The sequence below is a fragment of the Bufo gargarizans genome, chromosome 2 (genome assembly GCF_014858855.1).
Source record: "Bufo gargarizans isolate SCDJY-AF-19 chromosome 2, ASM1485885v1, whole genome shotgun sequence".
In the NCBI taxonomy this organism is placed as follows: Eukaryota; Metazoa; Chordata; class Amphibia; order Anura; family Bufonidae; genus Bufo; species Bufo gargarizans.
Genome location: NC_058081.1, coordinates 723,590,913 through 723,663,001, shown reverse-complemented (window position 1 = coordinate 723,663,001; position 72,089 = coordinate 723,590,913). Strand labels below are relative to the sequence as shown.

Sequence of the window (72,089 nt, the reverse complement as noted above, 5' to 3'; positions counted from 1 at the left end):
CAAATGGTAGAGTCCAAATTTGGCGTAAACAGAATGAGAACATGTATCCATCATGCCTTGTTACCACTGTGCAGGCTGGTGGTGGTGGTGTAATTGTGTGGGGGATGTTTTCTGGGCACACTTTAGGCCCCTTAGTGCCAATTGGCCATCGTTTAAATGCCACAGGCTACCTGAGCATTGTTTCTGACCATGTCCATCCCTTCATGACCACAATGTACCCATCCTCTGATGGCTACTTCCAGCAGGATAATGCACCATGTCACAAACCTCGAATCATTATAAATTGGTTTCTTGAACATGACAATGAGTTCACTGTACTAAAATGGCCCCCACAGTCACCAGATCTCAACCTAATAGAGCATCTTTGGGATGTGGTGGAACGGGAGCTCCGTGCCCTGGATGTGCATCCCTCCAATCTCCATCAACTGCAAGATTCTATCCTATCAATATGGGCCAACATTTCTAAAGAATGCTATCAGCACCTTGTGGAATCAATGCCAGGTAGAATTAAGGCAGTTCTGAAGGCAAAAGGGGGTCCAACACTGTATTAGTATGGTGTTCCTAATAATTCTTTAGGTGAGTGTATATATACAGTACAGACCAAAAGTTGGGACACACCTTCTCATTCAAAGAGTTTTCTTTATTTTTTTATGACTATGAAAATTGTAGATTCACACTGAAGGCATCAAAACTATGAATTAACACATGTGGAATTATATACATAACAAAATAGTGTGAAACAACTGAAAATATGTAATATTCTAGGTTCTTCAAATTAGCCACCTTTTGCTTTGATTACTGCTTTGCACACTCTTGCCATTCTCTTGATGAGCTTCAAGAGGTATTCACCTAAAATGGTCTTCCAACAGTCTTGAAAGAGTTCCCAGAGATGCTTAGCACTTGTTGGCCCGTTTGCTTTACTCTGCGGTCCAGCTCACCCAAACCATCTCGATTGGGTTCAGGTCCAGTGACTGTGGAGGCCAGGTCATCTGGCGCAGCACCCCATCACTTTACTTCATGGTAAAATAGCCCTTACACAGCCTGGAGGTGTGTTTGGGGTCATTGTCCTGTTGAAAAATAAATGATGGCCCAACTAAACGCAAACCGGATGGAATAGCATGCCGCTGCAAGATGCTGTGGTAGCCATGCTGGTTCAGTATGCCTTCAATTTTGAATAAATCCCCAACAGTGTCACCAGAAAAGCAGCCCCACACCATCACACCTCCTCCTCCATGCTTCACAGTGGGAACCAGTCATGTAGAGTCCATCCGTTCACCTCTTCTGCATCACACAAAGACACGGTGGTTGGAACCAAAGATCTCAAATTTGGACTCATCAGACCAAAGCACAGATTTCCACTGGTCTAATGTCCATTCCTTGTGTTCTTTAGCCCAAAAAAGTCTCTTCTGCTTGTTGCCTGTCCTTAGCAGTGGTTTCCTAGCAGATATTCTACCATGAAGGCCTGATTCACACAGTCTCCTCTTAACAGTTGTTCTAGAGATGTGTCTGCTGCTAGAACTCTGTGTGGCATTGACCTGGTCTCTAATCTGAGCTGCTGTTTACCCTATGATTTCTGAGGCTGGTGACTCGGATGAACTTATCCTCCGCAGCAGAGGTGACTCTTGGACTTCCTTTCCTGGGGCGGTCCGCATGTGAGCCAGTTTCTTTGTAGCGCTTGATAGTTTTTGTGACTGCACTTGGGGACAATTTCAAGGTTTTCCCAATTTTTCGGACTGACTGACCTTCATTTCTTAAAGTAATGATGGCCACTCGTTTTTCTTTACTTAGCTGCTTTTTTTCCTACCATAATACAAATTCTAGCAGTCTATTCAGTAGGACTATCAGCTGTGTATCCACCTGACTTCTCTACAGCGCAACTGATGGTCCCAACCCCATATATAAGGCAAGAAATCCCACTTATTAAACCTGACAGGGCACACCTGTGAAGTGAAAACCATTTCAGGTGACTACCTCTTGAAGCTCATCAAGAGAATGCCAAGAGTGTGCAAAGCAGTAATTAAAGCAAAAGGTGGCTACTTTGAAGAACCTAGAATATGACATATTTTCAGTTGTTTCACACTTTTTTGTTATGTATATAATTCCACATGTGTTAATTCATAGTTTTGATGCCTTCAGTGTGAATCTACAATTTTCATAGTCATGAAAATAAAGAAAACTCTATGAATGAGAAGGTGTGTCCAGACTTTTGGTCTGTACTGTATATATTTTTTTTTACTGTAATACGCCCGTTTACGGATTAAACAGAAATAACTATAACAGTGAAGTGCGTATATATTTTTCTTGTTAAACTAAAATAGGTCACTATACGCTTTGACCAGAAAACAATCAAAGAGTGAAGTGCGTATGTATTTTTCTTGTAGTTCAGAAATACGCCACTATACGCTTTCACCAGAAATAACTGCAACAATGCCATGCGTTTATATTTTTCTTGTTGTACTGAAATACGTCCCTATACTCTTTCAACAGAAATAACTGCAAAGGTGAACTAAGAATATATTTTTCTTGTTGCACTAAACCACACCCCTATACACTTTCACCAGAAATAACTGCAACAGTGCTTTGCACATACTGCAGAAGTGAAATAGGAATATATTTTTCTTATTGTACTAAACTACGTCCCTATAAATTTTAACCTGAAATAACTGCAACAGTGCAGTACGTATATATTTTCATTTTTTTTACTATAATACGCCCCTATACGCATAAAACAGAAATAACTGTAACAGTGCAGTGCGTATATATTTTTATTGTTAAACTGAAAATGGCCACTATACGCTTTCACCAGAAATAACTGCAACAGTGCAGTGCATTTAGATTTTTCTTGTTGTACTGAACTACACCCCTATACGCTTTCACCAAAAACAACTGCAGAAGTGAACTCAGAATATATTTTTCTTGTTGTACTGAATTACGCCCCTATATGCTTTCACCAGAAATTACTGCAACAGTGCAGTGCGTATATATTTTTCTTTTTTTACTGTAATATGCCCCTATATGCTTTAAACAGAAATAGCTGCAACAGTGCAGTGAGTATTTATTTTCCTTGTTGGACTGAAATAGGCCACTATACACTTTGACTAGAATACAATCAAAGAGTGAAGTGTGCATATATTTTTCTTGTAGTTCAGAAAAACGCCACTATATGCTTTCACCAGAAATAACTGCAACAGTGCAGTGCGTATATATTTTTCTTGTTGTACTGAAATACGCCCCTATATGTTTTCAACAGAAATAACTGCAGAAGTGAACTAAGAATATATTTTTCTTATTGTACTAAACTACGAGCCTATACGCTTTAACCTGAAATAACTGCAATAGTGCAGTGCGTATATATATTTTTATTTTTTTACTGTAATACGCCCTATATGCATTAAACAGAAATAACTGCAACAGTGCTGTGCGTATATATTTTTATTGTTAAACTGAAATAGGCCACTATACGCTTTGACCAGAAAACAATCAAAGAGTGAAGTCTTTTTTTTCCAAATTCTGTCCCTAGCGCCTTCTCATGTCTGTCCCTGCACTCTGAACGCTGGAATATGGCATAATCTAAAATGGCTGATGTATTTATAGGGCTGTGACATCACAGGGCTGGCTGGCTGCTGATTGGCGGCAGGCATGTCAATCTGGGTTATCCCGCCTTCCAAAAGATCCTTGCCCCATGTCTTTAGTCCTCACACGTGTAGCTGCTATTTTAGGAAAATGTGATTCGTTACCATGAAGCGCGAGGAAATTCACATTCGTTGCAAATTGAATTTTTCCTGAAATTCGGATCGAATTACACTTCGTCAGATTCGATTCGCTCATCTCTAGTTACAACTATATAAACTATATCTTTTTGCAACATAGACTCTTGCACTAATCTTTGCCAATCTTCTATTGGTTCTATCCTACACTTAGATCATGCCCCAGTTTTTTGCTCTATATTGATCCCTTCGGCTCCTCGACAAAACTTTTCTTGGAGACTCAATGAGTCTTTGCTATTAGAAACCCTTTGTCTAGCAGAGCTGAGACAAACCATAATTTATTTATTTATTTTATGCACTTACGGATGTAGATGTAGCAGGGTTAACACACATGTTTTATGAGACATGTTATCTAAACTAAATGCAACTAAATGTGTTAAGCAATTACTTTTCAATGGCTTTTGTTTCAAGATAATGCGAAGAGTTAAGAAATTTGAGTTAAGAGTGTGTGTGTTACCTCTGCTATATCTGTATATAGCGCTGCTATATTCCGTAACTAGAGTTGAGCGGACACCTGGATGTTCGGGTTCGAGAAGTTCGGCCGAACTTCCCGAAAATGTTCGGGTTCGGGATCCGAACCCGATCCGAACTTCGTCCCGAACCCGAACCCCATTGAAGTCAATGGGGACCCGAACTTTTCGGCACTAAAAAGGCTGTAAAACAGCCCAGGAAAGGGCTAGAGGGCTGCAAAAGGCAGCAACATGTAGGCAAATCCCCTGCAAACAAATGTGGATAGGGAAATGAATTAAAATAAAAATTCAATAAATAAAAATTAACCAAAATCAATTGGAGAGAGGTCCCATAGCAGAGAATCTGGCTTCACGTCACCCACCACTGGAACAGTCCATTCTCAGATATTTAGGCCCCGGCACCCAGGCAGAGGAGAGAGGTCCCGTAACAGAGGATCTGGCTTCATGTCAGCAGAGAATCAGTCTGCATGTCATAGCAGAAAATCAGGCTTCACGTCACCCAACATTGGAACAGTCCATTGGCATATATTTAGGCCCCGGCACCCAGACAGAGGAGAGGTTCATTCAACTTTGGGTAGCCTCGCAATATAATGGTAAAATGAAAATAAAAATAGGATTGAATGAGGAAGTGCCCTGGAGTACAATAATATATGGTTAAGGGGAGGTAGTTAATGTCTAATCTGGACAAGGGATGGACAGGTCCTGTGGGATCCATGCCTGGTTCATTTTTATGAACGTCAGCTTGTCCACATTGGCTGTAGACAGGCGGCTGTGTTTGTCTGTAATGACGCCCCCTGCCGTGCTGAATACACGTTCAGACAAAACGCTGGCCGCCGGGCAGGCCAGCACCTCCAAGGCATAACAGGCTAGCTCTGGCCACGTGAACAATTTAGAGACCCAGAAGTTGAATGGGGCCGAACCATCAGTCAGTACGTGGAGGGGTGTGCACACGTACTGTTCCACCATGCTAGTGAAATGTTGCCTCCTGCTAACACGTTGCGTATCAGGTGGTGGTGCAGTTAGCTGTGGCGTGTTGACAAAACTTTTCCACATCTCTGCCATGCTAACCCTGCCCTCAGAGGAGCTGGCCGTGACACAGCTGCCTTGGCGACCTCTTGCTCCTCCTCTGCCTTGGCCTTGGGCTTCCACTTGTTCCCCTGTGACATTTGGGAATGCTCTCAGTAGCGCGTCTACCAACGTGCGCTTGTACTCGCGCATCTTCCTATCACGCTCCAGTGCAGGAAGTAAGGTGGGCACATTGTCTTTGTAGCATGGATCCAGCAGGGTGGCAACCCAGTGGTCCGCACACGTTAAAATGTGGGCAACTCTGCTGTCGTTGCGCAGGCACTGCAGCATGTAGTCGCTCATGTGTGCCAGGCTGCCCAGGGGTAAGGACAAGCTGTCCTCTGTGGGAGGCGTATCGTCATCGTCCTGCCTTTCCCCCCAGCCACGCACCAGTGATGGGCCCGAGCTGCGTTGGGTGCCACCCCGCTGTGACCATGTTTCATCCTCATCCTCCTCCACCTCCTCCTCATCCTCGTCCTCCTCGTCCTCCAGTAGTGGGCCCTGGCTGGCCACATTTGTACCTGGCCTCTGCTGTTGCAAAAAACCTCCCTCTGAGTCACTTCGAAGAGACTGGCCTGAAAGTGCTAAAAATGACCCCTCTTCCTCCTCCTCCTCCTCCTGGGCCACCTCCTCTTCCATCATCGCCCTAAGTGTTTTCTCAAGGAGACATAGAAGTGGTATTGTAACGCTGATAACGGCATCATCGCCACTGGCCATGTTGGTGGAGTACTCGAAACAGCGCAACAGGGCACACAGGTCTCGCATGGAGCCCCAGTCATTGGTGGTGAAGTGGTGCTGTTCTGTAGTGCGACTGACCCGTGCGTGCTGCAGCTGAAACTCCACTATGGCCTGCTGCTGCTCGCACAGTCTGTCCAGCATGTGCAAGGTGGAGTTCCACCTGGTGGGCACGTCGCATATGAGGCGGTGAGCGGGAAGGCCGAAGTTACGCTGTAGCGCAGACAGGCGAGCAGCGGCAGGATGTGAACGCCGGAAGCGCGAACAGACGGCCCGCACTTTATGCAGCAGCTCTGACATGTCGGGGTAGTTGTGAATGAACTTCTGCACCACCAAATTCAGCACATGCGCCAGGCAAGGGATGTGCGTCAAACCGCCTAGTCCCAGAGCTGCAACGAGATTTCGCCCATTATCGCACACCACCAGGCCGGGCTTGAGGCTCACCGGCAGCAACCACTCATCGGTCTGTTGTTCTATACCCCGCCACAACTCCTGTGCGGTGTGGGGCCTGTCCCCCAAACATATGAGTTTCAGAATGGCCTGCTGACGTTTACCCCGGGCTGTGCTGAAATTGGTGGTGAAGGTGTGTGGCTGACTGGATGAGCAGGCGGAAGAAGAAGAGGAGGAAGCCGAGAAGGAGGAGTTGGCAACAGGAGGCAAAGAATGTTGCCCTGCGATCCTTGGCGGCGGAAGGACATGCGCCAAACAGCTCTCCGCCTGGGGCCCAGCCGCCACTACAGACTGTTGGCACCATCAGGAATGGGGAAGGGGTACTCCAACTTCACCTCTGGCCCCCGCATACCAACCCCATCTAAACCCCTTTAATAACGACACTGACACCATTCAACTTTTCAAAACTTTATTTTGTTGGGTGGTAATCGGCCACAGCTTTATTCAAACGGCAAACCGTAACTTTGAACCGTGCTCTCCGCCAGCCGCTGGTCTCCCAGCGGACGGATTCGCCCATTTTTCTCCAACACCTTTAAGCTGTAATAACTTGCCGCCAGCTGTGACTTAAGAAAATTCCAACGAGGCGCAATGCCCATAAAAACCACTTCCATTAACCACGTAGAAAAACCCCTCCAAAAGAGGCCCCACACTACCAACTCACAAGGGAGGGAGGGAGGGCAAATCGCTTCCGCACAAAGAGGAAGAGGAGAGGCGGGACAGTGGCATATAAGCCCTCCTAGCCGCCCGCCTCCTCTCCCAACCGGATCAGCATATTAACCCCTAACTGCCCACACAAAACGGGTGCCAGTGGGGAAACCAAACTAAGGGGGATAAGAAAAGGGGGGGGGGACCACCAGTCCCTGCCCACCCTCCCTAAGCTGTCGGGTGGCCACCAGACTGTTGGCACCATCAGGAATGGGGAAGGGGTACTCCAACTTCACCTCTGGCCCCCGCATACCAACCCCATCTAAACCCCTTTAATAACGACACTGACACCGTTCAACTTTTTAACCCTTTATTTTGTTGGGTGGTAATCGGCCACAGCTTTATTCAAACGGCAAACCGTAACTTTGAACCGTGCTCTCCGCCAGCCGCTGGTCTCCCAGCGGACGGATTCGCCCATTTTTCTCCAACACCTTTAAGCTGTAATAACTTGCCGCCACGGAGGAGAACCGCCCTCAAACGGGGCTCCGACCACCACCCAACAAAAACATGGCCTACTCCACCCCATCCTGAAGACCTGAAAGGAAAATATCCAAGCCGATATCCGTCAGATGCACCCCGTCAGGCCTCATCAATGAGCGATTATCGCCCTCCAGCTGCCGGTGCCTGACCACCACACCACCCCGGGACCGAACAAAACTGGAAATACGGGCATTAATCGTCCTCCTACACCTCTCCACCGCCTCCCCACCCTGCCATACCACCCGAGGGACAACCTCGGACCACACCAGGACCACCTCACGGAAAAAAGAAGGGAAACGCTCCAAATCCGACCTAATGAGGGCCAACAATTCCACCAGGGGCACAGAACCTATATCGTTACCCCCTGCATGCAAAACCAGAATCACCGGGCCTCTGGCCTGCAAACCAATGTCGACCACTTGGGACAGGAGCTGAGTCCATCGCAACCCACGGATTCCTCTCCAGGACACATCCACCTCACGGAAGCCGAGGGATCTCCCACCGGGCCGGGAATCGGCTCTCTGGGCCGCCCAGAACACATACGAATGGCCGAGAATCCAAACGGCCGGACGCCCAGGACCTGCAAGAGAATAGAATTAGCACCGAGCAAACATCACTCAAAACCAAGAGATTCCTGAAAACCAAATATACACGTCAACAAAAAACGCACAAGTAGAGCACACAGAAACTAAGAAGTAGCTGAATGTCTGGCAAAATTATCTTTTACATTCTTCCCTTTCCTCTCTTTTTTTTTTTTTTTTATACGTTACCTGTCAACATAACAGAAGGTCCGGTCGAATATACCTAGCAAAGCAATCGGACTTCCACCTGCCAATTCTCATAACCTCCGATTCGGGTAAACCTGCCCTGGCCGCCTCCGTGGCCGCCCCAATCCGGAACGAATGAGTACCGAATTCCCCGGGATTCACCCCAACCAACTCCAAACAAGACCGCAAAACCCCGGTGAACTGGAATTTGGTCAAGGGGGAACCATCCGCATGCGCAAAGAAATTACCGCTCTCCGGGCGAACTGCACTATAGCTACCCACCAACCTGACAGGGCAAGAAATACCCGCCACTGGATACAGAGGAATCCAGGCGCCCCTGCCAAACTGGTCAGTTTTAGACCGCCGGACCCTAATCCTCAACGAATCACTGCCTAGCACCACGTCCTGGCAAGAAAGGCCTCCCAGTTTCCTACAAGAGGGCGCAACTAACTCGCCCAACCGCAGCGCCGCAAAGAAGGCCACGCTAAAACAACACGAGAACAACGTCGTCTCAAAAGGCGAAGCGCAAACATCCGGAAGCCCGGCAATAAGCCTACCCAGCAAAGCAAACGAGATCGGCCTCCGGCACTCGCGAGAGACATACTCTCTCCTCCAACCCCTCAGAGCCTGACGGATAATAAACTGCTTGGTGACATCCACCCAGCCGCGCAATTTAAAATGAAAGGCAACACCCGCCAAACGCCGCTGTGCTACCGCCGCAGAAACGCGCTCAGCTCGCAAGCGCAATAGCCATTCCGTCGTGACCTCCAAGCGCAACCTGGGACACCACGTCCCTGCCATTCACCATTCCCAACCACTCATCCCACGCCTTACCATGGGCCTGCCAAGTAGCCGGGGAAATCGATGATCGGACCAACGACATCAGCTCCTGTCCACCAGGTCCCACAGGTACGACGGGCACGTCCTGCCCTCCAAATCCGCTCCCGGAAGAAAGGACCTGAAATCCTGCCAACGAAAACGGGAGAGAGCATCAGCAATCTTGTTATCAACTCCTGGAACGTGACGAGCCCTAAAATAGATATTACATTCGAGGCACCGAAGGACGAGATGACGAAGCAAAGATAGAACCGGGAGGGAAGAGGAAGACAAGCTGTTGACAGCATAAACCACACTCAAATTGTCAGTCCAAAACGAAACATGCTTATTGGCCAATCGGTCACCCCATAACTCCACCGACACAATAATCGGAAACAATTCCAACAACGTGAGGTTCTTGCACAAACCAGCGGACCGCCAAGTGGCAGGCCACTCACCGGCACACCACTCAAACCCCAAAATCGTACCAAAACCACACGACCCGGAAGCATCCGAAAACAGAGACAGCTCGGAATTAGGGGTCACTTCAGACATGTAGCATGTATGACCATTGAAAGAGCGCAGAAAAGCCTTCCACACCCGCAAATCCTCCTTCAGAGACGCAGTGATCCGAATGCGATGACGGGGAGACTGCACACCCCTGGTAGCTAGAGACAAACGCCGGGCGAAAACCCGACCCATGGGCATCACCCTACACGCAAAGCACAAGAGACCCAGGAGAGACTGCATCTGCAGGAGGGAAACCTTCCTGACCGCCAGGAACCCATCAATTAAACTCACAAGCTTCTGAAGCTTATCATGTGGCAACCGGAAAACCATATTGACAGTGTCAATTTCAATACCCAGAAAAGACAAACACGTAACCGGGCCCTCCGTTTTCTCCATAGAAATCGGGACCCCAAACTGAGCCATCCGCTCCAAAAACAGATTCAGCAAGAACAAGCAACCATCCCCGGGCCCTGGAGAAACAAAAAGGAAGTCGTCCAAATAATGCAAAACTGACGTAGAGCCCGACTCATAACGAACGACCCATTCCAGAAAGGAACCAAACAACTCAAAATAGTGACACGAAATGGAGCAACCCATAGGAAGACAGGTATCATAGTAAAACCTGCCGTCCACACAGCAACCCAGCAAATGAAAACAATCCGGGTGAACAGGAAGCAGGCGGAAAGCTGACTCTATATCCGATTTGGCCAAGAGGGCCCCCTGGCCCGCCTCCCTAACCAGCGCGACCGCAAGGTCAAAGGAGACGTAAGACACCGAAGCATCCTCTGGACTAATGGCGTCATTAACTGACGAACCCTTAGGGTGGGACAAATGATGAATCAACCTGAACTTCCCCGGTTCCTTCTTAGGAACCACGCCAAGCGGGTAAACCCGCAAATTAGGGAAAGGCAGCACCTCAAACGGACCCCTAATCCTACCCAACGAAACCTCCTTAGCGACCTTCTCCCGAAGAACCTCCGGTAACTCCCGGGCAGACTTCAAGTTATCAGAAAAAAACGGTAAGCGGTTAAGCACAAAAGGAATAAAAAACCCAAAGGAAAAGCCAAAACGGAGCTGAGCAGCAGCCCGTTTATTGGGATACCTGTCTAACCAGGGGCCCATCTCTGCCACGCTCACCGGGGTCCTTAACTCCCCCTTGGACAAACTGCCTGGAAGGCCCAATCGCGGGGCGGGAGCATTTACCAGCCGGGTGAGGGCCGCCACAGGCGGAGCACTCATGCTTGAACCTGCACAATCCGGCAAACCTGCAGTTCCCCTCGTTGAACAACCAACAAGACCCGGGGCGGCGGACGGCCACCGGTCCATGGGAAGGTGATCCCCCTGAACCAGCGGCCGCCGCTGGAAAGGGAGAGGGCCTCTGCGCGACCATCAACCGCAACCACACATCCGTCGCCTTCACCCCCAACCCCATCTCCGGATGTAACGCCAACCTACAGCGGAACTCCTCATCGTACCGCCACCATGCACTGCCCCCGTGCGATTTATAGGCACTATAAATAATATCCTGATAGACGAACAGCTCAGCACAGCGCTCAGGATGACGCTGTCCCATAACACAATCCAAAACAGAAAAGGCCTGCAACCAATTGTTCATGGTCTTGGCCACCCGGGGTCTACGCTCAGAAGGTCTATCCGAGAAACGCCGTTCCTTATCAACCGTGTGTTGGTCAACCGATATGAGGGACCAAACATCCACATACTGGTTAGCCCACACCTTCTCCTTAACCGCCTCATCCAGGTGGGCCCCCAGGAGGCTAACCCCACAATAGCACGAATACTTGTGCACCCCCGCCAGAACAGGCGCCTGCTTAACACTGGGAGGAGGGGGATCCAGAACCGGGGCCGGCGGCTGCAAACGATCCAACAACATCTGCAACAACTCGGCCGCGTTCGCATCCCCCACCCTCTTCGAGAAATCGCCCGTGCTCACATCCCCTGCTCCCGCCCCCAACACACCCACAGAATGGTACTCACCGGACGCAGAAACAGGAACCACCGGAGGAACAGGCATCGGAACCTCAGACTGAACAGTCGCCGCAGGAGCCAGGCAACGGACCCTGGACGAGTGACGCCGCGACCGTCCACCTTGACGCGAACGTGCTACATGACCAGACTCCTCCGACGCAGCCAGCGACCCCTCAGAGGAGGACGGCGAGCGCCACCTGGAGGATCTGGAGCGTCTGCTCCACGCCGAGCCACCAGACCTGCGGCGGGAGTGACGTCTGCGGGAACCGCGGCGACCACGTCTCCTGCTCTCCGGAGAGGAGGACGACGAGCTGGACCGAACCCTGCGCCGGCGTGTCCCCTGGGGAAGGGAGGGAGGGGGTGGCAAGGTGAAAGAATTTACAGCAGGGGCAGAAGGAGGGTCCACCCGCACCCCATCACCATTGTGAGCAGGGGGAGGGACCACTTCCACAACTGCCGCAGATGGCAGAACCCCATCCCCCTGCAGCTGCTCATGGAGGACAGGAGGGGGCAAAGGCTGAGAAGCAGGAGGAGTGGGAGGGAGACTATGGGAGGAAGAGCTGCTGGCCTGAGCTCCCATCACTAAACCGCCGCTCCACGCCGCAGTCACACCAGCGGCAGCAGGACGGGACACGAGGTGAGAGGGAACAGGAAGGGGCGGAGCCACCGCCGACTCGGCAGCACAGGGGACCTGCCGGCGAGCCTGGGAAGCGCCAGCGACGGCTGCAGCAGGCAAGGTAAGGGGAACTGGAGGGGGGGGAAGCGCCCGAACCGAGCGGGGGGGCTGATGTGCCGTGCAGACCGCCGGCCCCCCACCACAGTATCGGGATCTGCGGACATTACCTCCCTAGGGGGACACGCCGAGCCAGGAGAGTAGGAAGGCTGAGGGGAACCGAGGCTGCTCAAGAATGAGCGCAGCCATCCCTCACCCCCCTCCTCCATTCTCGCCCTCAAAGCCTCCATCAGAGGGACATCAGTGGCGGACATCTTCTTGCAGACAGAGCGCAAATCGCTTCCGCACAAAGAGGAAGAGGAGAGGCGGGACAGCGGCATATAAGCCCTCCTAGCCGCCCGCCTCCTCTCCCAACCGGATCAGCATATTAACCCCTTGCTACAGGTGGACCTTGCTACAGATGGCGTTGCGCAGTGCACACTTGATTTTATCGGATACTTGGTTGTGCAGGGAAGGCACGGCTCTCTTGGAGAAGTAGTGGCGGCTGGGAACAACATACTGTGGGACAGCAAGCGACATGAGCTGTTTGAAGCTGTCTGTGTCCACCAGCCTAAATGCCAGCATTTCATAGGCCAGTAGTTTAGAAATGCTGGCATTCAGGGCCAGGGATCGAGGGTGGCTAGGTGGGAATTTACGCTTTCTCTCAAATGTTTGTGAGATGGAGAGCTGAACGCTGCCGTGTGACATGGTTGAGACGCTTGGTGACGGAGGTGGTGTTGGTGGTACATCCCCTGTTTGCTGGGCGGCAGGTGCCAAGGTTCCTCCAGAGGCGGAGGAAGAGGCCGAGGCGGCAGCAGCAGAAGAGGCCGAGGCGGCAGCAGCAGAAGAGGCCGAGGCGGCAGCAGCAGAAGAGGTAGCAGGGGGAGCCTGAGCGACTTCCTTGTTTTTAAGGTGTTTACTCCACTGCAGTTCATGCTTTGCATGCAGGTGCCTGGTCATGCAGGTTGTGCTAAGGTTCAGAACGTTAATGCCTCGCTTCAGGCTCTGATGGCACAGCGTGCAAACCACTCGGGTCTTGTCGTCAGCACATTGTTTGAAGAAGTGCCATGCCAGGGAACTCCTTGAAGCTGCCTTTGGGGTGCTCGGTCCAAGATGGCGGCGGTCAGTAGCAGGCGGAGTCTCTTGGCAGCGGGTGTTCTGCTTTTGCCCACTGCTCCCTCTTTTGCTACGCTGTTGGCTCGGTCTCACCACTGCCTCTTCCTCCGAACTGATAAAGTCAGTGGCACGACCTTCATTCCATGTGGGGTCTAGGACCTCATGGTCCCCTGCATCGTCTTCCACCCAGTCTTGATGCCTGACCTCCTGTTCAGTCTGCACACTGCAGAAAGACGCAGCAGTTGGCACCTGTGTTTCGTCATCATCAGAGACATGCTGAGGTGGTATTCCCATGTCCTCATCATCAGGAAACATAAGTGGTTGTGCGTCAGTGCAGTCTATGTCTTTCACCGCTGGGGAAGGGCTAGGTGGATGCCCTTGGGAAACCCTGCCAGCGGAGTCTTCAAACAGCATAAGAGACTGCTGCATAACTTGAGGCTCAGACAGTTTCCCTGATATGCATGGGGGTGATGTGACAGACTGATGGGGTTGGTTTTCAGGCGCCATCTGTGCGCTTTCTGCAGAAGACTGGGTGGGAGATAATGTGAACGTGCTGGATCCACTGTCGGCCACCCAATTGACTAATGCCTGTACCTGCTCAGGCCTTACCATCCTTAGAACGGCATTGGGCCCCACCAAATATCGCTGTAAATTCTGGCGGCTACTGGGACCTGAGGTAGTTGGTACACTAGGACGTGTGGATGTGGCAGAACGGCCACGTCCTTTCCCAGCACCAGAGGGTCCAATAACACCACCACGACCATGTCCACGTCCGCGTCCCTTACTAGATGTTTTCCTCATTGTTATCGTTCACCACAACAACAAAAATATTATTTGGCCCAATGTATTGTATTCAAATTCAGCTGAATATAAATTTGAGGCCTAGTATTTAGGCGCTGGGTGACCGGTATAGATTTACTGACAGAATTAGACTTGGAAATGCACAGTAGCGTGTGTGTGAAGTTATTCTGAATGACCCTATGTGCACCTTGAATATTATATACCCTTTTAGGGATAGATTTCAAATAGCTCTGATATAGCAGAAACCACTAAATTAGAAAAATTGCTAAATTGGGAATTGTATTTCAACCCAGAACATAAAATGTGCTTTGACGGACACTAAATAACTTGCCCAGCCAGAACAGTACAGCGGTAACGACAGATTTAGCGGGATATAAATTTGAGGCCTAGTATTTAGGCGCTGGGTGACAGGTATAGATTTACTGACAGAATTAGACTGGGATATGGCCAAAAAATAACCACACTATTGCTGGTTAAATGCACTTGGTGTGACAGCTTGACCAACCACACTACTGAGGGTTAAATGCACTTGGTGACAGGCGCAGCTTGCCCCTGATGTAGTATATAGCCAAAAAATGAACAGACTATTGCTGGTTAAATGCACTTGGTGTGACAGCTTCACCCTGATGTAGGCTTTAGCCAAAAAACAACCACACCATTGAGGGTTAAATGCACTTGGTCGCAGCTTCTGCTGGCGCACCACAAGACACAAAATGGCCGCCGATCACCCCAGAAAAAAGTGACTGACAAACGGTCTGGGCAGCCTAAAAACAGTGAGCAATTGAGTATCAGCAGCTCAATGATGCACAGCTGCAGATCGATCAATAATCAAGTCCTTTGGAGGAGTTAGGCCCCATGCACACGGCCGTGTTTCACAGCCGTGTGCGGGCCGTGGAACCGCGGCCTGGATCCCTCCTGAGAGCAGGAGCGCACGGCGTCACTGGTTGCTATGACGCCATGCGCTCCCTGCTGCCGTCGCAATACAGTAGTACACTGGTATGATCTATACCAGTGTATTACTGTTCTGTGCCGGCAGCAGGGAGCGCATGGCGTCATAGCAACCAGTGACGCCGTGCGCTCCTGCTCTCAGGAGGGATCCAGGCCGCGGTTCCACGGCCCGCACACGGCTGTGAAACACGGCCGTGTGCATGGGGCCTTAATCTGCCTAATCTCGCCCTACTGTCGCAGCCGCAACCTCTCCCTACGCTAATCAGAGCAGAGTGACGGACGGCGCTATGTGACTCCAGCTTAAATAGAGGCTGGGTCACATGGTGCTCTGGCCAATCACAGCCATGCCAATAGTAGGCATGGCTGTGATGGCCTCTTGGGGCAAGTAGTATGACGCTTGTTGATTGGCTGCTTTGCAGCCTTTCAAAAAGCGCCAAGAAAGCGTCACAAAAGCGCCAAGAAAGCGACGAACACCGAACCCGAACCCGGACTTTTACGAAAATGTCCGGGTTCGGGTCCGTGTCACGGACACCCCAAAATTCGGTACGAACCCGAACTATACAGTTCGAGTTCGCTCATCCCTATCCGTAACACTTTGCAGACATTAACATCAAACTCTCCCCAATGGGGCTCACAATCTAACTTCCCTATCAGTATGTCTTTTGGAGTGTGGGAGGAAACCGTAGTACCCAGAGGAAATCTACGCAAGCACAAGAAGAACAAACAAACTCCATGCAGATGTCATTTCCAATTTCAAGCAGGATCATGCCACGGATTCCCCCTCCCCTGAAATGGGGAACTCTAAAATGGATAACTAGATTAGTTCTTATTACGCATGGTGCACTCCTGAAATGGCTGTCTCCTCCAAACGCTACCTACTAGACTAAACTCATTAGAGATTTCTCACAAACAAACTCTCTTAGATTCCACTTTTCAAGAATTGATTCAGGTTCAACATGAAATCAAAAGCCTGCTTGACCAAAAATCTAAGAAATATAAACAATTATACGCTCGCTCCTTCTACGAATGGGGAAACAATTCGGGGCGTCTATTGGCACAGGTATTGCGTGACAAACGAGCATCCACAGTTATTGTATATCATCAATTAACCAATCCTCTGGTTCCCTCACATACCATACTGCTGACATATGCTACTCTTTTCAAGCTTATTACACTTCACTTTATTATCTTCTCCCCCCCCCCCCAAATCACTCAAATAAACCTGTATACCCCTCCCGAATGATAGAATTATCTCTCTATCATGGCATTGCCCATTCTCTCAGAGTCTCTAATTAAAATGGCAGAGCTCACTTCGGTGATCTCCTCTCTTCCTGGGTGGAAAGAGCCCAGGCCCCAACGGTTACACAGACAAATTCTTTAAATCATTACACCCTGAAATATCCCCTCTTCTTCTTAATGCTTTCATAAATGTATCACCCCAGAGTGATGTTACCACTCCTGCACCCTGCTACTGTCTTTAATGGGCTAACACAGTGTCATCTTATGTATTTTTGCCAAGGTCCTCCACAATGTGCATTCCTAATATTGTTATGCAATTGCTCATATGTAATGTGCCTGGTTCACCAGCAGGTGGCAGCAAACACAGCAGAGCTATAGTTAGATAGAATGTAACTCACCATTCCATCCCCCCCCCCCCTCCCCTTGGTCACAAGTGGGAAAGTCCTGCTTGCTACCAGAAGGAGGTGGGGCAGTACTAGTTTGTGCTGGTTAAAACTCTATTTTGGAGCTGCTAGGATTCTAACCTATTCCTTGACTGAAGATAAGTCAGACTAAAAAGTTAAGTGCAGCATAAAGAAGAAGCCAAGTTATCCAGACATCTTGTCAGTACAGGAGAGTGAGAGGAAGATATAGCAGGTTTGAGTTTGCCTGCCAGTTTAATGCTAAAGCCTGTAATCTGCGGTATCCAGGTAGGAGCACCATGACACACATAAAGAGACATTTAGGCCGCAGTACACCACTCGGCATTCCTACTACACCTGGGAAGCGTTATAGAGGCCCTGGGGTGAGATGCCCATTGCAATAATGTCTCAGACACTCTGCATTTTCCACCCTCCTTGTTACACACTCAAGTCGTAGTGATTTCAATTTCCCATTTAAATATTTTTTTCCAGTAAGAAAGCAAGGGTTAACAGCCAAACAAAACTCAATATTTATTACCCTGATTCTGTTGATTACAGAAACACCCCATTTGCGATCGTAAACTCCTGTACGGGCACACGGCAGGGCGTAGAAGGAAAGGAATGCCATATGGTTTTTGGAGGGCCATGTCACATTTAAAGACCCCCCGATGCACCCCTAGAGTAGAAACTCCCCAAAATGACCCCATTTTGGAAACTACGGGATAAGGTGGCATTTTTTTATTGGTACTATTTTAGGGTACATATGATTTTTGGTTGCTCTATATTGCACTTTTTGCGAGGCAAGTTAACAAAAAATAGCTGTTTTTTCACCATTTTAAATTTTTGCTATTTACAATGTTCATCTGACAGGTTCGATCATGTGGTATTTTTATAAAGCAGGTTGTTACAGACGCGACAATACCAAATATTTTTTGTTGTTGTTTGTTTCAGTTTTACATAATAAAGCATTTACAAAAAAAAAATATTTTTTGTTTCTCCATATTCTGAAAGCCATAGTTTATTTTTATTTTTTGGGTGATTGTCTTAGGTAGGGTCTCAATTTTTGTGGGATGAGATGGCGGTTTGATTGGTGTGATTTTGGGTTGCGTATGATGTTTTGATCGCTAGGTATTACACTTTTTGTGATGTAAGGTGACAAAAAAATAGATCTTTTTTTTTTTACGGTGTTCATCTGAGGGGTTAGGTCATGCAATATTTTTATATAGCAGATTATTACAGATGCAACGATAACTAATATGCATACTTTTTTATTTATTAAGTTTTACACAATAGCAGCATTTTTTAAACAAAAAAATCATGTTTTAGTGTCTCCATATTCTGAGAGCACTAGTTTTTTTCTATTTTTTGGGAGATTGTCTTAGGTAGGGTCTAATTTTTTGCGGGATGAGATGATGGTTTGATTGGTATGATTTTGGGGCAATATGAATTTTTGTTCGCTTGGTATTATCCTTTTTGTGATGTATTATTTTTTACGGTGTTCACCTGAGGGGTTAAATCGTGTGATATTTTTTATAGAGCAGGTCGTTACGGACATGGAAATACCTAATATGTTTTTTTATTTATTAAAGTTTTAGGCTACTTTCACACTCGCTTTTTGGGCGGATCCTTCATGGATCTGCAAAAACTGATCTGTTACAACAATACAACTGCACGCATCCGTCATTAATGGATCCATTTGTATTATCTGTAACATAGCCAAGATGAATCCGTCATGAACACCATTTAAAGTCAATGGGAGATGGATCAGTTTTCTATTGTGCCAGATTGTGTCAGAGAAAACGGATCCGTTCCCATTCACTTACATTGTGTGCCAGGATGGATTCGTTTGGCTAAGTTTCGTCAAGCGGACAGCAAAACGCAGCGTTTTGGTGTCCGCCTCTAGAGCGGAATGGAGACTGATCGGAGGCAAACTGATGCATTCTGAGTAGATCTTTTTCCATTCAGAATGCATTAGGGCAAAACTGATCCGTTTTGGACCGCTTGTGAGAGCCCATGATGGAGCTCACAAACGGAAAGCCAAAACGCGAATGTGAAAGTAGCTTTATACACTATGTTTTAGTGCCTCCATAATCTGACCCATAGTTTTTTTTTGTGTGATTGTTTTAGGTAGGGGCTAATTTTTAGGTTAGATTGGTACTATTTTGGGGGGCATACACCTTTTTCATCGCTTGGTGTTGCACTTTTAGTAATGTAAGATGACAAGAGAATTTCCTGGGCTTCCGTAGGCTGGCAGCTCCGATGCCTGTGTAAGGCATTGGGGCTGCCATGGCAACCGTCGAACCCTTGCCAGGGGGGATATGGAGTCAGCGCTGACCACCGCACGTGAAAGGGTTAATCCGGCGACATTGCTGCACATAGTGATGAGCGGCAGGTGCCATATTCGATTTCGACGAAATTCGCGAATATTCGATAGAATATTCGTTTTATATTCGTCGAAATCGAATATTCGTCATTATGCTAGTTATTGCGAATAATATGCGATGTAAAAAATCGCATATGCGATTTTTTTTATTATTTATTTTTTTTTTTTTTTTTTTTTTAAACTTAAAGGCTACTCTCCTATTGAAATCGCAAATGCGATTAATATAACACGAAATAATCGCATTTGCGATTTCAACGTAATTCTCAAATCCGACAGTACATTCTAGTATATGGAGACGTTCCCATGGTGATGGGGACGCTCCATGAGCATGGCATATAGCAGGGATCAGCAACCTTCGGCACTCCAGCTGTGGTGCAACTACAACTCCCAGCATGCACACCTCCATGGCTGTTCTCAGGACTCCCAAAGAAGTGAATGGAGCATGCTGGGAGTCGTAGTTTGACAACAGCTGGAGTGCCGGAGGTTGCTGATCCCTGGAATATAGCATTACTAAGTAAAAATCGCAAATGCGATTATTTCGTGTTATATTAATCGCATTTGCGATTTTTTTTTTTTTTTTTTTACTATGGTTGGCTTCAATGGTAGAATTAGCGAATATGACGAATATATTCGTTATATTCCACAAAACGAATATACGAATGTATTCGTCATATTCCACAAAACGAAGATAACGAAGTATTCTGCATCTCAGTTATATCTACCTATTCATCAACTTCGCTAATTCTAGCAATCATATAGGACAGTTTACTATAGAGACAGATAAGTATAATTCGCTATGCGATTATATGACTGCTTTTTTTTTTATATAAATAGAATAATTATAATACCTGATAATTATTATAATCTATTTATATAAAAAAGCAAAGTAATATAATCGCATAGCGAATTATACTTATCTGTCTCTATAGTAAACTGTCCTATATGATTGCTAGAATTAGCGAAGTTGATGAATAGGTCGATATAACTGAGATGCAGAATACTTCGTTATCTTCGTTTTGTGGAATATAACGAATATATTCGTCATATTCGCTAATTCTACCATTGAAGCCAACCATAGTAAAAAAAAAAAAAAAAAAAACGCAAATGCGATTAATATAACACGAAATAATCGCATTTGCGATTTTTACTTAGTAATGCTATATTCCAGGGATCAGCAACCTCCGGCACTCCAGCTGTTGTCAAACTACGACTCCCAGCATGCTCCATTCACTTCTTTGGGAGTCCTGAGAACAGCCATGGAGGTGTGCATGCTGGGAGTTGTAGTTGCACCACAGCTGGAGTGCCGAAGGTTGCTGATCCCTGCTATATTCCATGCTCATGGAGCGTCCCCATCTCCATGGGAACGTCTCCATATACTAGAATGTACTGTCGGATTTGAGAATTACGTTGAAATCGCAAATGCGATTATTTCGTGTTATATTAATCGCAATTGCGATTTCAACGTAATTCTCAAATCCGACAGTACATTCTAGTATATGGAGACGTTCCCATGGTGATGGGGACGCTCCATGAGCATGGCATATAGCAGGGATCAGCAACCTTCGGCACTCCAGCTGTGGTGCAACTACAACTCCCAGCATGCACACCTCCATGGCTGTTCTCAGGACTCCCAAAGAAGTGAATGGAGCATGCTGGGAGTCGTAGTTTGACAACAGCTGGAGTGCCGGAGGTTGCTGATCCCTGGAATATAGCATTACTAAGTAAAAATCGCAAATGCGATTATTTCGTGTTATATTAATCGCATTTGCGTTTTTTTTTTTTTTTTTTTTACTATGGTTGGCTTCAATGGTAGAATTAGCGAATATGACGAATATATTCGTTATATTCCACAAAACGAATATACGAATGTATTCGTCATATTCCACAAAACGAAGATAACGAAGTATTCTGCATCTCAGTTATATCTACCTATTCATCAACTTCGCTAATTCTAGCAATCATATAGGACAGTTTACTATAGAGACAGATAAGTATAATTCGCTATGCGATTATATTACTTTGCTTTTTTATATAAATAGATTATAATAATTATCAGGTATTATAATTATTCTATTTATATAAAAAAAAAGCAGTCATATAATCGCATAGCGAATTATACTTAGCTGTCTCTATAGTAAACTGTCCTATATGATTGCTGGAATTAGCGAAGTTGATGAATAGGTAGATATAACTGAGATGCAGAATACTTCGTTATCTTCGTTTTGTGGAATATGACGAATACATTCGTATATTCGTTTTGTGGAATATAACGAATATATTCGTCATATTCGCTAATTCTACCATTGAAGCCAACCAAAGTAAAAAAAAAAAAAAAAAAAAAAAAAAAAAAATCGCAAATGCGATTAATATAACACGAAATAATCGCATTTGCGATTTTTACTTAGTAATGCTATATTCCAGGGATCAGCAACCTCCGGCACTCCAGCTGTTGTCAAACTACGACTCCCAGCATGCTCCATTCACTTCTTTGGGAGTCCTGAGAACAGCCATGGAGGTGTGCATGCTGGGAGTTGTAGTTGCACCACAGCTGGAGTGCCGAAGGTTGCTGATCCCTGCTATATTCCATGCTCATGGAGCGTCCCCATCTCCATGGGAACGTCTCCATATACTAGAATGTACTGTCGGATTTGAGAATTACGTTGAAATCGCAATTGCGATTAATATAACACGAAATAATCGCATTTGCGATTTCAACGTAATTCTCAAATCCGACAGTACATTCTAGTATATGGAGACGTTCCCATGAGCATGGAATATAGCATTACTAAGTTAAAATCGCAAATGCGATTATTTCGTGTTATATTAATCGCATTTGCGATTTTTTATTATTTTTTTTTTTTTTACTATGGTTGGCTTCAATGGTAGAATTAGCGAATATGACGAATATATTCGTTATATTCCACAAAACGAATATACGAATATATTCGTTATATTCCACAAAACGAAGATAACGAAGTATTCTGCATCTCAGTTATATCTACCTATTCATCAACTTCGCTAATTCTAGCAATCATATAGGACAGTTTACTATAGAGACAGATAAGTATAATTCGCTATGCGATTATATGACTTTGCTTTTTTATATAAATAGATTATAATAATTATCAGGTATTATAATTATTCTATTTATATAAAAAAAAAAGCAGTCATATAATCGCATAGCGAATTATACTTAGCTGTCTCTATAGTAAACTGTCCTATATGATTGCTGGAATTAGCGAAGTTGATGAATAGGTAGATATAACTGAGATGCAGAATACTTCGTTATCTTCGTTTTGTGGAATATGACGAATACATTCGTATATTCGTTTTGTGGAATATAACGAATATATTCGTCATATTCGCTAATTCTACCATTGAAGCCAACCAAAGTAAAAAAAAAAAAAAAAAAAAAAAAAAAAAAAATCGCAAATGCGATTAATATAACACGAAATAATCGCATTTGCGATTTTTAACTTAGTAATGCTATATTCCATGCTCATGGGAACGTCTCCATATACTAGAATGTACTGTCGGATTTGAGAATTACGTTGAAATCGCAAATGCGATTATTTCGTGTTATATTAATCGCAATTGCGATTTCAACGTAATTCTCAAATCCGACAGTACATTCTAGTATATGGAGACGTTCCCATGGAGATGGGGACGCTCCATGAGCACGGAAGGCGGCAGAAGCGGCAACGGGCACTGACTGGAGCAGCCAGGAAGCCAGGAATCCAAAGGACAGGTAAGAACAACTTTAGGGAAGTGGGAAAGGAAAAAATATAACAATTTAAAAAAAAAAAAAAAAAACCAATATTCGAAATTGCGAATTTATAGCACTATATTCGAAATATTCGCGAATTAGCGAAGTGCCGATATTCGCGAAAAAAATTCGCGATTCGAATATTCGCGCTCAACACTAGCTGCACACACCGATGCCGGCGGATGCAGCAGGGGCCCGGCTATCAGTAACAGCCAGGTCCGTGCTGCCGATCGGGCGGTTGAAGCTCCTGCACTCGCCTGATCCCATAACATACATGCAAGTGAGGATGCGGCAAGGAGCTGCAGTCGCTCAGGTACATGTACATGATAATGCGGGAAGGGGATAATGTTGACGTCAAGATTTATGTCAAAGTACTGGTGTGTTGTCTGGGGTTTCTCCTGGGATCCCCGGTCCACCCAGACCAAGATGGCTTTATACCGAGCAGAGAGGCTGAAGACAACACGATGAAAACATTCTTGATTAAGAAATGAACTATACATTTTTATGATATTGTGTACCAACCTTCCTTCATCATCTCATACCCTCAGTTTCTGAAATGTGTTGTGGGCAAGCAAAGGATACAATGTCACATATGTGGTGGGAATGACCTACATTGCAACCATTCTTATGTAATGTCTGTAAAATTACGGACATACAGATCACAAATTACCCGGCCCCTTTGTTATTAGGTATGCTCTCCGGTGCCTTTGGATATCACACTAGAGATCTCACTAGATTTCTAGTCCTGGCAGCTAAAACGGTAATTCCTTGTTTGTTAAAAAACAGTCAACCCCTTTCTATATTGGAATGGTTCCAGAAAATTCTCAATTTACAATGGGTGGAAAAGCGATCAGCAGATTTCAGTTCCTCCTTAGAAGCTTCCAATGTTACCTGCCGATCCTGGTTAGACTTCCTAGCATCACTAGTATGTACCTCATCTACTCCTAGATGATACAGTTGGGGTCTCCGCATGGTGGACCTTTCCTAGGGCTCTTCTCGGACTAACATATCAGGGGCGCTTGGTGCGGATGCACACTGGTCACCAGCATTTATCTGCCTGAGTACACGGGCTACGGTATCTATTATCTGTCATAATACACATAACATACAGGGACAGTCACACGCTATTGCATCCACAGAAAAGAAAAATAATAGAGGTCAGACAAATATTTCTAAAGAGAGAAGTCCACACAGCAAGCATAGAGGGAGAGAAAATGTACAGCAGAGGGGAAGAGAAGACCAAATCTGCAAGTTACACAAGACATTTCTGTGTGCACTACGCCTAGGGCTTGGGGGGTACTGTACTATCTCTTATTGAGGAGAGAGTGCCTTAATCGGCATGAGGAGACTTATAGGCCATACATGTTCCTCTAAATTTGATTTGCTCAGGATCAATTTAATTGCCTTTACTATTGTTTGATGGCTATAAAACTCATGCTTCTATAGTGCAGGATATTTTTGCCTTCTGATAATTTTCCATTTTCTTATATTGAATATTTTGGCGCTCTTTAAATTTTTTGTTTTCTGCTGTTACATTTTTAAACGAATGTCCTCTTGGTTTATTGGAGTTAAATAGAAATCTATTAAGTAAGCGTTGGTGTAATTGGAAATTGGATTCTGTTTCTTTTAGATAATGTGACTTCTAAAAATGAGTTGCTATTAGTATTACGTAACTAAATCACACAGTCTATAAAGCAAATGTGATCAGAAAGATCTGTCATGAGAAATGTTTTTGAGCCAAGAAAGTTCTCATAAAAGATTAAGAAAATGAATTCCAGATATGATACAGAATATCTCCAGACCAACACAGATGGAGAAGCCTCCAATACAATCAGAAGCAGGAAAGCAACTGGTAAGTACTGAATGTAGACGACTTATGGTACAGTATAATAGTGTCGTTATACAATGTACGTTGTGCTATGCTCGCCGATCCTATGCTATACACGATGAGGCTGTAATTGAGATTGTGATTATTCGATTACATACCAAAAAAAAAAACTAATAAACTAGTACAAGGGGCCAACCCCATTAAGAGGTGACTCTGGAGACAATGACTTACTACGAGGGTCTATTTCTGATGGAATGATCACAAAATGATCTTATTGATGAAATGTTCTGTGTGTATTAAAAGTGCTGACACAAGAAATAATTATTGTCGTGTTCCCTGAAAGGAAGGATTTTTTCTTTATCCTACAATGGAATAAACATCTTGCACAAGGGCAGTGATTGACCTAATTTGACAACCTTAACCAATGCATTTAGGTCCCGCATAGAGATAAGTGAATTGTTCAATTATGGATGATTTGGATTCAATTCAGCTGAATCAGTCGACCAATTCAATTAGAATAAAAATCGATTCTACCCAAATCAAATGTGCTCTGTTTTTCCTGAAAGTTTGTGCATAACACTCCTAGATCTCACTTTTTCTGTCTACTTTGTAACATTTTTTTTTATGTTCTTTCTCTTCAAAATTCACTGATGTGGATGCAACTTGAATTCTTTCAAAATTCCAGTTGAAGTACATTTCTTTAGAATCTATTCAATCATCTGTAGTCCGGAGCATTTCTGGCCTTGTGTAAGGCCCCTTGTTTATTATCAAATATGTATTGCATCTAAAAAGTATTAAGATGTGTATGTTAAACTTTACATTGTTTTCTTTGGGGCTCACATATGCCAACGTGTGTCATTTTGGTATCATTTTGTGAACACATTACCTGGGCTGTATTTATCGCTGGTACTGCAGGCTACAGAACACAGCCAGCTCTACGGTCAGCATGCTGCCTGGCCATAGACCTTCTTCGTTCTTCTCTATTCAGAACGAACCGTGTTAGCTTCTTTCAGGGACGTATAATTTGATATTGACGTTCTATTTTCTCATATTTTCTGTTCGGTCCAGCCCGTCATGACATTCTTTCAGCCACATCTTCTCTCTGCAGAGTTTTCCACACAGATCTCAGACCTCAGGTTCATCAGTTTTCTTTCATCCTCCCCAGCACAAAATCCCTATCTTGGTGCCCCAACAGTGTCATCCTGCTGACACCCCCAATACTGTTCCAGCTGTGCTCCCCAGTGTTCCCAAATACTATACTGCTGAAAAGTAGTGCCCCAATAGTAGTATTTCCTTATAAAATGCTTCCATTAATAATAATACCTGTATAGTGCCCGCATTAGTAATAATGGCCCTATAGTGCCTCCAGCAATATCAATGCACCCTGTAGTGCCCCCCAGTAACAATAATGTCCCCAAGTAATAATAATACCCCCTTAATTGTGCTCCCTGTAATAATGGCTGTATAGTGCCCCCAGAAGAAATACCCCATAAAATGACCCTACAGTGCCTCCAGCAATAATACCACAACTGTATCTCCAGAAAAAGTTCTAATATAGTGCGCCCAGTATTAGTAATTTTAGTAATATACCCTATAGTGTCCCCAGTATTAAAATGCCCCCAGTGATGCCCTGTAAAGTGTCCCAATCCCAGTATAATGTCCCCAATATTAAAAATTCCCCCACATTGCCCCACAGTAATGCTTCCTCCCCCCATAGTAATGTCCCTCAACAGTAATTTCCCCCTACAGTGCTCTAACAACAAAACCCCCAACAATGTGCCCAAGTGGCCATGGAAGAAAAGAAGATTTTTTTTTATAAAACTCAGTCCCAAGGATGGCAATACTAGTCACCTAAGGATGGCAATACAGTTGAATTCATTAGCGGCACAGTAAAGTGCCAACCCCCCAACAACTATCTGATGCCCTAGGCACATGCCTTGGGATGCTTAACAGTAAATACTGCCCTGAGCATTACCTAAACCTTTTGACATTAAACAGATCTGCAACATTGTGCATGCTAAAAAATTTATAATGTACCTACAGTAAGGTGATGGGTAGTAGACGTAGCCAAAAGTGATATACATTTGTACAGCATATTTTTGGATATATCTGAAAAAAGGTAAACAAAAATTAGAAGCCTACCGTATGCAACAATTGTGTGTAGACATATTACAGGGTTTTCTATTATCAGGAAGAAACCCAACACATGCCAATAAAGAACTGAGCGTTACTTACCTGACAGATCCCTCAGTGATGCTCTGGTTTTCCTGGCTGATCTCTGTTTACCTGACAGCAGTGGTCACATTGACAACACTTGATGGTTTCAAATAAGCATTGGCCTTGGTGGTGTACCAGTGATTGGCCGTAGCAGTCATATGTAGTCAACATGATGTCACCACTGAAACCAGGTAAACAGAGCCCAGTCGGGAGAAACTGAGTGGCAGGGCAGAATCTGTCAGGAAGGCTCAGCCTTTTTTTTCCAGAAAGATTTAATTCCCATGTGTTATCTAGTCTCTTTCCATAACCGTACAACCCCTTTTAAGGAGTTAAAAAAATTGAGAAAATGGTGTGACTAAAGTTCTAAAGTTTACATTGGGGAATTCATCTTGCTAAAAATTTGAGAAAGTGGATTTAAAAAAAATAATATTTTTTCATAAATTCTCAAAGAATAATGTTTTGTTCAACCAATTGGGTGACTATAATTACTGGGAACCATTGAAAATGGTCTTGTCATCTGGTTTGGCATCTTCAGTTTTTCCTCAGCTCAGATTTCTCTTTTGCATTTTTCCTACCTTTTCAAATTACTCAACTTCGAATATTGGCCATTTAAAACATTTATGTGCAAGCTAATCCATTGGCTAATGGATCTCAACATGCTCGTCAGCATCCTCCAGCTCACGGTCATCAGTGTAGATCGATGCATCTGTGTTGTGTTCCCGGTATGGTGTCATAACCACCGGAGGCCAAGATTAGCTTTAATTATAGTACTGATTATCTGGATAATTTCATTTCTTATGGCTTTTTCCTATCTATTAATTGTTTACTTGTCTGACATAAGTACAATATGCTCTTCAACACTGGATGAATCTAACCTGATGAGGAGAACAGTCTTGGACTTTGTTTTATTCTTCTTTCTACCCTTTGTCATCATTGTGTTCTGTTACACGTGATTGCTTTGCACATCAGAAAAAAGTGCATCTTCACATCTCCTAAGCTATTTAAAACCATTATGGCCGTCATCATTGCCTTCTTTGTCTGCTGGTTTCCAAGTCATTTGTTTTCCTTTCTATGTTTGAAAAAAGTAATTTTAATATTTATGCATTTTATTATGGATCTTTAATTGCCTTGGTCCTGGTAATCATGAATTCTTGTATTAACCCAATCCTCTACATCTTCATCAGTCATTATTTTAAGGACAAATTCTGTGGCATATTCCAAGCTACTTTGGAGAATGCATTTACAGAAGAGAATAAGTCGGACTCTGATAAACAAGAAAGGCATTTAGCTCTGCCAAGGTTACCTCAAGGATACAAAGAGGAAGATGTTGTAGCATGAACCACATGCAGTGATTAGTGAGCACCAAAGTATTCAGCCTGAACACATTGCTATATTTATGTGTATAAATGGAAGTATAATGGAAGTCATTAGGAGACAACCAGGCACCCCCTGCTCGGAAGAGAAGAGGGTGTCTGGTTCATAAAAAAAAGGTTAGAAATTGATGGAAACCCCATCAAAATGGTTTGGAAACAGCATTAAGAGGATAGTTGGATGCATCTTAGACTCCTTTTATGTGCGACATACAATAGACAACCACACAAAGACTATATGCCAAAAGCCAGGTATGTGAAAGCCATCAATCTCTCCATGAGACAGATGACAGGCTTAGTCAGCATACCTCTTACAATGGTAGCCTTGTGCACTATGAGATATTCCCAACCAGCTTTCATCTGACTAAGAACCAGTAAACCTCAAAGTTATTTTGCATCTGTTGGATGGCTTGGGTGGACCTGCACACCTAGATCAGTATCATTAGGGTGACAAAAAGTTTTCCGATTGTCCTAACAATATTCAATTACCTTTCTATACAGTTTTGGCATGTAAAATCTAATTTGCATAACTATGGGCATATGGGAAAGACATGCAAATGAGCAGAATCTGCCTTGTTTTTCAGCTGTCATAAAACTATGAAAACCAAAAGATGGCGCTATTGAGTTATGAATAGCGCCCTCTATTGGTTTCACAGTCTTATTACAAGACAAAATATTTAGACTGCCACATTCTTATTCATAGGTGCATATCCATAAAGCAAACATAATTAAAATAATGGCTGCACACACATATAAGCAGTAAAGCTGAGAAATGGGGATTATTCTAAATTCAAGTGGTATTATACCTATTATAAATGGATCAATGGAAGCTCTTAGTGCACATTTTGATCAAACTTGTGTCGGGCCCATCTACCAAGCGTCAAGGTGGCCTCCGCAGATGGGTCCCTATCAGTAACATACCGCCTCTCTTGGACTTATCCAAGTCCACATTATCAGGGCAGTAAAGGAATAAGCTACATTTGTACTTTGCTCAGAAGCCCCAGGCAGATGGGCGTGTGCTCAGTCTAAAATAGGTGCTACCCTCAAATAAATATTACAAGAAAATTTAGACTGGCACATTCTTATTCATAGTCATAGGTGAATATCCATAAAGCAAACATAATTAATAAAAAAAAAAAAAACAATGGCTGCACACACATATAAGCAGTAAAGTTGAGAAATGTGGATCATTCTAAATTCAAGTGGTATTATACCTACTATAAATGGATCAATGGAAGCTCTTAGCGCACATTTTGATCAAACTTGTGCCCATCTACCAAGCGTCAAGATGGCTTCCGCAGACTGGTCCCTATCACTAATATACTGCCTCTCTTGGACTTTTCCAAGTGCAGAAGCCACCTTGACGCTTGGTAACTCACGATCTGCACTGAGTTATTACCCAGCTTTCCCAGTGTCAGATATAAACCCTAGTGTAGATTGTAAATTTTCCATGCAAAAGGCTTCACTAATAAGCTTGTCCAGTGCAGTTTCTAGGTAAAATTTCTCTCAGGGCGAGTGTCAAAAAAACTCCCCCCCCCCCCCCCCCCGGTAACAGACAGGCAGGCAGTGCTGACCTCACTCACTGTACGTCACGCAGTGCGTGAGGTACAGTGAGTGAGCGCCGCCGCCCGCACTGCCTGCCTGTGGGGGGACATTATTTTTAATAAGGATCACTATGGACATTATTTAGAATGGAGGCTGCTGTGGATGTCATTATAACTGTATAATGTCTGATAGGCCTAGTCCTGAGTTATATTACCCTGCCCTGTATAATAATGTAGCCTGATACCCCTTAGTTATATTACTCCAGCGGGGTAATATAACTTAAGGCTACTTTCACACTAGCGTTCGTCGGTCCGCTCGTGAGCTCCGTTTGAAGGGGCTCACGAGCGGACCCGAACGCAGCCGTCCAGCCCTGATGCAGTCTGAATGGAGCGGATCCGCTCAGACTGCATCAGTCTGGCGGCGTTCAGCCTCCGCTCCGCTCGCCTCCGCACGGACAGGCGGACAGCTGAACGCTGCTTGCAGCGTTCGGGTGTCCGCCTGGCCGTGCGGATCCGTTCAGACTTACAATGTAAGTCAATGGGAACGGATCCGCTTGAAGATGTCACCAATTGACTCAATCTTCAAGCGGATCCGTCCCCCATTGACTTTACATTGAAAGTCTGAACGGATCCGCGCAGGCTACTTGCGCACTTGCGAATTTTTTTAAAGTTATTAATGCAGACGGATCCGTACTGAACGGAGCCTCCGTCTGCATTAATATGAGCGGATCCGTTCAGAACGGATCCGCCCGAACGCTAGTGTGAAAGTAGCCTTAGGGGTATCAGGGATGGGTACATTATTATACAGGGCATGGGCAGGGTAATATAACTCAGCTCAGGACTAGGCCTATCAGACATTATACAGTTATAATGAGTAATGACACCAACAGCAGCCTCCATTCTAAATAATGTCCATAGTGATCCTTATTAAACTTAATGTCCCCCACAGTGACAGTGGCCCCCATTTTCATGTCTCCCACAGTGGCCCCCCCCCATTGTAATTAATTCCCCCCATTGTAATTAATGCCCCCCCCATTGTAATTAATGCCCCCCCAGACCATCACTCGCCTCACAGCAGGCATCAGCACTGCTCAGGGGCTCAGGGCGGGCGGTAACAGGCAGGCAGTGCGGCGCTCACTCAGTCACTGTATGTCACGCGCCTGCGCCGCCTAGTGGGAGGAGCAGGCGCGTGACGTCAGTAAGTCTGACCAGGGCCGGTGCAAGAATTTTTGCCGCCCTAGGCAAGATAAAAATTGGCACCCCCGCCCCCCCCTTTATCAGATCCGGAATTGCGGACCCGGATCCGCAATTCCGAACCTGAAAAAAAATAGTACATGTCCTATTCTTGTCCCCAATAACGGACAAGAATAGGCATATTCTCTTAGTGCCGGCAATGTGCGGTCCGCAAAATGTAGTATTAATAACTAAACAATTAAATAATACACATATTGCATTGTCTACTTACCACCAGGACAATTAGATGATCTGGTCTCTGGCTGCAGTCTGGCTCTGCGGACTCCCTTGTCACTCTCTTCTCCCCCCCCCCTCCCTTGTCACTCTCTTCTCCCCCCCCCCTCCCTTGTCACTCTCTTCTCCCCCCCCTCCCTTGTCACTCTCATTCTACTACTCCCCCCCCCCTCCCTTGTCACTCTCATTCTACTACTCCCCCCCTCCCTTGTCACTCTCTTCTCCCCCCCCTCCCTTGTCACTCTCTCCCCCCCCCCTCCCTTGTCACTCTCTTCCCCCCCCCCCTCCCTTGTCACTCTCTTCCCCCCCCCCTCCCTTGTCACTCTCTTCCCCCCCCCCTCCCTTGTCACTCTCTTCTCCCCCCCCCCTCCCTTGTCACTCTCTTCTCCCCCCCCCTCCCTTGTCACTCTCTTCTCCCCCCCCCCCTCCCTTGTCACTCTCTTCTCCCCCCCCCCCTCCCTTGTCACTCTCTTCTCCCCCCCCTCCCTTGTCACTCTCATTCTACTACTCCCCCCCCTCCCTTGTCACTCTCATTCTACTACTCCCCCCCCCCTCTTGTCACTCTCATTCTACTACTCCCCCCCCCCCCTCTTGTCACTCTCATTCTACTACTCACCCCCCCCCCCTCTTGTCACTCTCATTCTACTACTCCCCCCCCCCCCTCTTGTCACTCTCATTCTACTACTCACCCCCCCCCCCTCTTGTCACTCTCATTCTACTACTCACCCCCCCCCCCTCCCTTGTCACTAGTCTCATTCTACTCCCCCCCCCCTCCCTTGTCACTAGTCTCATTCTACTCCCCCCCCCCCTCCCTTGTCACTAGTCTCATTCTACTCCCCCCCTCCCTTGTCACTAGTATCATTTCCTCCCCCTCCTCTCATTTCCTCCCCCTTGTCACCTCTAATGTAGCGTGGCCGAGCTCTGTTCGGTCCGGGGTACAGGAGCTTTTGTTTCCTGTACCCGGCTGACAGGAAGTGCTCACTTAGTGTGCACTTCCTTTCAGTCCGGCCGGGTACAAGAAACAAATGCTCCTGTACCCCGGGCCGGACCGAACAGAGCTCGGCCACGCTACACTAATAACTCAGCAGTCTGCAGCGCAGGCAGGCTGCGCAGCACTGAGCCGGCCGCTCAGGAGGCTCAGCATGAGGGGCGCCGCCGGCCGCCCGATCATTTACCATCATAACGATTTTTTTTTTTTTTACCTCAACGGGCGCCCCCTGCTGCTGACAGCGCCCCGGGCGGCCGCCCGTCCCGCCCGCCCCTAGAAACGGCCCTGAGCTTGTCATAGAAACATAGAAACATAGAATGTGTCGGCAGATAAGAACCATTTGGCCCATCTAGTCTGCCCAATATATCTGAATCCTATGAATAGTCCCTGGCTCTATCTTATATGAAGGATAGCCTTATGCCTATCCCATGCATGCTTAAACTCCTTCACTGTATTTGCAGCTGCCACTTCTGCAGGAAGGCTATTCCCTGCATCCACTACTCTCTCAGTAAAGTAATACTTCCTTATATTACTTTTAAACCTTTGCCCCTCTAATTTAAAACTGTGTCCTCTTGTGGTAGTTTTTCTTCTTTTAAATCTTCTCTCCTCCTTTACCGAGTTGATTCCCTTTATGTATTTAGCCGTCTCTCTCATCTCCCCTCCGTCTCGTCTTTCTTCCAAGCTATACATATTAAGGTCCTTTAACCTTTCCTGGTAAGTTTTATCCTGCAATCCATGTACTAGTTTAGTAGCTCTTCTCTGAACTCTCTCTAGAGTATCACTATCCTTCTGGAGATATGGCCTCCAGTACTGCGTCCAATACTCCAAGTGAGGTCTCACCACTGTACAGCGGCATAAGCACTTCACTCTTTCTACTGCTTATACCTCTCCCTATACATCCAAGCATTCTGCTGGCATTTCGTGCTGCTCTATTACATTGTCTTCCCACCTTTAAGTCTTCTGAAATAATTACTCCTAAATCCCTTTCCTCAGATACTGAGGTCAGGACTGTGTCAAATATTCTATATTCTGCCCTTGGGTTTTTACGCCCCAGGTGCATTATCTTGCACTTATCCACATTAAATTTCAGTTGCCAGAGTTCTGACCATTCTTCTAGTTTTCCTAAATCCTTTTCCATTTGGCGTTTCCCTCCAGGAACATCAACCCTGTTACATATCTTTGTGTCATCAGCAAAAAGACAAACCTTACCATCGAGGCCTTTTGCAATATCACTTATGAAGATATTAAACAAAATTGGTCCCAGTACAGATCCCTGTGGAATCCCACTGGTAACATGACCTTGTTTTGAATGTTCTCCATTGACTACAACCCTCTGTTGTCTGTCACTCAGCCACTGCCTAATCCACTCAACAATATGGGAGTCCATGCTCAATGACTGCAGTTTATTGATAAGTCTTCTGTTTGGGACAGTGTCAAAAGCCTTACTAAAATCTAGATATGCGATGTCTACTGCACCTCCACCGTCTATTATTTCACCCAGTCAAAAAAATCTATAAGATTTGTTTGACATGATCTCCCTGAAGTAAACCCATGCTGTTTTTCATCTTGCAATCCATGGGATTTTAGATGTTCCACAATCCTATCCTTTAATAGGGTTTCCATTAATTTGCCTACTATTGATGTCAGACTCACTGGTCTATAGTTGCTCGATTCCTCCTTACTACCTTTCTTGTGAATGGGCACGACATTTGCCAATTTCCAATCTTCCGGGACAACTCCTGTTACTAATGATTGGTTAAATAAATCTGTTAACGGTTTTGCCAGCTCACCACTAAGGTCTTTTAATAATTTTGGATGTATCTCATCAGGCCCCTGTGACTTATTTGTCTTCACTTTAGACAGCAAACTTAGAACATCTTCCTCTGTAAAGACACATGCATCAAACGATTTATTAGTCATCCTTTCTAGTGGAGGTCCTTCTTCTTTTTCTTTTGTAAAAACTGAACAGAAGTATTCATTAAGGCAGTCGGCTAGCCCTTTATTCTCTTCTACATACCTCCCATCCTTTGTTTTTAATTTAGTTATTCCTTGTTTTAATTTCCTTTTTTCATTTATATATCTGAAGAATGTCTTATCCCCTTTTTTCAGAGACTGAGCTAGTTTTTCTTCTGCCTGCGCTTTAGAAGTTCTTATAACTTGCTTGGCCTCTTTCTGCCTAATCTTGTAGATTTCCTTATCTTCATTGCTCTGGTTTTTTTTATAATTACAAAATGCTAGCCTTTTATTTCTAATGATTTGGGCCACTTCTGCTGAGTACCACAGTGGTCTCCTCCTTTTTCTGCTTTTATTGACAAGTCTAATGCAATTTTCTGTTGCCTTCAATAATGCACCTTTTAAGTAGTCCCATTTCTCCTGGACTCCATGTAATCCGTTCCAGTCTGATAAGGACTCATTTATGACTAATTTCATTTTTGAAAAGTCTGTTTTTCTAAAATCTAAAACTTTGTTTTTGTGTGGTGGAACTCTTTCACAGTTCTTATATTAAACCACACTGACTGGTGATCACTAGATCCCAAGGTTTTGCCTACAATGACATCATATACCGAATCCCCATTTGTGAATACCAAATCCAAAATGGCCTCCTTCCGGGTTGGCTCCTCAACTATTTGTTGTAGGGATAACCCCAGTAGGGAATTTAGAATATCTGTACTCCTGGTAGAACTTGCTATTTTGGTTTTCCAGTTTATATCTGGAAGATTGAAATCTCCCATGATGATAACTTCTCCTTTCATTGTCATTTTAGCTATTTCTTCAACTAGTAGAGACTCAGTATAATATTCTTGTCAGAAGACTATGAAACCAATAGAGGGCGCTATTGAGTTATGAACAGCGCCCTCTATTGGTTTCATAGTCTTCTGACAAGAATATTTGTCTTATCATAAGACTTGAAAGCAATAGAGGGCACTGTTCATAACTCAATAGCGCCATCTATTGGTTTTCATAGTCTTATGACAGCTAAAAAACAAGGCAGATTCTGCTCATTTGCATGTCTTTCCCATATGTCCATGTTTATGCAAATGAGTTTTTACATGCCAAAACTGTAAAGAAAGGTTATTGAATATTATGTTAGGACAATCTGAAAACTTTTTGTCGCCCTAATGATATTGATCTAGGTGCGCAGGTCCACCCAAGCCATCCAACAGATGCAAAATAGCTGTGAGGTTTACTGGCTCTCAGTCAGATGAGAGCTGGTTTGGAATATCTCATAGTGTACAAGGCTGCCATTGTAAGGTATGCTGGCTGTTATCTGTCTCATAGATAGATAGAGAGATAGATGGCTTGTGCATACCTGGCTTTTGGCATATAGCCTTTGTGTGGTTTTCTATAGTATGTCATACATAATAGGAGTCTAAAATGAATCCAACTATCCTCTTAATGCTGTTTCCATCAATTTCTAACCTTTTTTTATGTACCAGACACTTTTCTCTCTTCTAAGCAGTGGGTGCCTGGGGTTTCCCCATTGACTTCCATTGTATTAAATGTATTCAAGCACCTGAATTATTCGGCCGAGCACTTGGATCTGCTGAGCATAGCAATGATGTTATATTGCATTTAGTAGTTTTGACCTAAAAGTGGCTTTCTAAGTAAAACATTTTCCGCTTTTCTTGCAAATATAGCAAAATGAAGAAAGCGAAGACAAGTATATCAATTAACAGTTTTCTTCTGTAAAACAAGAATAAGGGTTTTCTACACGGGCTGTGGACTGGATCAATTATCGGGAAAACTGTTTGTGCAAACACTTCTTCCCGGTAATTGACCTATGTATTCAATGTATGTCAACGATTAGTTCGTTTGTAGGCTGATCATTTACTCACAGAAGTTCTGTCAACAGAACTTTGTTTTCCGTCCAGCATAACGGAAACCAGACGGGTCAGTTATGCGTGCCCATACACTTCTATTATGATGGATCAAAATAAAATGCCTCTAAAGGTTTCCGTTTTGATTTTCGTCTTATGGATTCTGTTATTTTCCATTATAACCATGTTATAACGGAAAGCCATAAAGGAATACATAACGATGATGTGAACAAGCCCTTACAAACACTGAGGAATTGCCCCGCTTTTTTTTCTAAAAAGCAGTTGCTATTTGCCGTTTGTACCTGGTAATCTCAGTGTATTATAGTCGTGTTACTGTACATCACTGCAAGATAATGGGTAGATAGCAAACTCATTTCACATCAGTAATACAAATTATAACTTGGGTAATGAAGACAACTGCATTACAGAGTCTAGTTCGAAAGATATGTCACATCACTGAAAAACAAATTGCACTGTCACACAACAGTTTATGTGAAAGTGTGTTATTCTTTGGAAACAAAAACAATAATACTACAACAATCATAAACCCATTATCATATTATCATAGCCATGTTACTGAACGCATTGTACATTGCTGGAAGAAAAGAGGGGGAGAGGGTAAAGCAGCAAATGCATATCACATCAGTAACACAAAAATTTAGCCCTGTTACTGAAAGCATTAATGCATCACAGCATCTAGTTCAAAAGATGTTTCACATCAATTGTACTCTCACACCTGAGTTATAGTTAAGGGGCTGGTTTCACTGCATCAGAGTGTGTAGTTTAACCCCTTAAGGACCCATGACGTAAATGTGCGTCATTTCTTTCCACGACGTAAGGACCCGTGACGTACATGTACTTTATGGGGATCAGACGGGTGCAGGACCCCTGCTGCATGCGCCGGCATCGGTGAAATCACTGATACCGGCACATTAACCCTTCATGTGCAGCATGTGCGATGTCGGGCGGAGATCGGAGCTGCCATCGGGTCCACGTGCTGCTGTGTAATAGCAAGCGATCAAAAAGTCATACGCAACCCAAAATAGTGCCAATCGAACCGACATCTCAACCCGCAAAAATCATACCTTCCTAAGATATTCGCCCAAAAACTGAAAAAACGATGGCTCTCAGATAATGGAGACACTAATACATGATTTCTTTTGTTTCAAAAATGAAATAATTGTGTAAAAATTACATAAATAAAAAAAGTAGACATATTAGGTATCGCTGCGTCCGTAATAACCTGCTCAATAAAAATATCACATGACCTAACCCCTCAGATGAATACCGTAAAAAAAAACTGTGTGAAAAAAGCCATTTTTTGTTAACGTACATCACAAAAAGTGTAATAACAAGCGATCAAATAGTCATACGCACCCAAAATAGTACCAATCAACCCATCATCAAAATGAGCCCCTACACAAGACAGTAGCTCAAAAAATAAATAAAACTATGGCTTTCAGAATGTGAAGACACAACATTTTTTTTTTAAATGCTTTGTTATGTAAAACTGAAACAAACAACCATATTTGGTATTGTCCTGTCCGTAACAACCTGTTCTATAAAAATATTACATGATCCTGTAACCTGTCAGATGAATGTTGTAAATGAAATGAAAAAAATTGGTGCCAAAACAGCTATTTTTTTGGAGTTTCTACTCTAGGGGCATCAAGGGACATGGTGTCAAAAAAACAGTCCAGCAAAATCTGCCTTCCAAAAAACGTATGGCGTATGGCGTTCCTTTACTTCTGCTAGTTTACGATAACATATGGTATAGGTATAGGTGTATGTATAGGTGTTTCTGTAAACTACTGAATCAGGGCCTTAAATATTGAGATTTGTTTGGCTGTTAACCCTTGCTTTGTAAATGGAAAAAATGGATTCAAATGGAAAATCTGACAAAAATGTGAAAATTTGAAATGTTAACTCTATTTTCCATTAATTCTTGTAGAACACCTGAAGGGTTAGAAAAGTTTGTAAAATCAGTTTTTGAATACCCTGAGGGGTGTAGTTTGTAAAATGGGGTCATTTTTGGGTGGTTTCTATTATGTAAGCCTCACAAAGTGACTTCAGATCTGAACTGGTCCTGAAAAAGTGGGTTTTAGAAATGTTCTGAAAAATTTCAAGATTTGCTTCTAAACTTCTAAGCCTTCTAACGTCCCCCCCAAAAATAAAATTGCATTCACAAAATGATCCAAACATGAAGTAGTCATATAGGGAATGTAAAGTAATAACTATTTTTGGAGGTATTACTCTCTATTATAAAAGTAGAGAAATAGAAATTTGGAAATTTGCTAACTTTTCCAAATTTCTGGTAAATTTGGAATTTGTTATAAATAAAAATGATTTTTTTTACTTAATTTTACCACTGTCATGAAGTACAATAAGTGACGAGAAAACAATCTCAGAATGGCCTGGATAAGTCAAAGTGTCTCCACATAAAGTGACACATGTAAGATTTGCAAAAAATGGCCTTGTCCTTGCTATTATTGCGTCCAAGAGCTTGGGGAGGGGGGTGAGAAAAAGCAAAAATTGATAAAAATTTAACGAAAAGAGAAAACATGTTTTACTAGAAATTCTTAGGTCCTAGGAGACTAGAGGGGGTTATAGACAAATTTCCAGGACAATTGAAGCCATTTTGGCTCGACTAGATTTGACTCAGCGAAGCAAACTTAAAAAAAAAATTGGTATATCAAAACTGCACCAAATCTCAACAGGTTCGCGCATCCCTACTTTGTAGTATATCTTTTTAGGAAATAGTGAAATTTTCCACACATTTCAGTCACCCGTGGTTCCTCTTATCTAATTACAGGGTCTCTGAGATTTTATTGTCAGGGCCCCCTCAACAGCATTATACAATGATATTATTAGTGTTGATCAAGCATGCTCGGCCAAACACCAGTTTGGTTCGAGCATCGCTATGCTCGGCGGAACACCGCGTGTGCTCGAGTGCGATGCTCGAGTCAGTGTATTTAAATGTAATTCAGCATCTATTTCTGAGAAGTTTCTGCTGGGATTTGAACTCCCAACCCCTTATACATTATATATTAAAAATATATAACAATATATGTAAATATATTATGGCTATATATATATATATATATATATATATATATATATATGTTTCTGCCAGGATTCAAACTCCCAACCTTGTACATTAGAGGAAAGGACATTAACCACTACACTATAGAGATACATGTTAACCTGCACAGAAATATAAAATAAGTTGCTGAATAGGAATACTCACTACATCAGAAACTGGCCCTTGCCTCTAATGTACAACATTGGGAGTTCAAATCCCAGCAGGAACTTTTCAGAAATTAGATTTGAATACTCTGGGGTGTCCCCAAGCACTGACTCCATATATGGTATTAGCTATATATGGAGTCAGAGCAGGAACTCCTAAGCCAAACTAGAGTCCTGACACCCTCCCCTCTTCAGAGCAGGGGGTGCCTGGGGTTCTCCTTATGACTTCCATTGTGCTCGAGTGCTCCGAGCATCGCAAACTGTTCTACACAAGCACTTTGGTGCTCGATCAGCACTAGATATTATATAAAGTGACAGTATATACAGTGACAGGCAGCTGCAGACTTCCACTCAGTGCTTCAGTGAGGCAGCAGGACGTGGCGTCTGAATGACTTATACCATGCAGTTCGGCTCTGACATCACACGAGGAACAGGTTGACCGTCAGCAAACATAAAGAGAAAAAACTTACATTTAAGATATGACCACCTATAGAGAATGTTCTATTGTGGAATTTCAGATGCAGATTAGCAAAAGTTTAAACCCTGTGCATTGCAAATCGTGAACTACTCGGTGACGATGTATCAAAATGTTACAGATTTACATTTTTCAGTTTAGGTTAATTTAGGTTGATATTTTATTTTATTTTTGCAGCATTTGCATCAGATTTCTCAACATCTCACCCACATGCCCAGGGGTACACCTAGCCTTTCTGCTGCTTGAGTCAAAAATAGAAAATTCTCAACCTAACCCCTTAGCCCCTAACATTCCGATCACTACAGAGCATACAGGGTAATACAGCGCCTCATACCTCTTACATCCAGTGACGTCTCCTTTGATGTAGATGTTCTCTCTCCTCATCTTCTCCTTTCAGACCTTCAGACCAGACAACGATTTTTCAGCCATTTCTCATCTCTGCAGTTTGATCTTAATTTACTACTTTTCCATTATCCTCCCATATTCTGGACAAATCATCCTACCACTCGCAATACTGTGCCGCTGTGCTCCCCTGATAATAGTAGTACCATGCAGATAGTGCCCTTTAATAATTATTGGCACGCAGTGTCCTAAAATAACTGCGCCCAGCAAATAGTGCCCCTGACACTAATAGTGTAAACATAACGTCCCCCAAGAATAATTTTGGTAAGCTGATACTGTGCCAGGGTGCCCCCACAGTGATAGTGCTCCCAAAAGTCCCATCAATAGTAATAATTCTCTGCTAGAGCACACATGGTAGTAATAGTGCTCCTACATTGTCCCCAACATGTCCCCACTATGCTCCCATAGTGCTCATACTAGTAATCATGTTCCCCATAGACCTCAGTAGTAATAAAGCCCACCATAATGCCCCCAGTAGTAATAATTCTCCTTATAATGTGACAGTACAAAAAATGCCCCCTTATAATGTGTGCCCCTTTTAATGCCCCCTTTTAATGCCCCCAGCTGAGCTAATGTCTCCATAGTGCCCCCATAATGTGCCGGTATAAAATACCCCTATATAGTGCCCCCAGTAAATGGCCTATAGTGCTCCTCTCCCCCCTTCCTCCTAGTGGCCCCAATAATATATCACTATAAAATACCCATATATAGTGCCCCAGTAGATGCCCCCATAGTACTCCTCTCCCCCCTTCCCCATAGTACCCACCATAATGTGTCCCAGTATAAAATACCCCTATATAGAGCCCCCATAAAAATAACCCTTCTTTGTGGCCTCAGTAGATGCCCCCATAGTGTTCCTCTCCCCCCTTCCCCCATAGTGCTCCCCACATAAAATATCCCTTCTTTGTGGCCTCAGTAGATGCCCCCATAGTGCCTCCAATAATGTTCCAGTAAGAAATGCCACCATAGATGCCCCTCAATAATGTGCCAGTAAGATGTGCCTTTGCCCACATACATGTCCCCAATCATGTGCCAGTAACAAGTGCCCCCGCAGTTCCCCCATAGCACTCCTCTCCTGTATTGTAACATATAAAACAAATAAACTCACATACTTACCTCCATAAGGCTTGCAGCAATGCGATGCAGGCTCTGGCGCCACAATGAGGTCATTATGCCGCCTGCAGTGTGTTCTCTGTGTATGAATATACCTTTAAAGAAACCGCCAGAGGGGAAGAGAAAACCAAAATCTGCAAGGCAGGTTGCACACATTTCTGGCTGCACTTCACCTAGTTGTCAGCCGGTGCCCGTGTTGTGGCCCGCAAACTGCGGGTCTGCAATATAGGAGCACTGACCGCATGTGCAGCGTATCACGGATGCGGACTCATTCACTTGGGGTCCGCAATTCGGAATATACAGAGTGGAGGCATAGAGCGGAAGGCCATGGAAGCTCTAAAGAGTGCTTCCGTGGCAATTTGGTTGGTGCCTTCGCACCGCAAGTTGAATGGGTCTGCATCTGTGTGCGCCACTCACACGGTCGGTGCCTGTGCGTTGGGACGGAAGGTACGGCACATGTTCGTGTGCATGAGCCCTAAGGCTGAGTTCACACGTCAGTTATTTGATCAGTGATTTTGATCAGTTATTGTTACCTGACTCAGAGATAAGGTATAAAGGAAAGATTTGCACCTATGGAAATAACTCACCAAATAACTGAAGTGTGAACCCAGCCTACAATATACTTTAAGAAACGTGGTACCATGGGGTGGATACACTGCATAGTTTCCAAAGTGTGGGCAAAATTTGAAAAGGATTTGACACTTGATCTTTCGCAGAAGTTTCTTGGAAGGGGCCCTAATTTTGAATTTTTGGTTCATTTTTTTAACCAGTTTCTGTTCTTGGAAATTCTAATTTTCATCTTTTATTAAACTGTTTGGATACTTTGTATCTTTTTTGTGCTGTTACATTTTTAGATATACATTTCCTTCTTTGGTTTTTAGAGCTAAATATACAAGCAGCTCAGCTGTTAGTGTAATTCTTTTGGATGATGTGACATTTTGAGTTGTGCTGCTTCTATTAAGACATAACTAAACCATAGAGTCTATAAAACAAGTGCGATAAGAACAATCGGTTAGTCACAAGGAAGTTCTCATAAAAGATTAAGAAGCTGAATTTCAAATACGACACATACTGTATAATAGAGAATCTCTTTAGAGCAACATAGAAGCTGAAGCCTCCAATACAATCAGCGACTGGTAAGTAATGTATATAGACAACTAATACTATAATATAATGATGGTGTTATATACTGTATGCTGCAAAATGCACTCTGACCCTCCTGTACATACTGAACTAGAACAAGGGCACTTACTTAAAATTTGTTTTGGGTCCAATTCTAACGAGTCAGTCGGAAGGTTAGATTCGGGTATGAATAAATTCGACCTGACTCTAATGTGCTCCAATTGCCCTTAAAATTGGTATGTGACACTCTGAGGTCTCCTAGAACATTATTTTTTCTATTATATCTTTATTTTTTTAGATGTTTTTAAGGTTTTGAGTAAAAAAGGCACAAAGGCACAAACTCTTTGGAAAAAATAAATAAATCCTGCTGCTGACGCTTATTGTACACTTATTAACTGTAGAAGTTTTGCAACAGGTTTTTGGAAAAAAATCAAAATTGTGTCCAGTCAAAAGCCAGTAGATTTATTTATTTGCTTATTTTTTGCATTAATTGGGTTGCAAATGCCATAAAAAGACCAACTGCACAGCACCACTCTTGTCTGTGGGATAAGTATGGTATTGTAGCTTAGTCCTGGAATGGGGTTGAGCTGTAATACCAGACACAACTCCATGGACAGATGTATTGTAGACGTTTCTGGAAACAAACCAAATTTTTAATTTGTGGAAAAAAATTTAAGGTCCAAAAATATTTGGGCTCTATATGATAATGTGTATTTTCGTTGCCTTTTCTCTTTAGACTAAGGATGTGCCTATTAATGTTGCTTATTATGATATAATATACTAGTAGTAATATAAGGAGATGCTCCTGGGTTTGGATGCTCCAAACTATCCTTACAAATGTAGCGTCTGGCCTGTTTGCATCCACACAGCATAAATGTATCCCCACATTAGTCCCATGAACAATAAGGAGAATTGAACATAACTAAATTTTACATCAGGGAAATCATTGGGTGGCTAGTTGGATTCTTAAAAAACATAGTAACAGCATTGAGAGTAGTACTACTGCTATAACTAATACTACTATGAGTTTCAGTTAATTTCAGTAAACAGACTCTTCAGTTTGTTCCACTGGTAAAACCTAACAGGAACTCTCTGCTGGGAGGCCATCTATTTTTGGGAGATAAAACCAAATCTCAAAACTACAACTATGCTGGCAATGTAAATGTGCAAGCGTCATGGAAAGGGCAACAAACTCCTGTCTTTGGTCCTGCCATTTAGAATTGTAAGATGAAAAAACCCTTGTAAAGTTGTAGTTATACAGTACAAAGTGCAAATCTAAATTTTTGAATTTATTTTCCAGGAATGAAGAAGTAAATATCCCTGAATACAAAAATAATGGAGAATTTTACACTTTTTGATTCCTTGGTAAATACCACCTTTTATACATATGATTATGATAAAAACTATCAAGTCACGGAAAACTATGGAAAAGGTGGCAATAATAAATCCATGACGTATGAAGCCATATGTATTGCGGTGATCTGCCTTACATTTTGTTTTCTGGGAATCATTGGAAATGGTCTTGTCATCTGGTTTGGCATCTTCAGGATGAAGAAGACAGTCAATGTGGTGTTTTTCCTCAGCTTAGCCATAGCAGATTTCTCGTTTGCATTATTCCTTCCTTTGAACATTACACAAATTATATTAGGATATTGGCCATTTGAAAAATTTATATGCAAGCTAATCCATGTGCTACTGTCTCTGAACATGCTCGTCAGCATCCTCCAGCTCACGTTCATCAGTGTAGATCGATGCATCTGTGTTGTGTTCCCGGTATGGTGTCACAACCATCGGAGGCCAAGATTAGCTTTAATCATTGTCCTGATCATCTGGACAATTTCATGTGCTATGGCTTTATCTTATTCAAAAATTTTAAACATATCTTATATAGATCCAATATGTACTTTCATAATTGAGGAATCTATCCTCATGAGGACAACAGTCTTGAACTTTGTTTTCTTCTTTCTTCAACCCTTTATCATCATTGTCTCCTGTTACATTATGATTGTTTTGCAGCTCATAAAGAAACAAACCTTCATATCTTCTAAGCCTTTTAAAACCATTGTGGCCGTCATCATTGCCTTCTTTGTCTGCTGGTTTCCATATCATTTGTTTTCCCTTCTTTTTCTTTTTGAAAGAAGTAACCTCAATATCTATGTGTTGTATTATGGAGCTGTAATTGCATTTGCCCTAGTAATCATGAATTCTTGTATTAACCCCATTCTCTACGTCTTCATCGGCCGAGATTTCAAGGAGAATTTCTGTGGCTCGTTCCAAGCTACGTTGGTGAAAGCATTTATAGAAAAGGACGAGTTGGACTCTGAGAAACAAGAAAGGCATGTAGCTCGTCCAACGTTACATCAAGTTTCTGAAAAGGAAGTTGTCATTTGATTAACCACACTCAATATTAAATGTATTATTTTTTGACCAAGACGGAAAATTTTAAGCTAAGCTATTTTATTGGGGTTTTTTTAATTACAAATTTAGCAAAATAATGGGAACTAAACATCATGCTGATTATCTCATTACTTTAATACATCAATAAGGACTAGTGTTGAGCGCGAATATTCGAATAGCAATTTTTTTTTGTGAATATTGGCACTTCGCTAATTCGCAAATATTTCGAATATAGCACTATAAATTCGCTATTTCGAATGTTAATATTTTTTTTCTTTTTTTTTTCTTTCCCACTTCCCAAAAGTAGTTCTTACCTGTCCTGAGGATTCCTGGCTTCCTGGCTGCTCCAGTCAGTGCCCGTTGCCGCTTCTGCCGACTTCCGTGCTCATGGAGCGTCCCCATCACCATGGGAACGCCTCCATACTAGAATGTACTGTCATATGTGAGAATTAAGTTAAAATCGCAATGCGATTAATATAACTTGAAGTAATCGCATTGCGATTTCAACTTAGACCTGGTTTATTATGGTTGGCTTGGTAGAATTAGCAAAGATGACGAATATGACGAATGTATTTGTCATATTCCTCAAAACGAAGATAATGAACTATTCTCCATCTTCGTTTTAGCTCCATATTCGTCAACTTCGCTAATTCTAGCAATCAAATAGGAAAGTTGACTATAGAGACAGCTAAGTTTTCATTTCGCTATGCGATTATATTACTTAGCTTTTTTTAATAAATAAAATAATTATAATAATTATCAAGTATTATATTTATTTTATTTATTTAAAAAAAAAAGCAAAGTAATATTATCGCATAGCGAATTAAACACAGCTGTCTCTATAGTCAACTTTTCTATTTGATTGCTAGAATTAGGGATGTTGACGAATATGGAGCTAAAATGAAGATGGAGAATACTTTGTTATCTTCGTTTTGAGGAATATGACGAATACATTCGTCATATTCGTCATCTTCGCTAATTCTAGATATCAAACCAATAGGAAAGTTACCTTAAGTTAAAATCGCAATACGCGATTTTTTAAATCGCATATTAATCGCGATAAGTAGAATAATGACGAATATTCGAAGCGAATATTCGCTAATTTTGTCAAAATAGAAAATGGCACCTCCCGCTAATAAGGACCCCTTTACATGGGTAGATGATTGAGCCTTTTATCGGAAACAAATGTTCATACAAAGGTGTGGTCCCGATAACTGGTGTGTGTAACTGTGCCGGTGATTTGTTGGCTAATCAGGCTGTTAATGCGAGCATAAATATGCTTTCCAGTTGGTAGCACATTTTTTGGTATAAATAGATGAAATGTTGCCGACATAATGCAAAAGTATGGGAGATGAATTACTGTAGTAATGGTTGTTCCTATCCCAAGCGCCTTCCATCAGTCTGTATAGCGACCTTTTTAAATGAGCTGGTTTTATTATAATTCCACACTCGCTATGGCCCAGAATCAGGCTGTGTAAATGGGCTCGCAAAAAGACAATTTATGTAGACTGCACCATCCAATGTAATTTGTCAGTATGTTGCGAATAATTATATTTCCTTGTACTTTAATAAAATAAATTGCACTATTCTTTCTGCTTGTTGCTCTAACATATGTTTAGAGGGGTTTTACAGTTACACAAACTTTCATCTGCCAAGAGTTCCCCAAATACTCAATGTCAGCATTTTCCTTCCCCTGTTCTCAACATCACTGCATCCTGGCAGCATGCTTACATCCAGAACTTCCTGTTTTCAGCTGCTTTCTGTTGAAATTGCTAACCAGAATGCTTTCCTTTGTAATATTTCATGGGACTTGCTTCACCTAGCGAACATGCAGAGGGAACGGTGAGGCAGGTGAGAAAGCTGTGAGAAATTCTGCAGAGAAAACCATAATGGGTTTGGTTAGAAAACCCAGCAGGAATCTGATGAAAACAGGAAGTTCTGCATGTAAACATCCTGTCAGGATGCAGTGATGTTGAAAAGAGGGGAAAGGAAGTAAGCACATGAAAAGAAATAAAATGCCATTTTGGGACCACAGAACCCATTTTATGTACAATGGAGTCATTTGACCTTTTCAAAATTGGCAGAAGTTTGAATTACACTTATGCAAGAAACATTAGTCAGGATTGATTGCATGTTCTATAATTAAACAAGAGAAAACCACTCCCATTATTATTGTGATAAAGAAGAACGAAAATAAAGAAGAAATAGACTAAAACCCACAAATAACATAAATATATTTGCTTCTAAAATCTCAAAAGCTGATGTCCCTTCTCTGATAGGTAGGTAGATTGATAAAAAATGAAATAAAAAGGGCAGCACAGGAATAAGTAAATAAATATAAATTTCACGGCACTTCAAAAAATAGTGTATGTTTATTCACCAAATAACAGCAACGTTTCAATCCTCTCAATGAAACCTTTCTCCAGAAGTGATAACAATATACTGGTGCTCAATACAACTATATATACATGCCCACATGATAAATGATTATTAAAGATAATTAGTACAAAAATTTGAATATAAAATACATGATTATACAAATAAAGTGAAAAACATAATTAATAATGAATATTAACATGATGGAAGGTTATACGATATGTAAAAATGCAAATAATAAAAAAAAAAGTGTCATGTGAAGATTATGATCCGTTATCAAATACTGTGATTAAGTGATTAAAAACACACATGAATAATCAGTTGAGAAAAGTTAAAAACAGCAATAGACGATGAGGAGGGAGGGTTTTACACTAACCAGCATGGGGTCATCTGTGTGGCCTTAGCGTCTTTAAATCCAGACTGCGCATGTTGAGAGAGGAAGTACCCGGTCATGTGAGCTCAAGGCATCACAAGACCACATATCATGTGACCATAATGAATATAGACCATGGCGCATGAGTACCTGTATGTCACGTGATATACCAGCGCCACGTAACTTAGCAAAGCTAGAAAGTACTTCTGCGCTCTATATCACGTGACTTAAACGGAATCATCTGATCGCCCCAAGACGGAACGCAGCTTGGAGCGCAAGCTGATGCCTAGCAACAATGTACAACTGTAAAAAGGACCACGTATGTCAGTTATGTCCATGTTTTCTATGTGTGACATGATTAAATATAATAAAATAAAAACTATGTAACAGAGTACATGTTATTAGACCTTTAATAACAATTAAACTGATGTAATGGAAAAAATTAATTTATAAATAGACGAAAAGAGAGATGCCAAGCAGCAGATATAATCAAACATATTAAGTGTATCGGTGTCGCATCAACAACAACCAAATCCCCAATAAATCAGACACCAATGTTGATCTCCCGGCCAGGGGAGACAAACACAAAACATGTCTGCAATAAAATAAAAATTAAAGTAAATAAATAAAAAGATAAAAGACAGGGACATCTATCAATCAACGAAATCCCATGCACAAATGTAGCACAGGAGCCGCTAATCAAAATTACCAAGTGGGGACTACACTGGGTGCACAGCAAGAGGGCTCCACGTAGCTGAGTCCCTATCAGAATTGCGGACCACACTACATTAATAGCAAGAAGGCCCCATGCGAATAAATGATTACCCAAAGAAAATAAATTATATGATGTATCAAATAAAGGATCATACATCTAACTGAGCATCAACTCTCTCCAATTCAGAATTTTTTTTATTAAACAATGATGGAAAAACAACATACGTGCTCCCTTATATATAAATTGTAAAACATGTCAAACACAGGAAATCATGCTGCGACAAATAAATGAAAACCTATAGCCAAGAAAGAGGATCAGTTGAAAATCCAGGGTCTAAATTCCACATTCAATCCATAATTTTTTAATCAGGAAAATTAGGAAAATCCAGCTCAGGAAGGTGGAAAAAATTGTAGCTTTATTGCGGCATAAAATCTTCGACAAACAGGTACAGTTCGGTTACGCTTTTCAGACCATAAATAAATAACAGTCCTTCCTCATGACATATCGAACTTCTAATGAAATTGCACCTTATGAGCTGCTCACACAGCCGGCCATGCAATCAATCGATCACATGGTCGTGAGGAGCAGCACACATGGTGCAATCACATCTGTCTAATCAACTTGAAAAAAATTATATACAAAAAGTAAAATCACAGATGCTGACAGACAAACCTATACGGGTGTACAGTCAATACAGATACGTATAAAAACAATGGCAAAACTATGCGTGCACTGTATAAAGGTATATGAGAAAACACCTAGGCACAAAAACGACTCTCCGAATAGTGTAGAATTAGATCATGCCTTTTATTAAGACCTTGGGGTTGTCTTCAACCCAGCTGGAAGATCCAGTATGCCTCCCGATTAAGTAATTTCCTCCTATGATCCCCCCCTCTAGTGGGAAGGAAAATTCTCTCTTTTCCTTGAGCCACTAGATTGGAAGTATCGCCTCCATGTAAAATCGCAAAGTGTGTACTGACAGCAGACACGTTGCGGTTTTTAAATTGTGGAACATCTGAGATGTGCTTGCGAATTCGAGTTTTGATTTCATTTCTGGTGCACCCCACATATTGCAACTGACAAAGTTTGCACGTTATCAAGTAAGCTGCGAACTTTGTGTTGCAATTTAAATAGGACTGTATAGTGAATTCCTTGTTATTAGCAGCAGATCTAAAATTCCTGGTGGGTCTAGTATGATCGCAACAGATACACTTAGCATGGCCACCTTTGTAACTGCCCTTATTCTTGAGCCAGGTTGATCTCTGCACAGTTTTTTCAGAGAACAAACTTCGATCATATTCCAAGCTGTATTGTGTCACAAAGGAGGTGACACCGCGTCTGCATTTGGATGTGGCAACCACTTGAGGCAGAGATTTTGCTTTTAGAAAGACCAGAGGAACCCTATCCATGGCTGAAACTTCAGTGACAGAGGAGGCAATACATTTGATAGAATAAGCCCTGCCAGTCAACATGTCTGTGTTATTTTTTGCCTCTTGTGCGAACAGACAAGTATTTGAACAGTTGCAGCGGGCTCAAATCAATTCACCCTTAGGGATGTTGCGTATTGCGTGAGGTGGGTGACACAAGGAGGCATGCAAGATCGTGTTACCTCCTAGTTCCTTTCTATATGTAGTGGAGATAACTTGGGAAGTGGTGCAATCCCCCTCCAAACACAATTCTAGGAAACATATACGTATGCTGTAATGTTGGAGGCTGAAGGAAATAGACTCCACACATGAGTTGATGTAGTCCAGGAACAGTGGTATGGCCGCCACATCACCAGACTATACAATCAGCAGGTCATCGATGTAACGACCATACCACTGCACCAGTCTGGTGTATTGCCTACTCTTTTACTGAAGTTTCAGCCATGGATAGGGTTCCTCTGGTCTTTCCGGAAGCAAAATCTTTGCCCCAAGTGGTTGCCACATCCAAACATAGACGCGGTTTCACCTCCTTTGTGACACAATACAGCTTGGAATATGATCGTATATGTAAAATCATCAAGAAATATCTTCCACTTTTATCATGTGATAATCAGTGGATGAATATTGTCGCAGAGGGAGTGAAATGTGTAGCGAGAAGGGCTCCAACTTTGGGCAATTCTCTGAGTCCCAGTTTGTTCTCTGAAAAAACTGTGCAGAGATCAACCTGGCTCAAGAATAAGGGCAGTTACAAATGTGGCCATGCTAAGTGTATCTGTTGCGATCATACTAGACCCTCCAGGAATTTTAGATCTGCTGCTAATAACAAGGAATTCACTATACAGTCCTATTTAAATTGCAACACAAAGTTCGCAGTTTACTTGATAACGTGCAAACTTTGTCAATTGCAATATGTGGGGTGCACCACAAATGAAATCAAAATTCGAATTTGCAAGCACATCTCAGATGTTCCACAATATAAAAACCGCAACGTGTCTGCTGTCAGTACACATTTTGCGATTTTACATGGAGGCGATACTTCCAATCTAGTGGCTCAAGGAAAAGACAGAGTTTTCCTTCCCACTAGAGGGGGGATCATAGGAGGAAATTACTTAATCGGGAGGCATACTGGATCTTCCAGCTGGGTTGAAGACAACCCCAAGGTCTTAATAAAAGGCATGATCTAATTCTACACTATTCGGAGAGTCATTTTTGTGCCTAGGTGTTTTCTCATATACCTTTATACAGTGCACACATAGTTTGCCATTGTTTTTATACTTATCTGTATTGACTGTACACCCGTATAGGTTTGTCTGTCAGCATCTGTGATTTTACTTTTTGTATATAATTTTTTTCAAGTTGATTAGACAGATGTGATTGCACCATGTGTGCGACTCCTCACGACCATGTGATCGATTGATTGCATGGCCGGCTGTGTGAGCAGCTCATAAGGTGCAATTTCATTAGAAGTTCGATATGTCATGAGGAAGGACCGTTATTTATTTATGGTCTGAAACGCGTAACCGAACTGTACCTGTTTGTCGAAGATTTTATGCCGCAATAAAGCTACAATTTTTTCCACCATTCCTGAGCTGGATTTTCCTAATTTTCCGGATCTACTGTCACGCATCCAGGTGCATCATCCGTGCTCGGCTGGTGAATGGGAAGGTGAGAGCTGCTGTGTATTTAATGTGATAAGGTTTTAATGTATTTAATTCAGAAATCCAAAATAATTCTCGATTCCTATTACATCCCCTCCGAGAAATTAGAACTTGATCTAATAACATGCATTTAAGGTCACTTTTTTGTGACCGTGTTCTATAAAATGTTTGATACAGGGAGGTCCATCCGTTTTTTTTTATGGTGTATCTATGTTGGTTGCATCTGGTTTTAAACTCCAAAGATGTTTCGTCTACATATAGCAAATTATATGGACACCATAGAACATATATAACAAAGGTCAGAAAATACTGTATCTGATTTTGCACTCTTTGGCAGTAAAAGGATGAATAAAAGTGCCATCTTATAACGACAATTGAAACAGTTACGACAGGGAAAGCCACACATTTTTTGAGTGGTCTTTTTTTGAGGGCTAACATCGGTATGCACAAGTTTATCCCTTAAGTTATTATGTCTTCTATATGATAACAAAGGGGGGGATTTAAATTCCTCAATATTATTATATTCACTTCCGAAAACAGGCCAGTGTGTGTTGACTATTTCCCTTATATGATGACTATCTTCATTGTACATATGTAGTTACTAATAGTGATGAGCGGCAGGGGCTATATTCGAATTAACGATATTTCACGAATATCTTGTAGAATATTCATCAAATATTCACGAATTTCGAGAATTCGAGATTATTTTATTGAATGCGAAAAACCGGCAATGTAAAAATCACGTAATGCGAATTTGTAACGCAAAGCACAGGCGTGGGTCCCTTTAGCTACATTTTTCAAGCTGGTATAAGTTTCCTGAGACTGGAGAAAATGTTTGGCACAGCAGAACATTACAATAGCTTTATATATATTTATATATGAGTCAAGTGCTCCAATATATTCGCTATTGCGCTAATCGGCTGTGATTAGAATATTTTTTCGCTCTACGTGCAACTTCACATTTTAGCAGGTCTGACTACAGATTACTGATTGGTGCACTAAGTATTGTTGTGAACTTGACATTGCTTCCTTCTCATTGACCCACAAGCAAGAAGCAGGGAGGAATCATGTGTTCAGATGGAAAAAAAATGCTGAATATTCAATATAACGAATACATAGCACTATATTCTAAATATTAGCGAATTCTGGAAGTGGCGATATTCACGTAAGAAATTCGCTATTCGAATATTCGTGCTCAACATTAGTCACTAAAGGGATCCTATTTGATGATGATTTAATCTGTTTTTATTATGTAATTCAACCCGGTTGTGAGTGTGAACAGTAGCCAAATGTGAATTCAATATAGTATCAGGAAAGCCCCTCATGTGAAATGCATTAGTCATTTTATTCAGTGTCACATCTTGCTGATGCTCATCACTCACAATCCGTTTAGCATGCAAAAATTTACTCAATGGAAGCAACCTAATCATAGCATGAGGGTGGGCACTAGATAGATAGCTAGATAGACAGATAGATATAGATACATAGTCATTACTGTTCTGGGGTACTTTGTTAAACCCCCAGCTGCTATACTTACCCATTGACATCTAGAAATCGTACTGTAGGATGGTGATAGGCTGACAGAGCCCCTCTGAGGTCCACCAAGATGTCAGGGTCTATTAACCACAGCAATTAAAGAGTTAAACAGTGTGATCATTTTTTATTTTTTTGTGTGTCTCTTTTTTTAATACTAGTCGGTATGTGAGATGTGGGAGTTGCTCTAATTGCCTGAAAACTGTTTGTGTAAATTAAAGTTAAATAATCTGGACTGAAAATCTGCCACAAGATGCCGCCGTTTCCTAAAGATAGAGCAGCCATCTTGGGGAGAGCTTGCAAGAGGATCCAGGAGCTGTGTGTGAGGAGGATCCATCGCCATCCAGGTGTGGGAGCACCCTTCGGTGACCAGAACTACATCCCAGTGAAGCTGAGTGTGTCCAAGGCCCTGATCCTGTCCAGAGGAACGAGGATTGCTTCTAGGAAAGCTGATAAGAGCTGAGGAGCAAAGCAACATACTCTGCGGCACCACATACTTGTTAGAGAAGCTTTTGCTCGGTCCACAGCCACCGTCGGATGCAGAGCCGGGTCGGTAAGACTGCTCGTGCACGCACCTCATTACAATGTTGGCACCTAGAGACTGAGACCAGGCCTGAAGTTAGTTAGTTAGATAGGATTTCTGTTTGTGTCAGGCCACAGGTGTTGCTGGCTGTTCATTGCAAGGACTCCACAATTAAAATTTACATCTCACACTGGAGAGCTGCTAAACTTCCCCAAAAACTCAAGCCAGTCTGCATTTTGCTCAGAAGGAATACTCAGGCACGTGCTACAAGACCTGTTATTGGAGGGGGAATACTGTAGAGCATTGAAGATATTTGGATGACGATATTCTAATCATTGACTCTTGTCTTGGAAACCATTGGAAAACGGTTTGCCAATTGGTGCGTGATTCCTTAGACTGAAGACAACCTTGGACTAGTCCATTTTGGGTGCAGTCCTATTGCGGTTAATTTATTTTTTTGCCTTCAACATATCCACAGGTACCTGCATCCTGGAATTCACTACTCCCACAAGTGCTCCCACTTGAATTAGTCTTTAGCCTTCTCTTTGGTCAGCTGTCTAGTCCTGGATAAGTCAATTTCTTCCTGTTGGATAGTGTTTCTTGTTGTTTTAGGCTAAGTCCCTACGAACCCACAATTACATCAAACTACCTCCAAAGCTATAATTGTTCAAATGGGGCACACTGCTCACATGTTCAGTATGGATCCAGGAAGTTGGACCTATGGAGTCATCATTCTGAGAAAACACCTTTAACATTACATAAGATGCTTTACTCTATCCGTACAAATGTATCATTCATTAAACAAGCCACCCTGGCATACACACTGAGCGTGATACTCATTCACTTAGCATGAGAACTAGTAATAAGTTAATCGAACCGACAAAGTAGAATTTGATCCGAATTTCGTCGTAGCGAATCAATTTAACCTGAAATAGTGTAAAAACACAAAAAATACTTACCTCCTCTATTTGCTCGCCACAGCCATCTTGAAAATCTTGCACGAAATCCTGTGCGAAGTAACATATGAGGACACCACACCGGCTAGCATGATGACGTCATCCCGGGCAGCGCCAAATTTTGTGCTAGATGTCATCTGGCCCGTCACAAGCAAATGGAGGAGGTAAGTATTATTTAATTTAGTTTTCTGTTAGTTTTACACTGTATTTTTAATATGTATGATTGTGGTAAGGGGTACAATGACGGGGAGCGACGCAATCGCAGCTCCCTATCATTGCACCCACTACTTACAAAAAAATATTTTGCTAAATTTGCGAAGCAGCGGAATCAAATTTCCCTATACTTTGCTCAACTCTAATATGAACATCTGAGCTACACAAATAACCTGTGGTGTGGTACTGTACATAAATTAATAGCATAGCGTACCAGTGCTTGGTTACCACATAGCATAATGCCCTAATGCATCCTATTGTAAATGGAATTTGTCAGCTCCAAAACAGACCCCAAACTACAGTAAGCAGTTTATAGTGTTAGTGACGCCGAGTAGAGTTGAGCGAACACCTGGATGTTCGGGTTCGAGAAGTTCGGCCGAACTTCCCGGAAATGTTCGGGTTCGGGATCCGAACCCGACCCGAACTTCGTCCCGAACCCGAACCCCATTGAAGTCAATGGGGACCCGAACTTTTCAGCACTAAAAAGACTGTAAAGCAGCTCAGGAAAGGGCTAGAGGGTTGCAAAAGGCAGCAAAATGTAGGTAAATCCCCTGCAAACAAATGTGGATAGGGAAATGAATAAAAATAAAAATAAAATAAATATAAATTAACCAATATCAATTGGAGAGAGGTCCCATAGCATAGAATCAGGCTTCATGTCACCCACCACTGGAACAGGCCACTGTCAGATATTTAGACCCCGGCACCCAGACAGAGGAGAGAGGTCCCATTGCAGAGAATCAGGCTTCATGTCATAGCAGAGAATCAGGCTTCACGTCACCCACCACTGGAACAGGCCATTGTCAGATATTTTGGCCCTGGCACCCAGACAGAGGAGAGAGGTCCCATAGCAGAGATTCAGGCTTCATGTAATAGCAGAGAATCAAGCTTCATGTCATAGCAGAGAATCAGGCTTCATGTCACCCAACACTGGAACAGGCCACTGTCAGATATTTTTAGGCCCCGGCACCCAGACAGAGGAGAGAGGTCCCATAGCAGAGAATCAGGCTTCATGTCATAGCAGAGAATCAGGCTTCAAGTCATAGCAGAGAATCAGGCTTCATGTCATAGCAGAGAATCAGGCTTTATGTCACCCACCACTGGAACAGGTCATTGTCAGATATTTTTAGGCCCCGGCACCCAGACAAAGGAGAAAGGTCCCATAGCAGAGATTCAAGCTTCATGTCATAGCAGAGAATCATGCTTCATGTCACCCAACACTGGAACAGGCCACTGTCAGATATTTTTAGGCCCCGGCACCCAGACAGAGGAGAGGTTCATTCAACTTTGGGTTGCCCCGCAATATAATGGTAAAATGAAAATAAAAATAGGATTGAATGAGGAAGTGCCCTGGAGTCCAATAATATATGGTTAAGGGGAGGTAGTTATAAATGTCTAATCTGTACAAGGGATGGACAGGTCCAGTGGGATCCATGCCTGGTTCATTTTTATGAACGTCAGCTTGTCCACATTGGCTGTAGACAGGCGGCTGCGTTTGTCTGTAATGACGCCCCCTGCCATGGTGAATACACGTTCAGAGAAAACGCTGGCCGCTGGGCAGGCCAGCACCTCCAAGGCATAAAAGGCTAGCTCTGGCCACGTGGACAATTTGGAGACCCAGAAGTTGAATGGGGCCGAACCATCAATCAGTACGTGGAGGGGTGTGCACACGTACTGTTCCACCATGTTAGTGAAATGTTGCCTCCTGCTAACATGTTGCGTATCAGGTGGTGGTGCAGTTAGCTGTGGCGTGTTGACAAAACTTTTCCACATCTCTGCCATGCTAACCCTGCCCTCAGAGGAGCTGGCCGTGACACAGCTGCGTTGGCGACCTCTTGCTCCTCCTCTGCCTTGGCCTTAGGCTTCCACTTGTTCCCCTGTGACATTTGGGAATGCTCTCAGTAGCGCGTCTACCAATGTGCTCTTGTACTCGCACATCTTCCTATCACACTCCAGTGCAGGAAGTAAGGTGGGCACATTGTCTTTGTACCGCGGATCCAGCAGGGTGGCAACCCAGTAGTCCGCACATGTTAAAATGTGGGCAACTCTGCTGTCGTTGCGCAGGCACTGCAGCATGTAGTTGCTCATGTGTGCCAGGCTGCCCAGAGGTAAGGACAAGCTGTCCTCTGTGGGAGGCGCATCGTCATCGTCCTGCGTTTTCCCCCAGCCACGCACCAGTGATGGGACCGAGCTGCGTTGGGTGCCACCCCGCTGTGAACATGCTTCATCCTCATCCTCCTCCACCTCCTCCTCATCCTCGTCCTCCTCGTCCTCCAGTAGTGGGCCCTGGCTGGCCACATTTGTACCTGGCCTCTGCTGTTGCAAAAAACCTCCCTCTGAGTCACTTCGAAGAGACTGGCCTGAAAGTGCCAAAAATGACCCCTCTTCCTCCTCCTCCTCCTCCTCCTCCTGAGCCACCTCCTCTTCCATCATCGCCCTAAGTGTTTTCTCAAGGAGACATAGAAGTGGCATTGTAACGCTGATAACGGCGTCATCACCACTGGCCATGTTGGTGGAGTACTCGAAAAAAAATATTCCCCAATTAAGTAATAAAAAAAAGTTAATAAATAGACATTTTTGGTATTGCCGTGTCTGTGACAGCCTGCACTATAAATATATCACATGATCCACCACATACGATAAAAAAAAACTTTACATCACAAAAAATGCAACACCAAGTGATAAAAAAGGCATATGTCCCACAAAATAGTACTAATAAAACCGTCACCTCATCCGAGCCCCTACATAAGAAAATCTCTCAAAAAATGAAAAACACTATAGCTCACAGAACATGGAGACATTATATATCATATTTTGTTTCAAAAATGCTATCATTGTGTTAAAATGAAAGAAATTTTAAAAAGTACACATATTTGATATGGCCGCATCCATAACCACCAGCTCTATAAAAATATCCCATGACCTAACCCCTCACATGAACACCATAATAAAAAAAAAACTGCGCCAAGAAATCCATTTAACATTAAATAAAGTGCAACACCAAGCGATCAAACAGGCATATACCCCCCAAAATAATACCAATCAAACTGTCACCTCATCCAGCAATAAACGAGATGCTAAGACATTTGGTCAAAAAAAAGCTATGGCTCTCTGACTATAGAGACACTAAAACTTAAATAAATAAAAAAAAGTATACATATTCGGTATTGCCTTGTCTGTAACAACTTTATCTATAAAAATATCACATGACCTAACCCTTTAGGTGATCATTGTAAAAATAAATATATACAAACTGTGTTAAAACAACCAATTTTTTGGTTACCTTGCCATATAAATTGTAATAATGAATAATCAAAAAATCATATGTACCCAAAAATAGTACCAATAAAAACTCTTCCTGCAAAAAACGAGCCCCTGCACAAGACGATCGGCAGAAAAATAAAAAATAAATATGCCGTTTAGAAAATGGAGACACAAAAACATATGTAAAACTGAAAAAAACTAAGAAAGTAGACATATTTGATATCATTGCATCCGTAACAACCTGCTCTATACAAATAGCACATGATCTACCCTGTCAGATGAATGTTGTAAAAAATAATAAATAAAAACAGTGCCTTTTTTGTTACCTTGCCTCACAAAAAACTTAATATAGAGTAATTCAAAATCATATGTACCCCAAAATAGTACCAATAAAACTGGCACTTTATCCCCTAGTTTCCAAAATGGGGTCAACTTTTGGTAGTTTCTACTGTAAGGGTGCATTAGGGGGGCTTCAAATGGGACATTGCATCTAAAAACTAGTTCAGCAAAATCCACCTGCCAAAAACCATCCTTTTCTTCTCCGCCCTGCCGTGCGCCCTTACATCAGTTTACGACCAAATGTGGGGTGTTTCTGTAAACCGCAGAATCAGGGTAATAAATAGATTGAAAATCTGCCAAAAAGTAAAATTTTGAAATTTCATCTCCAATTTCCTTTAATTCTTGTGGAAGAACCTAAAGGGTTAACAAAGTTAGTGAAATCAGTTTTGAGCAACTTGAGCGGTGTAGTTTCTACAATGGGGTCATTAATGGGGGGGTTCCACTTCAGGGGCGTAGCTAAAGGTTCATGGGCCCTGGTGCAAAACTTCAGCTCGGGCCCCCCTTCCCTCAGTGCTTTGCGGCCAGGGGCAGGGAAGCACATAGCCTTCATGCTGCCTGAGGCAAAAATTGAAACGGCATTTCCCTCCCCCCATGTCAAATTCCTGACCTAACCCCTTTCCTCCAGTCGGCAACTTGACCCGTATGCATTTGCTATAATACTGGTGTCTTCTTATGTGACACAAGGGTCTTTAGGCCCTCTCAGGCTCCTAGGCCCGGTAGCGACTGCTACCTCTGCTCCCCCTATAGCTATGCCCCTGGTTCCACTATGTAAACCCCACAAAGTGACTTCAGACCTGAACTGGTCCTTAAAAAGTGAGTTTTGGAAATTTTCGTAAACATTTTAAAAAATTGCTTCTATAATTCTAAGCCTTCTAACATCATGACATTTACAAAATGATGCCAACATAAAGTAGACATATGGGGAATGTAAAGTAATAAATATTTTATGAGGTATCACCTTCTGTTTTAAAAGCAAAGAAGTTGAATTTTTGAAAATTGCGATTTATTTTTTATTTTTGGTAAATAAAGGTGAAATATATTGACTCAAATTTATGACTATCATGAATTACAATGTGCCACGAGAAAACAGTCTCAGAATGGCTTGGATAAGTAAAAGTGTTCCAAAGTTATTACCACATAAAGTGACACATGTGAGATTTGCAAAATAAGGCCTGGTCAGGAAGGGGGCAAATGGCCCGGTCTGGAAGTGGTTAAAAAGCAGAAACAACAAAGCTTTATTTATATTGCTGGTCAAAATATATTAGTCCCTTGATTGAAATGACAATAGAAGGCTTTGGCTAGTGTGCATCATACGGGGGGGGGGGGGGGGGGAATTCTCCAACCCCCACAGTTTAAGTGGACAGGCAGCTGTCACGACCATGGTCATGGTCGTGACTCCTGTACCGCATGCTGTTACCTGCAGTCTGGTTTTGTTGTTCAACCACAGGTGAGTGCCGCTAGTATGTTGCCTCACTTGTGGTTGCTGCTGGCAACATGTTGTTATTGTCAGTATAGAAGCCTGAGCTGTGCTAGGCTGCTTGCTGCTATGTGCATGCGGTTGCACTTGGCAACGTGTGTTTATATGTGTGCACTTTCCTTGTCTGGTGTGCACGGGGTTTATTGTGTGTGTATTCCCCTTTAAGTTGCTGTCTTCCCTTCCCTGGTGTTGGAAGGGTTAACTTCCTTCCTAGTGTGTGCACTGGGTGTGTCTGAGTGTGAGTGTGGCTACTTGGGCCTATATAGCTTCTGCTGTGATTCAGAAGTCTGAGGGGTACTTCAGCCATGGTCTGCTGGAGCCATCCTCCTTCTTATATACCATCTGCCAGTGAGGGCCACACTTGTGGTCATAGATGTTTATATGTTCAGTTGATGTTGTATTCCTTTTGTTATTTAGTGCAGCTATGGATCTGGGTTCCTGTGTGTGTATGTGTGTTGGCTGTGTCCATTTAAGTATGGTGTGGACATCAGCTTGTCAGCACAGGGATCCAGTCAGCAAGGCTGTGGCAGGTAGGTGGAACTAGTGCAGTTCACCTGCCATATCCATAGGCTGTTTTTGTACCCCTTTTCCTTGCAGCTTGGCCAGTGAGACTCCTGTTCCTCCGTGCCTAAAAAGAACAGGTCGTCTTACCCTGCTCCTAGTTCAGGGCCACCCTGAGGGCTAGCAGGGACTATTAGGTTCCGGTGTATGAGCCCTCCCACCATCAGGGTTGGCTCATATGGTTAGGAGTCAGGGTCAGGTTAGGGACACGATAGGAGGTGACCTGCTCCCTAATTCTGTCGTCCTGGCCGAGCAGCCAATAACATCTTCTGGCATCGCATGGCTGAGGGTTTTCCCCATCCTCAGCCGTGACAGCAGCTGGCTTTTTGTACTATGTCCAGTGAGCCAGAGCTGTTCCACAGTAACAAAACCTCACTGCTAATGTGGTAACAGTGATCAAGCTGGGACTCTAATTGTGCCAAGCCCCAGTGCTGTCACCCCAGTATTAGATAGCTAGCCTCCCTAAAGCATCGGATGAGACCCATGTACTGTATTAGATTCCATGACCTCTATGCTCTAAGTTTGGCTAATAATCATACCCCCTGCTCCACGCGTTTCTCATAGCCCTTTGATGCTGCAAAACTCTCAGCGCAGCATCAATCTCTAGCTCTCTCTGTCTGCTAGGCTATTCACACTACCTCTATTATTTATGCCCTATGAGCTCCTGACGAACGGCCCGTCACAGGGCTATGAGAAAAGCGGGGAGCAGGGGTATGATTATACTCCTTCCCCCATAGTTCCCCCCATATAAAATATCCCTTCTATGTAGCCTCAGTAGATTCCCCCATAGTTCCCCTTAATAATGTGCCAGTAAGAAATGCCCCCATAGTGCCACCTTATAATGTGCCAGTGAAAAGTGCCCCAATAACGCTCCCCAATTATGTGCCAGTAAGAAGTGCCTCCATAGATGCCCCCAATAATGTACCAGTAAAAAGTGCCTGTGCCCCCATATATGCCGCCAATCATGTTCCAGTAAGAAGTGCCCCCCGATAGATGCCCCCAATCATGTGCCAGCAACAAGTGCCCTCCCAATCATGTTCAAGTAAGAAGTGCCCCCACAGTGCTCCTCTCCTGTATTGTAACATATAAAAAAAAAATAAACACTTATACTTACCTCTATCAGGCTGGCAGCAATGCGATGAAGTCCTCTTCCGGCCTGTGTCCCGTGCTGTACGGCTCAGGCGGCGCAATGAGGTCACTGCTCCGCCTGCACCGGCCTCTCCCCTGCCCCGCAGCATCCATCTGTATCGCTGTCCTGAGGACGGCGATACAGATGACTATGGAGATGGACACTTCCACAATAGAAGCGTCATCTCTCTGTGCCCAGCTGCCGCCCCCCACTTGTCACCAGGTCCGTGATGCGATGGCATCACCTCGCCTAATTAGTGGTGCAGCCCTGCACATGCCCAAAATGCAGCAGAGTGCAGACCATGTGCAAATCCACAGTGGCAAATCAGCAGTGTGTTCTCTGTGTACGAATATACCCTTAAAGAAACCGCCAGAGGGGGAGAGAAGACCAAAATCTGCAGGGCAGGTTACACACATTTCTGGCTGCACTTCACCTAGTTGTCAGCCGGCAAACAGCGGGTTTGCAATATAGGAGCACTGACCGTGTGCGCAGCGTATCACAGATGCAGACCCATTTACTTGAGGTCCACAATCTGGAATATACAGAGTGGAGGCATGGAACGGAAGGCCACGGAATCTCTACAGAATGCTTCCATGGCAATTCGGTCAGTGCCTTTGCACCGCAAGTTGAATGGGTCTGCGTCCGTCTGCGCCAGCCACACGAACGGAGCCTGTGCATTGGGACGTGCAATTTGCAGTCCCCGATGCACGGAAGGTACGGCACATGATTGTGCGCATGAGGCCTAAGGCTGAGTTCACACGTCAGTCATTTGATCAGGGATTTTGATCAGTTATTGTGACCTGACTCGGAGATAGGATTTGCACCTGTTCTGTGTTTTTGACCAAACCTGGATTTGGCTCACAATAGCGATGGAAATAACTGATCAAATAACTGAAGTGTGGACTCAGCCTACAATATACTTTCAGAAGCATGATACCACGGGGTGGATACGCTGCATAGTTTCCAAAGTGTGGGCAGATTTTGAAAGGATTTGTCACTTAATTTTTCGCCGCAGTTCCTTGGAAGGGGCCCTAATTTTAAAAACTTTATTCCTGTAATGCAAGACATTTTTGGTGCATTTTTTAACCAGTTTGTGTTCTTGGAAATTCTCATATTTATCTATACATTTCCTTCTTTGGTTTTTAGACCCAAATATACAAGCAGCTCAGCTGTTAGTGTAATTCTTTTGGATGATGTGACATTTTGAGTTGTGCTGCTTTTATTAAGACATAACTAAACCATACAGTCTATAAAACAAGTGTGATAAGAACAATCGGTTAGTCACAAGGAAGTTCTCATGAAAGATTAAGAAGCTGAATTTCCAATACGACACATACTGTATAATAGAGAATCTCTTTAGAGCAACATAGAAGCTGAAGCCTCCAATACAATCAGCGACTGGTGAGTAATGTATATAGACAACTAATACTCCAATATGATGATGGCGCTATATACTGTATGCTGTAAAATGCACTTTGATCCTTCTGTACATACCACTACTTAGCACAGGTTGCAATACAGATTGTGAGCATTAGAAACATACTTAAAAAATGCTGAACTAGAACAAGGGCATTTCCTTTAAATTTGTTTTGGGTCCAATTCTAACGCGTCAGTCGGAAGGTTAGATTCGGGTATAAATAAATTCGACTTGAATCTAATGTGCTCCAATTGCCCTTAAAATTTGTATGTGACACTCAGAGGTCTTCTAAAACATTTTTTTTTCTCTTTTGTCTTTTTTTATTTAATTTTTTTGAAGAAGGTTTTTGAGTAAAAAGGCACAAATGCACAAACTCTGTGGAAAAAAAATAAATCCTGCTGCTGACGCTTATTGTACACTTATTAACTGTAGAAGTTTTGTAACAGGTTTTTGGGAAAAAATGGCAAAATTGCACAGTGTCCAGTCAACAGCCAGTAGATTTATTTATTTGCTTATTTTTTGTATTAATTGGGCTGCAAGCTGCCATAAAAAGAGCAACTATACAGCGCCACTCTTGTCTGTGGGATAAGTATGGTATTGCAGCTTAGTCCTGGAATGGGATTGAGCTGTAATACCAGACACAACTCCATGGACAGATGTAGACGTTTCTGGAAACAAACAAGATTTTTAATTTGGGGAAAAATGTTTAAGGTCCTCAAATTTTTGGGCTCTATATGCTAATGTGTATTTGTTGTTGCCTTTTCTCTTTAGACTAAGGATGTGTCTATTGATGTTGCTTATTCTGATATTATTATATACTAGTACTAATATAAGGAGATGCTCCTGGGTTTGGATGCTCCAACCTATCCTTACGACTGTAGCGTCTGGCCTGTTTTCATCCACACAACATAAATGTATCCCCACATTAGTCCCATGTACAATAAGGATAATTTTTTGCATCAGGCAAATCATTGGGTGGTTAGTTGGGTTCCTGGGTTCTTCAAAAACACAGGAACAGCATTGAGAGTAGTACTACTGCTATAACTAATACTACTATGATTTTCAGTTAATTTCAGTAAACAGACTCTTCAGTTTGTTCCACTGGTAAAACCTAACAGGAACTCTCTGCTGGGAGGCCATCTTTTTTCTGAGAGAAAAAAACAAATCTCAAAACTACAACTATGCTGGCAATGTAAATGTGCAAGCGTTATGGAAAGGGCAACAAACTCCTGTCTATGGTCCTGCCATTTAGAATTTTAAGATGAAAAAACCCTTGTATAGTTGTGGTTATACAGTACAAAGTGCAAATCTAAGTTTTTGCATTTTTTTTCCAGGAATAAAGAAGTAAATATCCCTGAATACAAAAATAATGGAGACTTTTACACCTTTTGATCCCTTGGTATATACCACCTTTTATACATATGATTATGATAAAAACTATCAAGTCACGGAAAACTATGGAAAAGGTGTCAATAATAAATCCATGATGTATGAAGCCATATTTATTGTGTTGATCTACTCAGCAATTTGTTTTCTGGGAATTATTGGAAATGGTCTTGTCATCTGGTTTGGCATCTTCAGGATGAAGAAGACAGTCAATGTGGTGTTTTTCCTCAGCTTAGCCATAGCAGATTTCTCCTTTGCATTATTCCTTCCTTTGAACATTACGCAAATTATATTAGGATATTGGCCATTTGAAAAACTTATGTGCAAGCTATTCCATGTGCTACTGTCTCTGAACATGCTCGTCAGCATCCTCCAGCTCACGTTCATCAGTGTAGATCGATGCATCTGTGTTGTGTTCCCGGTATGGTGTCACAACCATCGGAGGCCAAGATTAGCTTTAATTATAGTGCTGATTATCTGGATAATTTCATTTCTTCTGGCTTTTTCCTATCTATTAATTTCTGACTTGTCTGACATAATTACCATATGCTATTTAACACTGGATGAATCTAACCTGATGAGGAGAACAGTCTTGGACTTTGTTTTATTCTTCTTTCTACCCTTTGTCATCATTGTTTTCTGTTACATCATGGTTGCTTTGCACCTCAGAAAGAAGCGCATCTTCACATCTCCTAAGCTATTTAAAACCATTGTGGCCGTCATCATTGCCTTCTTTGTCTGCTGGTTTCCAAATCATTTGTTTTCCCTTCTTTTTCTTTTTGAAAGAAGTAACCTCAATATCTATGTGTTGTATTATGGAGCTGTAATTGCCTTTGCCCTAGTAATCACAAATTCTTGTATTAACCCCATCCTCTACGTCTTCATCGGCCGAGATTTCAAGGAGAATTTCTGTGGCTCGTTCCAAGCTACGTTGGAGAAAGCATTTATAGAAAAGGAAGAGTTGGACTCTCAGAAACAAGAAAGGCATGTAGCTCTTCCAGCGTTACATCAAGCTTCCGAAGAGGAAGTTGTCATTTGATTAACCTCACTCAATATTAAATGTATTATTTTAAGACATAAAATTTTAAGATAAGCTATTTTTGTTTTGTTTTTATTACAAATTTAGCGAAATAATGGTAACTAAACACATGCTTATTATCTCATTAATTTAATACATCAGTAAGAGGCCCTTTACATGTGTAGAAGATTGAGCCTTTTATCGGAAACAAATGTTCATACAAAGGTGTGTTCCCGATAACTGGTGAGTGTAACTGTGCCGGTGATTTGTTGGCTGATCAGGCTGTTAATGCAAACATAGGTATCTCATTTTTAGGTATAAATAGTTGAAATGTTGCCGACATAATGCAAAAGTAGTTACTGTAGTAATGGTTGTTCCTATCCCAAGCGCCTTCCATCAGTCTGAATAGCGACCTTTTTAAATGAGCTGGTTTTATTATAATTCCACACTCGCTATGGCCCAGAATCAGGCTGTGAAAATGGGCTCGCACAAAGATATCCAATGCGATTTGTCAGTATGTTGCGAATAATTATATTTGCTTGTGCTTTAATAAAACAAATTCTTTCTGCTTGTTGCTCTAACATATGTTTAGAGGGGTTCTCCATTTATACAAACTTTCATCTGCTAAGAGTTCCCAAAATACTCAATGTCAGCATTTTCCTTCCACTGTTCTCAACATCACTGCATCCTGGCAGCATGCTTACATCCAGAACTTCCTGTTTTCAGCTGCTCTCTGTTGAAATTGCTAACCAGAATGCTTTCCTCTGTAATATTTCATGAGACTTGCTCCATCTAGCGAACATGCAGTGGGAACGGTGAGGCAGGTGAGAGAGCTGTGAGGAATTCTGCAGAGCAAACCATAAAGGGTTTGGTTAGAAAACCCAGCAGGAATCTGATAAAAACAGGAAGTTCTGAATGTAAACATCCTGTCAGGATGCAGTGATGCTGACAAGAGGGCAAAGGAAGTAAGCACATGAAAACAGTGTTCTCTGAGCAAATTTAAAAAAAAAAACTATGTAATTTTGGGACCACAAAACCCATTTTTGGTACAACGGAGTCATTTGACCATTTTAAAATTGGTGGAGGTTTGAATTACACTTATGCAAGATACAGTATTTCAGTTTTTATTGAATATGTTCTATAATTGAACAAGAGAAAACCACCAACCACCCCCATTATTATTGTGATAAAGAAGAGCAAGAAATAAATGAAAAATAGACTAAAACCCACAAATAACATAAATATATTTGCTTCTACAATCTCAAAAGCTGATGTCCCTTCTCTGATTGATAGATAGATAGATAGATAGATAGATAGATATGGTAATCACTGTTCTGGGGAACTACGTTAAACCCCCAGTTGCTATTGCAATGAGCCGGACCGCAGGGGAAACACGCGAGGCTATGGTGGGCCGATGGGGGTAGTATTTAATTTACTCACCGTTAGCAGAACCTCCCTGGGTCGGCAATGCATCAATGTGGATGGGAAGACAGCACAAAATCCTCCGGGGCACTCTCTATTGCAGAGAACACCAGCCAGATGGAAGTTAAGGTGCCCTTGATGGTGTAGGTGTTCAAGGTGCTTTGGTGGCTGGGCCCCTGTGTTCGTGACGCCAGCACTGTAAGGTGAGAATGTTGAGTGTGCTAGTAGAAATGATGAGAAGTCGGTGGTAATCAAACAGTTGAACATTCACTGAATCAATTGTCTCCAGGTAGTCAGTACAGATACAGTTCATTTATATGGCACCAGTGATGACTCAGAAATAGGTTCAGTAGTATTCCTTTTATCAGGTTTAGGCAATTGTCAGTTGAGAAGTTCTCTTTAAAGGGGTTGTCTGGGATTGGGGACATTTGTCTATTAGTAATATAATAACATAAACATTACAAACATGCATGTGGTACCTTTAGAACATATTGCTGAAGCCCTGTTTTCCTGCTTTCAATTCATGGCCGGAAGTATTTTCTTATCTTCAGTGATGTCCCGGGTCTCTGGCAGGTGAGCCAAGCCTCCTCTTCCTCTGCTCGGGGAGCCCGGTGACGTCACTGGCAGTCTAGATAATTATGCAGAGAGGTTGGAGGGGCGGTAACTTGTCCGGCCGGCATCGCGCTAAGCCCCGCCCCCCAGTTTGTGACGTCACCGGCCTTCAGCATTACAATGAATGGAGGAGGATTACTATGCTTGTGAGCATAGAAAACTCCTCCCATCAGAATTCCTAGCTGATGGGGCAGAAGGCTTTAGAAAGGAGGAATTCCTGTCACCACAGGAGGACACGGCCGCGCTGATTGTATATATTGTATTTAGACAATGGCATGTTTATTGTGTAAAAAAAAACAATAATAAAACAATGGCTCAGTTGAAAGAAAAGGTAATAATCCTATTTATGTAATGAGGCTGCTTTTGTCTAGTTTAAAATATTTTTTTTCGCCCTGTACTTGTGTTTTGGGATGAATCTTTTTTGCACATTCTCCTTTTGGAGTTGCAGTGCGAGCATTTCACTTTCCTGTGGTTATACATTGGTCTCAACTGATTGCCAGGTCAGTATATAAGGTTTACCTTGAAATATGTTTATATATATATATAGATGGGAGCGTGCCCCTTACAGTGTGACGGTGTCGGTATGTTTATGGATGCATGTGGAAGTGTGCCCCTTACAGTGTGACGGTGTCGGTATGTTTTTGGATGCATGTGGAAGTGTGCCCCTTACAGTGTGACGGTGTCCGGTATGTTTATGGATGAATGTGGGAGCGTGCCCCTTACAGTGTGACGGTGTCCGGTATGTTTATGGATGCATATGGGAGCGTGCCCCTTACAGTGCGATAGTGACCGGTATGTTTCCGGTATGTTTATGGATGCATGTGGAAGTGTGCCCCTTACAGTGTGACGGTGTCGGTATGTTTATGGATGCATGTGGGAGCGTGCCCCTTACAGTGTGACGATGTCCGGTATGTTTATCGATGCATGTGGGGGGAGCATGCCCCTTACAGTGTGACGGTGTCCAGTATGTTTATTGATGCATGTGGGAGCGTGCCCCTTACAGTGTGACTGTGTCCGGTATGTTTATGGATGCATGTGGGAGCGTGCCCCTTACAGTGTGACGGTGTCCAGTATGTTAATGGATGCATGTGGGAGCGTGCCTCTTACAGTGTGATGGTGTCAGGTATGTTTATGGATGCATGTGTGTGGGAGCGTGCCCCTTACAATGTGACGGTGTCTGGTATGTTTATGGATGCATGTGGGAGCGTGCCCCTTACAGTGTGACGGTGTCTGGTATGTTTATGGATGCATGTGGGAGCATGCCCCTTACAGTGTGACTGTGTCTGGTATGTTTATGGATGCATGTGGAAACGTGCCCCTTACAGTGTGACTGTGTCCGGTATGTTTATGGATGCATATGGGAGCGTGCCCCTTACAGTGTGACGGTGTCCGGTATGTTTCCGGTATGTTTATGGATGCATGTGGGAGCGTGCCTCTTACAGTGTGACGGTGTCAGGTATGTTTACGGATGCATGTGGAAGTGTGCCCCTTACAGTGTGATGGTGTCCGGTATGTTTATGGATGCATGTGGGAGTGTGCCCCTTACAGTGTGATGGTGTCCGGTATGTTTATGGATGCATGTGGGAGCGTGCCCCTTACAGTGTGACAGTGTCTGGTAATTTTATGGATGCATGTGGGAGCGTGCCCCTTACAGTATGACAGTGTCCGATTGTCTCTAAGCTCTGCAAACACTGAGCACATGACAGATGCCAGAGATAGAGCAAGGAGGAGTTTATGGGCGTACATATGGGGGAGGAATATGAGGCAAGAGGATGAATATGTATGAGGGGGCGGATCGAAGGAGGAGTGGAGGCTGTGCAGGATGTATGAATATGTATGAGGGAGCGGATCGAAGGAGGAGTGGAGGCTGTGCAGGATGTATGAATATGTATGAGGGAGGAAATCGAAGGAGAAGTGGAGGCTGTGCAGGATGTATGACTATGTATGAGGGGGCGGGTGCAGGGACACGATGTTAGACAGGAGAAGCACTGGGACCCACAATGCAGTGCGGCAAGACGTGAAGGAACAGATAAACAGATATGTAAACAAGCTGTTCAGGGCTGTAGGGGCCATGCTCCAGTGTAAAAGACGCCTCAAACCACCTTGGGAACATAGACTTCGCTACTAAAGGTGAGTAAGATGTTTAAAAAAAAAAAAAGTTTACAGGCAATACTTCTGTAATTATTCAAATAAGTCCAAACTATAGCACTCTGGTACTAAACATGCTGTTTTCTACTTATCTTGAGCTATCCAATAAGGGCGTTTCTCCCTTGCGGCAGGTAAACTCTCTGCAAAGTTATTTGCAGGATGCTCTCCTGAAGTATTCAGGTTTACTATATCCCGGAAGGCTTCTAGTAAATATGGATAATGATGGCCTTTAATCATCCAGTCTTGTCCAGGAACTTGGAAAGTTACTCTTGGTCGCTTGTGAAGTCCATAGGCCAGACTCAGCTCTAACCTTCACTAGGTTTATTTCATATTTAAAGAAACTGCAGCTACATCGTCAATTAGGCCTGTTTCTCTCCTCCACTTGCTTTCCTCCTATCACTACACTTTGAACTAACTGAATTCACTTCCTCTCTACTCTCAACTAGACACACCCCAGCTATATATATATATATATATATATATAATGTGGTGCCAGCACCACCTAGGGGCAGATGGGTGTAATGACATTGCCAGCCTGATAAATAGGAAATACCATACATTGTAAATACATTAGATAAATAGGCAGATGTTTAAAGTGACCCTTTTACACACATACTGTATGTGGGATGCTGCACTATACCTACCCATTGGCATCTAGAAATCATACTGTAGGATGGTGATAGGCTGACAGAGCCCCTTTGAGGTCCACCAAGATGTCATGGTCTATTAACCATGGCAATTAAAGAGTTAAACAGTGAGATCTTTTATTTTAATTTTTTTCTCTTTTTTTTTAATACTAGTTGGCATGTGAGATGTGGCAGTGGCTCTCATTGCCTGAAAACTGTTTGTGTAAATGGAGTTAAATGATCTGGACTGACATTCTGCTGTTTGGCCATAAGATGCCGCTGTTTCCTAAAGATAGAGCAGCCATCATGGGGAGAGCTTGCAAGAGAATCCAGGAGCTGTGTGTGAGGAGGATCCATCGCCATCCAGGTGTGGGAGCACCCTTCGGTGACCAGAACTACAGCCCAGTGAAGCTGAATGTGTCCAAGGCCCCGATCCTGTCCAGAGGAACAAGGATTGCTTCCAGGAACGCTGTTCAGAGCTGAGGAGCAAATCAACATACTCTGTGGCACCGCATACTTGTTAGAGAAGCTTTTGTTCAGTCCACAGTTGTTCTTGATCTTTTAGGGTAATAACAGGTAAGGTGTGGCTGTTTAATTGGGCCCAGCCAGTAGGTAAATTACTGCACTTTAGTCCGGCATCCATCGGAGGGTGCCGTGCTGTGCAGCACAAGGGTCTCAGCCTAAACATTACAAACATGCATGTGGTACCTCCTGCTTTTTGCTACAAAATCATAAGCCAATTCTGATGGGACCATGTCATACAGGCCTTACAGCTGCTACACAGACAGGATCCATTGTGGGTCCCATTTTTCCTTCCTTCTGACTGATCAGAAGAAGAGTTAAATAAATTATGTCAGCCAGACCAAAAAGGCAAAATACTGACCCAGTCATGGAGTGAGGAAGGTGGGAACAGCATGAGAAGTTCACAGAGGGGCCAAGTGACATAGTGGTGAGGTGGCAGCGGCATGAGGAGATCACAGAATAGTGATTTTGCAGCAGCACGAGGAGACCACAGAGTGGTGAAGTGGCAGCAGCATGAGAAGACCACAGAGTGGTGATTTGGCAGAATCGAGAGGAGACCACAGAGTGGTGAATTGGCAGAAGCATGAGGAGACCACAGAGTGGCACAATGACAGAGTGTGGAGGTGGCAGCAGCATGAGGAGGCCACAGACTGGCAAGTAGACATAGTGTGGAGGTGGCAGCAGCATGAGGATACCACAGAGTGGCACAATGACAGAGTGTGGAGGTGGCAGCAGCAGCATGAGGAGGCCACAGACTGGCAAAGTGACATAGTGTGGAGGTGGCAGCAGCAGCATGAGGAGACCACAGAGTAGCCCAGAGACAGAGTTGTGAGTTGACAGCAGCATGAGGAGACCACAGAGTGGCAAGATGACATAGGGTGAAGGTGGCAGCAGCATGAGGATGCCACAGAGTGGCACAATGACAGTGTGGAGGTGTTAGCAGCAGCAGCATGAGAAGAAAACAAAGTGACCCGGTGACAGAGTGTGGAGGTGGGTGGCAATAACAGTACCCGCTGACAATGGTGGGTGTAAGAATGAGCACTTGGCATCAGGTGTGTGGCATTAAGCGGGTGGCAGCATCAGAATAGTAGCTGAGGCAGGTAGCCAGAAGAAACCGGTCTCTATTGTCAAGGTTTGGGTGAGGCAGCATGGATGATCCCTGAACAATCCACTTTTTCTCATAAAATATTTAAATGCGATATATAATGTCCTCAATAAGGGACAATTTTTAGAAGCTTTTTGTAATATGAAAAAACACAACACATGTGACTGTGTGGTGTGTTTCTAAAC

General features: G+C 43.2%; 2 protein-coding genes across 2 annotated transcripts; both read left to right on the top strand.

The window, feature by feature from the left end:
• The first annotated feature begins 42,587 nt into the window (after positions 1–42,587).
• Positions 42,588–45,162, top strand: LOC122927130 (chemokine-like receptor 1). The gene is made up of 2 exons (XM_044278721.1): positions 42,588–42,721; positions 44,008–45,162. The coding sequence occupies exon 2, from the start codon at positions 44,043–44,045 to the stop codon at positions 45,096–45,098; it is 1,056 nt and encodes a 351-aa protein (XP_044134656.1). The 5' UTR covers positions 42,588–42,721; positions 44,008–44,042; the 3' UTR covers positions 45,099–45,162.
• A 17,866-nt stretch (positions 45,163–63,028) lies between these two features.
• LOC122927129 (chemokine-like receptor 1) lies at positions 63,029–65,926 on the top strand. Its single transcript, XM_044278720.1, has 2 exons — positions 63,029–63,049; positions 64,400–65,926. Exon 2 carries the CDS (start codon positions 64,435–64,437, stop codon positions 65,488–65,490), a length of 1,056 nt encoding a protein of 351 aa, XP_044134655.1. The 5' UTR covers positions 63,029–63,049; positions 64,400–64,434; the 3' UTR covers positions 65,491–65,926.
• The last annotated feature ends 6,163 nt before the right edge of the window (positions 65,927–72,089 follow it).

Excerpts from the sequence above, each read along its gene's own strand:
- LOC122927130 (XM_044278721.1), top strand. The coding sequence starts at position 44,043 with ATGGAGAATTTTACACTTTTTGATTCCTTGGTAAATACCACCTTTTAT.
- LOC122927129 (XM_044278720.1), top strand. The coding sequence starts at position 64,435 with ATGGAGACTTTTACACCTTTTGATCCCTTGGTATATACCACCTTTTAT.